Source organism: Nelumbo nucifera, chromosome 6 (genome assembly GCF_055504915.1).
Source record: "Nelumbo nucifera cultivar China Antique chromosome 6, China Antique-T2T, whole genome shotgun sequence".
NCBI classification, from domain to species: Eukaryota; Viridiplantae; Streptophyta; class Magnoliopsida; order Proteales; family Nelumbonaceae; genus Nelumbo; species Nelumbo nucifera.
The window spans coordinates 43,905,715-43,977,803 of NC_142654.1; the positions used below are offsets into that span (position 1 = coordinate 43,905,715).

At 38.9% G+C, this 72,089-nt stretch overlaps 1 protein-coding gene and 1 long non-coding RNA gene across 3 annotated transcripts; one reads left to right on the forward strand and one right to left on the reverse strand.

Annotated features, from left to right (window-relative positions):
• Window positions 1-18,044: 18,044 nt before the first annotated feature.
• Window positions 18,045-19,945, reverse strand: LOC104611505 (uncharacterized). The gene is made up of 3 exons (XR_737674.2): window positions 19,333-19,945; window positions 19,185-19,228; window positions 18,045-18,409 (listed from the first exon to the last, which is right to left on the reverse strand). It is a non-coding gene; the product is annotated as an uncharacterized LOC104611505 (long non-coding RNA).
• Window positions 19,946-20,141: 196 nt separating this feature from the next.
• Window positions 20,142-58,782, forward strand: LOC104611504 (coatomer subunit zeta-1-like). Of its 2 annotated transcripts, XM_010278581.3 has the most exons (7): window positions 20,142-20,280; window positions 20,410-20,467; window positions 40,583-40,742; window positions 42,018-42,165; window positions 42,269-42,346; window positions 58,174-58,258; window positions 58,396-58,782. In XM_010278581.3, the coding sequence occupies exons 2-7, from the start codon at window positions 20,465-20,467 to the stop codon at window positions 58,453-58,455; spliced, it is 534 nt and encodes a 177-aa protein (XP_010276883.1). In that variant the 5' UTR covers window positions 20,142-20,280; window positions 20,410-20,464; the 3' UTR covers window positions 58,456-58,782. The 2 variants fall into 2 exon arrangements, with proteins under 2 accessions (XP_010276883.1, XP_088746054.1); XM_088889928.1 differs by lacking the exon at window positions 42,269-42,346.
• The last annotated feature ends 13,307 nt before the right edge of the window (window positions 58,783-72,089 follow it).

Here is a 72,089-nt window from a genome sequence, read left to right on the forward strand (position 1 = left end):
ATAATTTTGGTTCATTAGTGGGCTGATTATGTGTTAACCTAATTGGATATGGGTTTTACAAGTTTTGAACTGATTTGGATCAATTTGTGTGTATGCTTGTGATGTGTTGAATGAATGTGATTCATTCATGGGCCATAAGTGCTTGGCCCATGTTTAAACTTATGTAGCTCTCTGTGAACATCATGGCTGAAAGCACATCGTTGCCATGATGCCCATAGATCATTGCATGATCTCCCTTTTCAATGGGCCCCTGATCAATTTCCCTCCCAAGAGAAACCTCACGGGAACCCTAGCCCATTATGGACCCATTCAAATATGACTTTATGAAAGTCAGTGGAAGCCACTATGGTATCACCTAAACCAGACCTTGGGACTATTTTTCACATTCCCTCCAGATTAATATAAGTGCAACGATATAGGGATTATCATAGGATGAATTCTCTAAAGGCCTTCCGTCATTAGCATGAAAATTGGCCTATTTGTAAGCTACCCTAAGGGCTCTCTGTAGGGTATCTTTTCTATGACCCAAGAGAACAAAAGTTGTTTGTTAGTCAAAATGCTTAGTTTTTGGAAGAAGCTACATCCTGAACAACCATCATCAGGAAATTGTTCTTGATGTAAGGGCTCAGGAGTAGTTGGAGATAACCCACAGGTTCCGGATAACACCCAACTTAGAACATCTACCCGAGGGTCTAGACCTCCAGTTCGTTACGACTATAATCAAGAAAGTTACTTGATGGAAGCTACGAACAATGAGGACGATCCCATAACTTATATAGAAGTTATGTTGGACATAGACTCCTTGAAGTGGGTAGATGCCATGAAAGTTGAGATGAACTCAATGAAACCAACAGAGTCTGGACTCCCATAGACCTGCCCCCTAAGCTGAAAGCAATTGTCTTATAGCTATATACCAAGTTTCAAATTCGATGGTTGTGTGCATGCATTCATTTTCTTTGTTTTAATCATGTAAACCACTTTAGAATTTTAACACATCAATCCTTAGCATTGGCATTCGGCATCAGCATCACTTTCACTTTCTTTTCTTTTACACTTAGCATTGAACATGTTTTAACGGAAATCTCATCTCCCCTTTTCTGTTTTAAATTTTAGAGTGAAGGTCCAAGTTTATTTAATTATTTAGTTATTTATCTTGTTTCATTGGACTTCCAATCCCACCCTTCCAATCTGTCCGTTCTTTTTCTAATTCTTTTTATTTTTAGTTTCTTTTTCTTTTTTCTTTTTTCTTTCTTCCTTTGTCCTCTTAGTTCAACTAGCATTGCGGTTATTCCTTTTATTTTTTCAAAACTCATTGCATAGTTGCCCCTATCAACGTTTACGTTTTCAGCATGTAATTGGTTTGATGTGAGTGGACTCCAAATCCTCGTCTAGGCTTTTACTTAAACGCCTAATCCATTGCTCGTGTACTTTCTCCTCCCTTAGTCCATTGTACTAGTTGGTTCAGTCCTTTCACCTTCACATTATCACATTATCTAGGGTCTTGAGTAGTTATTATTTAACCCCTCATGCCAATAAACATCGCAGCTAGTATGTGTTTTAGTAGTTTAAGTTGTAGATTTCTTCATTCACCATGCATAAACATTTGATTAGGTAGGAACTCCTAGTATCGGTCAAAATCATTTAGCTTTTTCATGGTTTAATTCTCCATTGGTTTTCCAGTTAGCAATCCATTTAGCATATAAGTATCCCCCCCCAAGTGTTTATTGTTGCTTTTTCTAGTCTTGCATTCTAGAGTACATTTGCATTGTTTGCCACTACATTTCATTAATTTCTATTTTCTCACTTCCTTGTAGTCATAGCTAACATACTTTAATCATTAAATCAGTTTCCCTTCTCTTGATTTTTTTAGTAATTTATGCTCCCTGGTGCTTTTTCTTGTTTACGTTTTCTTAGTTCCAATGTGTGTTTTCTTTCAATTGCCCAAGATTATAAAATTTTCCTTCGAACATTGGTGAACTAGAAGCCGGTTCAACCGGGCGTGTGTGGGGTGCCTAACACCTTCCCGCACCGTACCTTGGTCCCCGAACCATAAGAATCTCATCCCCATTGAGCAACGAGTCACCAAGAAAACAAAATGTTTTTCTTGAAAAAAAAAGTTGGGTTTTCCTAAATTCCCAATTCCAAAAATTTAGGTGGAAACTCCAAAATCCATACCCAATCCGTCCCTTCCTTCAGGTCAGGAAGCCACACAGGTACAACATGAAGAACTCCAAGAAGGGATTTGTTCCTTTTACGCACGGAATCACTCTCTCCAAGGGTATGTCACCTAAGACCCCTGAGGAGATCGAGGGCATGAGAGAAGTTCCCTATGCCTCAGTTGTAGGGAGCAACATGTATTCCATGTTGTGCACTCGGCTAGACATTGCTCAGGCAATGAATGTGGTAAGTAGATACCAATCAAACCTAAGACAGGAGCATTGGACTGCTGTGAAAAACATACTAAAATATCAACGGAGGACTAAAAACTATTGTCTTGTATTCGATGGTAGTTCACTACAGATGGTTGGGTATACTGATGCCGACTTCTAGTCTGACCTAGATGATTGAAAACCTACATCTGATTACATCTTCACAATGGGGTCCTGTGCAGTTAGCCGGAAAAGTAGCAAACAATGATCCACAACAGATTCCACGACCGAAACTGAATACATTGCCGCAAATGAAGCTGCAAAGGAAGTAGTGTGGATGAAGAAATTCATCAACGAAATTATTGCAACCAAAACCCACACATCCCACTGTTGTGAGACAACACTAGAACCATTGCTCAGGCTAAGGTGCCAAAAGTCCAATCGAAGTCCAAGCACATCGAGAGAAACTATCACATACTTCGAAAGATTGTTGGTAAAGGGGACATCCAGATTCAGAAAGTAGCATCAGTAAAAAATGTAGTAGATCCATTGACTAAGCCACTGATAGAGAAAGTGTTTGAGAAACACATATATAGTATGGGACTGAGGCTTGTACCCGGTTGAACCTAAATGCAAGTGGGAGTCATTAAACAGTGTATGCCCTTATCTCCAATCAAATTGATGTACAGAGACATTTATTGTGAATGAATAAAAGTACATTATTGTTTCATGTCGTTATTGGTATGTTTTTGTGAAATTTCACTTTAAACTGGACACTTATGAGACTCGTGTAAGTTTAGAATGTTCTCAGCCATTGGATAGACTTAGGGAGTTTATCTTGCCAAGGCTGACACTGATGTGGCCAAAGAAGTTGGGGCAGCTTGTCTCAACTACTTAGGTTAAACACAAAGCACATGTACTGTATGTTTGGTTGAAGCACTAAACCCGGACCATTTTCCAGTTATGCCTTGGACCTTGGAGACTGATGGGCAAAAGTAGAAAGTTACACATAACCCCTAGATTTGATTATGTTACTCCATTGGGTGTCGGATTGGGTTGTATTTGATATGCCAATCAGTGAGATCCTTTGTGGGTCAAAACTTGGGTATGCTGGGGCAATCTGAGAATTCACTTAAGTGGGTGATCATAGAGATAGGATCAGCCCCTTTGTCGGACAAAGTGAATGATCGGGACTGCACTCTCTCTTATGGAAACCTAAACTGCTGGCAGTGGATTTCAACTATGTTTGAGATTTGGTTTTGCAAAATATATTTATATGATATGATATGATATATATATAGATATATTATGTTTGAAGAAAAATGTTTTCAAAAGGTTTTAAATCTCAGGATCCATCCGAGTAAAGAGTGTGAGACTACACCTTGCAGTCAAGGGAGAGGTCCTTCCCGTCAGGCACTGTTTCATCATTGAAAGCTGAGAGGTTAAGTATAAAAGACCATTAAGAGCTGATTACCTGATGGATGCCTATAGGTTGAGTTAGTACGAGATGAAGCTTGCTATGTTTTTTATTATTTACTATTATTTTTAAATTTGTTATTTGTTGGATGCCTATAGGTTGAGTTTGTACGGGTTTTACCTTTTTTTGTTGCGGCATTTGAATTTGTGATTTAATGAAAACCTATAAATTTTTTTTCGGATTGAATTTGCTATTTGATTCAAATGTTTGATGGAATCGTACTAAGTTAATTTTGATTTGATTTTTTTACAGGTCTTGATTTTGATTTAAACATTTGATGGATTTTGAATTTTGGTACATGTTTTGATTTTTGGAATTAGTTATTTGTTTGAATTTTTGTGGGTTTTAGTTATTTGATTTAAATGTACTTTGGATTTTGATTTAAATTTTATGTGTTTGATTTCCAAAAGTGGTTATATGATTTGTATATCTGATGGATTTTGACCTTTGGTTTGGATTTTTATGGGTTTTGGTTTTTGAAATTTATTTGATTTGAATATTTGATGGATTTTGACTCTTGATTTAAATTTTTATGGGTTTTGATTAGTTGTTTGATTTATGGATTTTGATTTTTCATCTGAGTTTGTGAAGTTATTTAAAATATTTGATGGAAGTTTACTAATTTTCATTTTTTTATTTGAGTTTCTATAGGTAAAATATTTGATGGATTTTGACTCCAGATATAGAGGATAATTCCTCTTCTAGTGCTCAGCTTGTTTATAGAAGTGATTCATTTGATGACTTATCTCTATTCTGCTTTTTCAATTTGCCTCCCTTTCTTTGAGGCTTCTTCTTACCCTTCTTTTTATTCTTGCCAAATTTGCCACCTTCAATAAGTATAGTTACCAGCTTATCCTTCTTGATCAATTCTTCAATTCTTTGCAACATATTGCTGAGCTCTTACGAGCTAACTTTTAGGTTATTCATGTTGTAGTTCATGACAAACTGATTGAAGGATGAGGGTAGAGAGTTCAGGATGTCATCAATCTTAGTGTCATCGTCAAGTTGGGAGCTAGGAGCCTCCAATTCATTTATGTAACTTATCATCCGCATGACATGGTTATGAACTAGTGTTTAGATTATCTAGGATATCTTTGCAGATATCAATTTTGTCAAATGGTCTCTAGATAGAATTGTCCAAAGAGGCTATGACATAACACCGGGCAAGAGAAATTTTCTCTTTCCATTCCTGATATTCCCTCTTCATGCTTCAGAAACCCTATGACCCGGATGTTCTGGTGTTGGGTTTTTGGCAACCTTGTTCAATTTCTTGGACGTGAGCACTAGATTTAGGTTACGATACCAGCCTGCATAATCGTGTCCTTTTAGTTTGTTGTCGTTTAACAATTTAGCGAACTATCCGTGTGTCATTTCTGATAAAAGGCAAGATTAATTAGTCCACAACCTTAATATTGTTTCATGTTATCTTCCATACAATGGATTTTTATCTATGTTTCATCTCTATTTGTTCATCTCTGAGATTTTCCTCCTATCTTAGTGACGAGAATACAGTTCATGTCTTTGGAAATGTGGGAAATCACATAGGTGCATGGTGCCAACTATTTCAGCTACATAACCCCACCACTTTTTGTGAAGGATCTCATATCCAGCCATCCAATGAGCTTTCCCTTTAGCCTCCATCAGACAAGATTCATTGTCATTTTAAGTTAAACCTTTCTGTCTAGGTGCATGGTGCCAACTATTTCAGCTACATAACCCCACCACTTTTTATGAAGGGTCTCATATCCACCCATCCAATGAGTTTTCCCTTTAGCCTCCACCAGACAAGGTTCATTGTCATTTTAGGTTAAACCTTTTTGTCTAGTAAGTGCAGACCCGTCATATCATGAGCCCCAAGGTATCGTGGAAAAGTCTTCCATTTTAGGATAAGCCCCTCCCACTAGTCTACGACGCCCCTATCATCTCATGAAGCAATTCCACCGACTGTATTAGTGAACTGGATAGACTAATTTTATGGTGCATCTTCACCCACCAATTCAACCCGTTTTCATGCTAATGACGGAAGGCCTTTAGAGAAATCATCATATAATATTTCTCTATCTCATTGCGCTTAGAGAAATCATACCATAGTGGCTCCCATTGACTTTCATAAAGTCAAATTCAAATGAACCCTTAATGGGCTAGGGTTCCCGCAAGGTTCCTTTTGAGGAGGAATCTATTTAGGGGGCCCATTAAAAAAGGAGATCATGCAATGATCTATGGGCATCATGGCAATGATGTGCATTCCGCCATTATGTTCACAGAGAGCCACATAAGTCAATACATGGGCCAAGCACTTATGGCCCAAGAATAAATGACATCCATTCAACACATCACATACACATACACAATTGTTCCAAATCAATTTAAAACTTCTAAAATCCATATTCATTTAGATTAATACATGATCAGCCCACCAATTAACTAAATTGTCTAATAATTTTATCTTAGTATATGGGCTAAATTGCAAAAAATAATTCGGCCAATATAGCAGTCCATGTTGAAATGGGCTAGTCTTGCTTTAATCTAACATAAAAGGGCTTTTCAAGTATGGGTCGAATTGGTCCATGCAATGGGCCATCAAACCCCTAGCCTAAAACCAATTTTGGGTCACTTAAACCGTGGCTCAAGGGGTTGCGATCATACCCCAAAGGACCATAGGTTTGACCTAACAAAATTGGACCAAAACTAGGTCAAATCGGCCTACGGTTTGGTTCCAAATCATGCATCAATTCACATAGGTAATGACATGAAATTCTTAGTTATGATTCACAATCAAAACAACAAATAAGTAGCAAATAAATAAAAACAAATAGCTAGGGCTGATAGTGTGATGGTTCGAATCCAATATGGACAAAAATTGTAACCCTACGAAAACTACAATCTGAGATCGATCTCCATTTGCAAGCTCTGTCTTCTCCGCATGCTTCAGCGGTTTCTCCGACATAAAAAAATAGAAAAACCCTAATTTATATTGTTTACATCAGAAAAACCTAATACATTCTTTATAGAAAAGAAAATTAATTAATTACAAGCACACAATTAAATCAATAAATTCGGTGTGCACAAACCTTGCTGCCAATAAGATTTCGATCTCCATCACACTTTCAACTCAAGATTTCAACAATCCATAATAGAACAATTTTAAAATATATCAGAATATATTCACCAAAGTGAAAACTCCGAAACCCGCATCTATGAGGCACAAAAGGCATGAATAGCCTACTAGCACCACCTTCAACCCACTAAGGCATACTAGCGATGTGCATAGTCAAACAGACCCACCAATACTTCTATATTGTTCAAATTATAAAGCAACGTAATCAACAAAAATCTGAGATAGGCTACATAAAAGCAAGATAAAAAATAGTCTTCCATTACAAAATTTGAGTGATTTACAAGGAATTAACACCATATATGTTTTACACTACATACCACTCTTTCCTCATATTTGCTATCTCTGCCAAACTCTACTTTCGCTCTTTAAAATCTAGTAGTTCCTTCTGCTTTGCTTTGTATTGCGATAATATCTTTCACTGACAACCGCATTCGTCAAGAAGGGCATTTAACTTCTCAGCCGCCTTCGAAAGATTTGCTTCAACCACCTTGAGGTGCAAGCGTATGTCTTTTAGAGATTAAGCAGAAAGAGACTGTGACCCCTTAAGACCAGCCTTCCAAAACACATGGGCCAACAGAGTAACCTGCTTCTCAATCCAGTCCATTTTAAAACCGAGAGCAAAAAAGGACTCGTAAGTCCTCAACTATTGGGCAAACCTAGATCACGAAAGCTCATCAGATTGGTCCATATTCATCATCACCACGATTGTGTTTAGAGACGTCCCTATAACCATCGAAGGAATGTCAGCAGACGACAACCAGCCCTTCTGAATAATGACTATAGTGGCCTTCACTGTGGAACTTTATACGAAGTACTTGTCAGTTTTGTGAGGACCTTGGATAGAGATCGGGTCCACGACGGTGTAGCCTAGAGGAGCGATATCATTCTTCTCACAATACTCCTTAAGTTCTTGTCGCACTAATGCAAGTTCCTCATCATTTGACATAGCCTCGAACGGTGATGCCATCTTAGAACCCACCGGTTCACTTTTGGGCTAGGACTCCAAGTCCACAACTATTACACCTCCAATATAATTAGACTCAATGAGACTAGTAGGCGTAGCCTCTTCTTCATGATGCATGTCTGCTGTCGTTGTCTTGCGCGCTGGCTCAAACAACACTTCAACTGCAACTTGTCCTTGTCCTTCCTCGGTAGGCTGCCCTGACCCAGAGACCGGCTCTTCAGGAGTTTCAATGGCTGGCAAATCCTTTTGGGTAACCTCAGTTTGACCCACTAGCTCACTAAGGGCCTTTCTCTGCAAACCTGTGGGGGCTCCTTCTCCTCGCATGGCGGAGGCTGGTGTGATGACGTCAACAATGGCATCCACGGCTACCCTGGCATCCACAGGGTCATTGGGTGGGTCTTCAATCGTCCCTTGATCCTGAGTGGGGGGCTGCAAAGGCTGCAACTCACGCACCAATCGCCTGATAATGGGTAAGATTGGCACAGTTACGATGAGATGAACTACAAATGATTAGTACAAAGAAGTAATAATAACAAAACCAGACAACCACCCACACTGTCTATACCTTTGTACCCACAACACCTTCAGATGGGACTTGTGGGTTTTCCGCATCGGGCCAAGTGTCATCGGCCTCCACTCGCTTCAACACAAATGACTGTAAAAAGATTAGTAAAAGTCATGGTATAATAATCACAACGACAGTAAAGCAAATACATTAGAGTTACAAAATATTACCAAATCAACCTTTTTGGGATCCCTCCTACGTGGACAAGGATCCATCTTCTTCACACGCCCACCAATGACATGGACATAAACGACTTCTGTAGAAGGGACTGGCGTGGTAGACTGTGCTGATTCCGCATCAGGCGCATCTCTTACATCAGGAGTTGGGGCTGGGGGATCCTGCTTAACTCCTTCAAGAGTGGCTCGTGGTGAGCCCCTATCTTGAACCTCCCCAACCCGAGACGAGGCAATGTCTGATTCAGGATCACGCTGCACCACCGTTGGAACAACAGTGTGAGGCACCCTCACTGATCGGGCCCTCTTAGCGGCATGGGGGCAACTGCCTTCACCTCTCTCCAAAGCAGGGCACTTACCCTTTCAAACAACACCCACGAACTCTTGCTCTTTTGAAATTGGAGGACTTGGGAGAGGATTAGCGGGTTTCTACTGTTGGTCAGTTGCATGACCCACAGGGGGAGCCATAGCGTGGCAAGGACGAGGAGTTGCAGACATAAACAATTGGAGGCCCCTGAATAATGAGCACATGTACGCAAAATGGAGGGACCTGCAAGTTTGAACCCTCTTATGCCCCGCGATGGGGAACCATGAACTCCTTGGGAACACTAATCCATGCCGCATGGTCCAGAATATGTCCTCCCCCACAGAACGTAGAAATTGTGCACCCATGTCGTTGTAGCTGAATTGGTGGAGGATGCTGTCAGGGTGATAGGCCACAGTTTGTGCTTCACCAGCGTGGTATAGGTAGGTGACGACACCGGGCCATAGAATGAGATGTGCCATGCTTGCAAGAGGATGCATGGCCTCCACTGCACATTGTTGGTCACCATTTTCTAGAACGACGGCTCCAATGCAAAATGGCATGGAATGCCAAATAGCCCAGGTATAAGACCTCCACACAAAACCTTCAATGGACACTAGATTCAACTCAATCTCATTCACCCCAAACTGCTTAAGCATACTAGCACGAAGCCAGTGCTTTCCACAGCAGACCCCCAACGACTAATCTTCAGTTTGGTCTCCCTCAAAAGTTGTGATGTTCATGGGAGAGAGACGTGGGGGGTGACACTGAGGTCAAGACGCTCGCAAATATACATGAACAGAAAAGGGGCGAAGATGTAGCTTATGCGCCTTTTACAACTTGGGTCAATTACCTGATGAACTATGTCGTCCATCTACTCGAATAGGTACCCCAAAAACATTGATGCTAACGGAAGCTGGTGACCTCCGGCAGCGAGCATAGCAAGGGGGGCCAGCACTATGTGAAGGCCATAATCGGTGACCCCAGGAAAGAGGAACTGAGATGCAAGGTACATAATAAACACTGCAAGGTGGCATCGGCTATCTCCCAGGCGCACCATCACATCTCCCCTCCCGTTGGCCTCGAACCAGTAGGCCACCCATGCCTTAAGTGGCATCTTAGCAGGGGCAATTGATTGATCTATCTGGGACTTGAACTCAGCAATCTCCCCCATCAAGTCCTCATAGAGCTCCAACAAATTGGCAGGGAGAGACTCGAGAAACTGTAAATGGTGGGCAGACACTGACCCACCGACTAGTAGAGCCAATAAAGCAACTACGTCCTCTATGGTTATATCAAACTCATTGAACGCCCCCACAAACATGTGAGTATGGCAACACCAATGCTCCAAAAGGGGTTTTACATAACTTACCCTCTCTTTGCTAGGAAGATCCAAGAAATAGTCCACAAAGCGCAGGAAACTGGCATCCCATAGTAGGCAACAAAACACGCCCATATAGACACATAAACTCACTCCCATCAACGGCATCAAATCCCCTATCATTGCCCCTTGATATCGACATAGGGGGCCAGAAACCCTTACCCCCATCGACCACTCTATCTGCTTCACGCTCAGACAGCATTTCTGGTGTATCCACTACTAGAACGAACTCAACAAACGAGCACTCGAATTTATTTTGGCAAGGAGCCATGGTCAAAAGACAAGGAACAATGAAGGAAATGGACTAAGAATGGTTGCTATAGAGGTAAGGACAAAAACAAAGAGGGCAAGCTGACTGGAAACAACGGAGCAAGCAGAAAGGAACACTAACAGGAACACCACTGTTTTATAGATGGCTCGCACGTGTCCAAAATCCTAAATGGCACTAGGGAAGATGAAATGATATGATTACAACTCCCCCGTCATCTCTTAATGAAAAAGCAAACTAGATAAAATTATAATTATACCCTCAATCAGGCGGAACAAATCGGTGCATTAATTCAAAAGTGGTGCTACATTGGCAACTGCCACTTTAAATTTCACATCCACTCTCCGAACCACACGCGCAAACATAGCACATTTATGCGAAGACGACAGTTACGAAAAGCCCTAATGATGACTGCCATGTCATCGGTACATAACAGCTTTCCATCATTCCAACGGTGATCAAATGCGAAAAGCCACCCAAACAAAACACTCCTACTTCATACCATGCATTCACGAGGGCCAATACTTCACCAAAGACAGGGGCCTGAAATTTAAAACCACCACTGCATCTGTGTTTGGCAAAGCATTAAACTATCATGGAATAGGGGGCTAAAACTTCAGAGGATATAACTTCCCCTGACCAAAGGGGGGTTAGATGCCCGACCTCTGATGTCTAACACTTATCTTTTGACAATTCACTTCTTACCAATAGGTAGGGGGGCTTAAAATTTTGCAAACAACTTGAATACATAGTTGCCTACTGACAAAAAGAAAATTTTCAAAGACAGGGGGGCTGAATCATAGAATGAATGAAAGGTTAGCCCAAAATGAACACCCTGATTCCTATCCAAAGATATTACTAGGCTGAACGCAAGACTACTTATTGACTGGTCTATACTCGTCAATAAGCAGGGGGCTAATAATAGACCCAATCAAGTTTTCTCCTATACACAGAGGATCTGAACAAGACAGGAACGATCACTGGACTTAAAACACAAAGATCAATAGGCCACAATGTCTTCAATCCCTATCTACATTGCTCTATCACAAAATCTAAAAACAAATCAAAGGACAAAGATGCTTATCACTTACTGATAAGCAGGGGGGCTAATGTAGGTACATAGTTGTCGCTTAGACCACCAGAGTACAGAAGGTGTTGAATTAATACAACACGGATGCTTGTGATGAGTTCACAACTCGAACATCTGCGATGAGTTCATAATTCACTGCATGATTACGATAAACCTGTATCCAAAATGGGTTCCAATGAACTTTGGCCAGAATAAACCTACGATAAGCTTCAGACATTTGTGGGCTTGCGATGAGTTTTAGACATGCGTGATGCCGCGATGAGCTTTGTAGACATGCAAATCTGTGATGGGCTTCAAAGTTATTACAGAATCGTGACAAGCATAGGATTACCACAAACCAAGAATAAATGCTAGAAACATGTGCATCTTTAATTTACGCGCGTGACGGGACACTTTGTGGGCCTAATGAGGGCACACCAAATAAATAATGACATCATTCATGCCACATCGGTTAAAAGGGTCACGAAAGGAAGTAGTACACGCGGATTATGAGAATCCTCAGACGAAAGGAAAGTTCATCCCTAAGAACTGACAACTGACAATGAATCCAATATTCCCTTTCCTAGTGGGAATCAAATGCTTTTAGCTCCTTCTATTTGGAACCTCGGGATCCCTCCCCATAAATAGGGGTCTATCTCATAATGAAAAGATCATCTTATCTCACATTACCCTAGCCTTTAGCCTACCTCATGCATCCAATCTTCCTTTATCCTTTAAGGAGACCCTCGTACGTAGCCTCACCACCACATTTACACTCATACTGAATCATAATAGGGATCATGTCTCCATTTAACAATTTGAATGGGACTTTCTATGCTAAAGGGTCTGAAATGTCCATTAGGAATTTGATTATGGCGAATTGAGTTCACTTGTGTACTTCTTTCTACATGATCTAGTTGATTAAACCGTTCGAACCGTCACATGACCTTGCTTCCAACTTCAATTCTGTTGAAATTGCTATTTGGTCAAAAACTATTTGACCTAGGTGGTTTAACTGCTAACCCATTCAACCCTATCATGTCATAGGTTACGCATTTACTGTATGTAAACTTTCAGAAGTCATAACTTTGCATTCCAATGTATAATTGGGGTGATCTTAATTTTTTTTATTTTGGGTATTTTTTCGAGATTTATGCATCCAAAGGTGTTGTAAGGTACCTTGCTCCACTATTTTTGCAAGAAAACTCTTTTTTTGGCCTCAAATCATAATTATAGACTATCCATTGATAAAATATGTATTTTTACAAACACATAATGTATGTGTGTGTATATATTTATTTATTTATTGATAAAATACGTATTTGTTAACAAGCCAACTAGGGCTGCCAATGGTTTATGTCTTGTTCGGGACATGCTAGAATTGTCCTAAATTGATTACTAAAACCAATAGAATTATTCCAACTTCAGTTCTGTTGAAATTTCTATTTGGTCAAAAACTATTTGACCTAGGTGGTTTAACCGCTGACCCATTCGACCTTGTCGCTATGTCATAGGTTGTGCATTTAATGTGTGTAAACTTTCAAAAGTCATAACTTTGCATTCCAATGTACGATTGGGGTGATCTTTATTTTTTTTTTGATTTTGGGTAATTTTTTGAGATTTATTCATCCCAAGGTGTTGTAAGGTACTTTGCTCCACTATTTTTGCAAGAAAACTCTTTGTTTGGCCTCAAATCATAATTATAGACTATTTATTGATAAAATATGTATTTTTACAAACAATGAAGGGATGGGAGATCCATCATATGGATGGCCAAAGACTATAGGAAGGTTGGGCGAAATTTCAAAAATTTCTTTTCTCACGTCCGGGAATCGCATTCCCTAATTTAGAAAACTGCATTTTCAAGGTTTGTTCTTAAATCCAAAACCAGACCAGGTCTGAAACCAAAAGGGAGGAGAGGGATATACCTGATACGAAGTAGCAGTAACTCCCAATGAAGGTGTTCATGCCCAAGGAGAAGACCAAAATCCGCTTCTAATGAAAATGACACAGTGTGTGATGAAGCAGGATTAGCAGGATGGCTCTTCAGCAAGAACCAAAAATCTTCAGCAAGAATCGAACAAGGGCTAGTGAGCACGACTTCAGATTGTTTCTTCAACCAAGGAACAATATCAAGAACCTTTCTTGATCAACTCCACAAGAGGAGAACAAACTGGGTAGGGATGGCAAGAATAGGAGAGAATTATACAGGTTGTTGTGTGTTAAAACTGAGGAATTTGCCCCTATTTATAGTCTTCTATGGATCAGCCTCCTAATCTAATTAGGAGAGAGTTTCTTGATCCAAATTTGATATTTGGATCTGGACTCTTAAATGGATAAGACTTATCTTATCCTTTCAGCTAATCCTAATCAGATTATAAATCAGATATTGCATCCTTTTAATTAATTAATTAATTAAAAACCAGTTCGAATTGGGTTTAGGCCCATTAAGCTTATGTGCTCACTTACCCCTTATCTTGCTGCCTAGTTGGCTCTCTTTGTATGGCATGGGACCCAAACATTGATCTACACATCAGCCACATGGGTTCGCCCAGCCTTTGTTATAAGGCCTGGCCGAATTCACTTTAGGAGACAATCAACCCCCGAGTCCATCACCATGGGCTCTTAATGGGCCTAGCATTTACACTAAATGGCCCTTGGGTCCAACCACCTTATGAAAACCCAAGGATAGGCAGATGCAAGATTAGCTCATCAGGTATTACCCTCAATGGTCTTACACTTAACCTCTCAGCCCATAATGATCAAACATTGCCCGACAAGAAAGGACCTCTCCCTCGGCTGCAAGGTACAGTGTTGCACTCTCTACTCACATGGATCCCGGGAATTAAAACATTTTTGCAAACATTTTGCAAACATTTTCCATCAGAGAGAGTGCATTACCTAATCATTCACTTTGTCCGACAAAGGGGCTGATCATGTCACTATAATCACCAACTCAGATGAATTCTCGGACTGTCCCAACATACCCAAGTTTTGATCCCCTCTAAGGATCTCACTAATTGGCATATCAAAGACAGCCCAATTCGACACCTAGTGTAGTATCATAATTGAGTCTAGGGGTCAGGTGTAACATTCCAGTTTTGCCCATCTGTCTCCAAGGTCTAGGGTAATACTGAAATTTGGTCTGGTTCAGGGTTTCAAGAAAACCCACACTGCATGTACCTCATGTCTCACCTTGGTAGCTGAGACAAGCCACCCCAACCAACTTGGCAGCACATCAGTGTTAGCCTTGGTAGGATAAATCTCTCCAGATCTATCCAACGGCTGTGAAGATTCTAAACTAACACGAGTCTCATAAGCGTCCAGTTTAAGGGTATTACATAGAAATATACCACAATGACATGAATCAATGATGTACTTTATTCATTTACTATAAATGTCAAAAGATACATCAACCTGATTGGAGTTAAGGGCATAATTGTCCAACAACATATAATATACATGTGTGTATATATTTATTTATTGATTGATAAAATATGTATTTGTTAACAAGCCAACTAGGGTTGTCTAGGGTCTTGGTCTTGTTTGGGACATGCTAGAATTGATTCGAATTGATTACTAAAACCAATAGTACAAGAACCGAACCAAATACAATCGGTTCTATTATTTTAAAACTGGTACCAAACCAATGGGCAACTGGGACAATCAGGTCTAACCTGATTGGATTCGATTAAATAAAAAACCTTCTTAATACCTAAGAACTATGCTTTTTGGTAAGAAAAAATACAAGAGTTTGGAGGTGAATCTCACTGCCATTGCCACTACCACCAATGACGAAGATGAAAAAGAGAAAATAAACATAAATGGAAAAAGCCTTGTTACACTTTGAAGTCTTCGACTTTGAATGATTTGGTTTTTTCAAGTTCAAACTGGAGAAAACACATGCTTTGGCTACAATCTGCTTTGATGTTTTAGGGGTTTTTCCCATTTTGAAGTCTTCAAACAATCTTTCTTTAATATGGATTCAATGGAACAAAAATCTGAACTACACCTTTACGCTTTGGCCGTTGAGAGAGGAGGATTTCCACCTTTCAAGTTTGAGGAATGAGAACACAACTTCAAATTGGAAGTTCAAACTAGAAATTGAGCTAAGAGGTGAGAGCTTTGGCTTCCTCTTTTTTCGTTCAATTTTAGACATGGTTTCTAAAAGTGAACCGGAAACAGAACCGGGCAGGGGACTAGTTTCTAGTTAAGCGGTTCAACCGTTCGGTCGAACAGTTCAACTCGTGATGTCATAAATAAATAAAAAATAAAAAATAGCATAAAATTTAATAAAAAATAGAAAAAAGTACAGAAAATAAAACTATCTAAATAAAAAACAATACAGTACTAAATACATAGAAATTTTAAAACAGAAATATAGAAAAAAAAACAAAAAATTCAAAAAATACAGAAAAAAATAGAAAAATAAAACTATCTAAATACAAAAATAACAAAGTACATAACAAATAGAAAATACAGAAAAAAGTACAGAAAATACTGAAAAAATACAAAAAAACAGTAAAATAAAACAAAAAATTGCAAATAAATAGAGGAAAATACAGAAAAAATATAGAAAAGTGCAAATAAATACAGAAAAAACTGAAAATAAAACATAAAAGTAAAAATAAGTACAGAAAAAATAGAAAAATAAAACATAAAAGTGCAAATAAATATATAAAAAATACAGAAAAATAAAACAGAAAATTGTAAATAAATACAAAAAAATAATGAAAAAATACAAAAACAAAAAAGTCAAAAATACAGAAAAAAACAAAAAAAAAAGAAATTGCAAATAAATACAGAAAAAACCAGAAAAATAAAACAGAAAATTGGAAAACAAATATAGAGAAAACAAAAAATTGCAAATAAATATAGAAAAAACAGAAAATTGCAAAAGAAATATAGAAAAAAATAAAATAAATAAATTGGAAATAAATACAGAAAAAAACGAAAATTCCAGAAAAAAATTAATATTTTATCACTCTTTGACATCATCTGATCATCATCATCATCATTCGCATAGCAAATAAGCAAAGAATTGAAAAACTAATAAAACAAAATAATTAAGCCAATGTGAGTATGTGAATTCTGTAATTAATTAAGCAAAGAATTCAGAAAAATAATTAAGCAACATTAATTAAACAAAGAATTAAGCAAAAATATCAAAGAATCAATTAAAGTTACAAAAAAAATCAGAAAAAAATTATACCTTTAGGTCATTCACGATTTCACTACTGGTAATGGTGGTGTAAAAGTGGGCTCGCAATCGATGGGCTCGGGCTTGGTCGTAGGCAAGTTCCCGCTGCAAGTGCTGTTGCAACTTGTAGAATCGCCAATGGTGGTGTTACTGCCACTACAAACTCCCCACCCGCCACTGCAAACTCGCCGGACAACCACTACAAACTCGCCACTTGCCGTTGCAAACTCGCCTACAACAACTCTTATTGCTGGAGCCTAGAAGTGCTGCAAAATACGCTAGCCACCGTTGCAAATTTGTTGTTGTCAGTCGCCGTTGGTCTGTATGTGTCACCGTTAGACAACGGAGGTGCTGGCCACCGCAGGTGATCAGTTGGGTGTGAGGGCTGAGAGGAGGGAAGGTTAGAACAAAAATGGGGGTTCTAACCCTAAAGGGCCTAAACATTCGATTTGGGATGGGGATATTGAAGTCATTTTATTTTTTGTTTTTTATTTTATTTTATTTAAAACAGTGAAAATAAAAAGGATAACCCGCGAACCGCTGCCCGAGTTGAAGTCCGACCGCCCGGGTCAACGGTTTTCTGAAATTTTCAACGTTTTTAAGGAATTTCTGATTTCTAGTATAACCGGACCCGGGGGGGCTGACCGGTTAACGATTTTTCCGGTCCGGTTTTGAAAAACCATGATTTTAGACATACATAATACTTTTATTACATATAACATAATAAAACATGTAAAGTATAATAAATATATATAACCTGTTCAGATCTAATCTGTTAGGGATAGCCAAAACTGGTGTCAAATTGATAATAATCGGGACAGAAAAATTAAAACCAGAACTGGCTTGTTGAAATAATTCATAAAACTAGAGGTTCAAACGGTTCATGTTTGTCAGGTAGACCCGGCCCATTGACAGGCCTGAAGCCAGGTAAAACCTTAGGCCCTGTTTGGCATCAATTCTGGGATTTTCGTTCTTAGAATCCTTTCAAAGAAGAATGCATCCTCAGAATTTTCATCTAGAGAACCACCAGATGTATTTGACACAGTAATCTTATTCTTGTTTCTTACGAACAAAATCACGTTTGGCATCATCCTATTTCTTGGAATCAATTGACGTATAAGGAAAATCGTGTTAATTCTAATAAATATAAGCCCAATTGAAGTTACATTGTACTATATTGTGTGTAAATCACTATTACATTCATATAAAAAAAGAAAGAGAAGTTACATGTTCTTCTATCTCTCTACCCAAACTTGTGAAGTAAAATTTTATTCATACCTTACCAAATTCAGGAATAATAAACAAGAGACCAACGAATAAGCCTGAGCCGAGCTGTATACGGTGAAAAAAAAAGAAGGGAGCGCGATTTTGTCGTTTCCACGTACCCGTCTGATCTCTCTCTGTGCGATAGATTGGATTTAATAAGTGGTGATCCGTGTGATCGCTGCTGGTCACAACGCAACGGCATTACCCACGTTGTTTTCTTCAATGAAACTGATGGTGGAGTTCAGGAGGCTTTCCCTGAAAAAGACAGGTGACAATCTCCGTCAGACCCAAAAAATCCATTCATTTGGGCTCTCGGGGATTTCAGCTCTGCAAGTCTCTCTCTCTAAACCAAAAACAGATTAAAACTAAATAATTTAAAAAAGAAAAAGAAGAGAAAAGGGGAAGAATTGCAATTTCTTGTATGACTGAGAGGAATGGAAAACAGAGGAAAGCAAGAAGAAGAAAGGGGAAGGGGAATAAGAAAGATCGGGGGAGAGAGAGAAATGTGAAGAAATCTAAAGTAAAAGGGATTATCACCGCTGTTATTTGTGTATTGTGAGATCCGGGAAGATGAATAATGTTTTTCTTCCAATTGTCCGAATAACTATTATAAGGATAACATGGGGATTAAAAAATATTGCAATAGTGGATTTCAACGAAAGACTTTTTTGTCTCATGGTCATAGTAGAAAGGGATCTTTGTGCCCTTTATACAAAACAAAGTACAGGGGTCTTTGTCACATACCCCATAGTTAAGGGTGTCTTTATAATTTACCCTAAAAAATCTAGAATGAACCTATATAATCAGGTCTTCATGTCTTCCCAACTTCGATTAGAACATTACCCAATGTCCATTGAACACAACCACAGCATAAAAAACAAATCCAAAAGCTGCTGTCTGAAATTGCAGCTTGGGTTTACAACAGAGGAGAAAAACGTTGAAAACACGTAGAAGAACAGAGAAACAAATGGTTAAAAGAGAAATAAAAAAAAGTAAACCAGTGCGAGATAAAGAGTAGAAGTTTGTTTACCTAGATTTTATTGTGCGTTTAAGAACAATAGAGCTTGAAGAAACCTGGAAAAATTTTCAGAACGGAGGCAAAGTAGATGTCGGTTGAAAGAGAACAATATGTGAGTCTATAATAGCAAAAAAATTGAAGAAAACGATGAGATCTTTACCTGAGAGCTTGTGGGTTGCGTGTGAGAAGAAAGCATGCAGAGAGAGCCGTTGCAGCGTGGAGAAGAACACGCCAAAATGGAGAAATATAAGGCTGTTGTCTATTTTTTTACAAAATTATCCAAGTGCCGCCCATGTTCCCACGTGTAATCGTAAACGACTTTTTCTCGTTTTCGAGAATCTCAGATTTGAAGTAAAAATCCCATTCTGGATCTCCTGCCCACGAGAATTATGTTCACCTCTACCCATAAAATACTATTCCATAAATTGGGAACATTTTCTCTTATATAATACTATGCAAAAATGAAATATTCTCCATTCTGGCTATAATAAATATAGATAGAATTTGTATTGGCAGGAGATTGGACTCCATTTATCCTCGTTTGGCATTCTTACACGGAATCGTTTATGGAGATTCTAGAAAAGAAGAATCGTATTTGGTTTTGCCCAACTTCCATTTCTCATTTGAAATGGGATGAAAAAACGGAAAAGATATATTGCAATTCACTTCAAAATTCTGAATTCCACTATAGAATTACAATAATTTAAAATGTCAAATACACTCACTCTATACATCAATAATCACCCCTCAGTTAACATCAAATCCGAATTGGCATATGCCCCAATTGTACGTTGGCCTAAGAACTCTAACTCTGGGCTGAACCGTCATTCTCCCATAAACAAATCCGCCAGAAATTCTCGATTGAAGTGGAAAAATCTGGATTTAGAAAATGAAAATTCTCGATTGAAGTCATTCTCGCGTCGTCATCGTTAAAAAAACGAACACATGTGACAAGGGTCACACGTGAAGAGTGAAGACACTAACATCTTTCAAACCAAGGATTGCTTTCTTCCCCGGTTGTGAATCTCATTTCAATCGTTTCTTTCTTTGCTTTTCAGTCTCGGAGCTCATTTACAATCCTCTCCAGCGCCGTCGTCGTCACTCACAGGTATGTAACGTTTTCAAATTGATACCATTCCGCTCAAAGAGTCTCTTCTTTGAGAGCTTTTTGTCTAGATTCTTTATAGATCGATTCGATTTCTAGTAGAAAACCTAAAGGAGTATCTCGCGTTTGCAGAGTGAATTTGGATCTGCTCGTGTTTTGATCCTTCGTGCAGCATAACCCTTCGAATATGGTAGTCCGCAAGCTTCTCTTCTTTTTTTCTTTGAACCGCTTTTGCTTTTAATTTGGTTGCAGTTTTGTTCGTTTTAGTATTTCTGAATATGAAGGTTTATCGGTGTGAAGCATATTCGGAAGGTTTGATCTGAGTCTAAATCCAATAGATATAGATTTAATTTAGTATCTCTGTAGAGGGAAGTCATGAATTGGAATTGAAATCTAAAAATTTTCTTTTCAGTAGCAATTTTGGGGTTTTGTTGTATTGTTAGGGAGTATCTTTCTTTATGAGACTTGTGACGTTAAACATGTCTTCATCGGATCCGCTAAACGAAGAAGTAATTCGATGAAGAACCTAGTCTTTCTTTTTGACTCGTTCACCACCCGGGAGGGGTGGGGGATATATCGAAGAAAAAATCAGTTCAGATTCTACTAAGAATCTTTCACATCCATACACATGAACCTCAATAACCTTTTCGTTTTGGCGGATAAGCTGATCTGATGCAGAAATCAATCATTGGATCTACAGGCCCAAGTACTTATTCCGACTTCTTAGTTCTTTCTAGCTGCATTTTGGCAAAATAACCTTGGAAAAATTAGTCTCATACATAGCCCAGTAACCAGTATTACTAAGAAGTCTTGTTTCCCCAATTTTGTATGCCTTATCTTCCTTTTTTTGTCCAGTTCCTTGTTTTCCTCCTTGCCATCCAGATTCCTTAATCATTTTGCATAATTGCGTGCCATTAATTGTGCTAACATTTTAAGTTGAGAAATGAGGATCTCTTCTGACATGTTTAATAGGTGAATCTCAAGATTCTAGGACCTTAAAAATCATGGGGAACACCAATTCAGCTGAGGACAGCCAATGAGAGGATGTCTCAAATCTAGCAATTGGGAGGTCCACTGAGCTCGTCGGTTTCATCTCAACAAAGAAGAAATATTTATTATTTGATGCATAACACAGTGTTAACCACAACGCTGACCATGGAATCAACAATTTTTTTTCTTTGTTTCTTGTTTATTTATTTATTTTATTCACTGGTAACTTGGATGGTTTGTACTAGTCTACCAGACCACCTACATGAAAAACTCCCCAGAATACTTAGTTGTTTGAGGGTTTCCTGTTTTCTGTTTCATATTTAATTTGTAAACTAGATACAAAATGGATCAGATGCCCATTTCAAACAGTCCATCTGTCTTGATCAATCCTGTTTCAGAACATATTTTCTTGGATGGTGTTAAGATGATCAAATTGCTGCTAAATTCTAGGTTTTCAGGGTTGCTTAAGATAGCATAGTGGTGAATATTGCATATTACATTATTTAACTAGTGGTGAAGTCTGTTGTGAGTTCAATTGGAACATATTATTCCTCTATTTCTTTCGTGATAAATAATGAGATTAAGGTGGCGTTTGATTAATCTGAAAATTCAGATATGAAAAGTTAAAAAGATATTAAAAGTGTCTGAAATCTGAAAAGAGGCATAGATGCTTTTCTACTTTTTAGAGGATCTGAATTCATAAGTTTGTTTGTTTTGGATCAACCCTTTACCATCTGAAATTTACTGAATTTACTATTTTACCCCTAAAACATACTATTTGGAAATGTTGAGTTCAATTTGCATTATAAAAAATAATTTTCAACCACAAAATAATATTGGAACAATATAAATAAAAAATAAAAAATTAATAATTACTAATTATAAATGAAAACGATTAAAATAATAAAAATGACTATAAAAATATTAAAATAATTAATAATTTACACAAATAAAAATTAAAATAATTTTTAAAAATTAATGAAATAATTAAAAATTACTAGTTAATGAAAATAATTATTAACTAGGGGACATTTCTTCAAGAAACTGGAGGTGTGTCGGGCTATGCCTAAGTCTGTAAAGGAGCTGTTTATGAGTTGGAGATTGGAGGGTCGTAGCAAGAAAGGAAGGCTTGTTTGGAATACTATTCCGCAGGCTGTTCTTTGGTCCATTTCGATGGAAAGAAACAACAAAATTTTTTATAATCAATCAAAAAGTCCAGATGAGATTGTGCATAAAGTGGTGGGGAAGATTTGCTTCTGGGTATCGGTGAATGAGGAGTTTAAAAGTCAGAATGTTTCTCTCCTTCTTTGTACTAAATCATGGATGTTCTTGTAATCTGTTTTGGGCCCAGGAAGATCTAGTTGGCCTGAGTCTTGTTGTAATCTACTTTCTCACTGAATAAAATTACTTTACCTTTTTCCCAAAAAAAAGTAAAAATAATTATTAATTAATAAATAACACAAATAATTTAATAAAAAATAATTAATGTTTAATAAAAAATATTAAAATAATTAATAATTAATAAAAATAATTATTAATTAATAAATTACACAAGTTAGTTTAATAAAAATAATTAATGTTTAATAAAAAGTATTAACATAATTAATAAAAATAATTTATAATTAATAATTAATAAATAACACAAATAAATTTAATAAAAACTAATTAATGTTGAATAAAAAATATTAAAATAATTAATTATTAATAAAATAATTTATAATTAATAATTATTAAAAATATTATTATTATTCACCGAACCATCGTTGCTGCATGTTGTAGCGACGGTGGTGGTGGTGGGAAGACAGGGGAGGGAGAGAGAGAGAGAACCAACAGGGGGAGAGATAGACACCGCTGCAACTTGCAGCGACAGTGGCGAGAAGACAGGGTAGAGAGAGAGAAAAAATCATAAGATGATGAACACTGTGAAAGCCCTCTTAGTAGAAGCCATGTGATCCCACCGACGAAGCCCTCTCTATCCCACCGGCGAAGCCCTCTCGACTCACCAACGAAGCCATCTGTCTTCATAGAAGATAAACCGGTGCTTTGCCCAAACGGGAGAAGGGAATGGCCTAACTGAACTTCGGTGAGAAGGGGGTAGCTTGCTTCTAAGCTTCACAGAAGCCCAGATTATCTGGTGAAGTCAGTGGCGATACTACGCCGGTCCTCTACTTCACGTCGAAGGTGGGATAGGCGGTGGAAGGAGCAAGGGGTCTGGGAGGAGAAAGAAATGGAGAAAGAGGGTAGGGGAGTTTTACAGAGCGGGAAGGAGCAATCGGCAACATGCAGCGAGAGAGGGAGAGGGAGAGAGAGGGAGAGAGAGAGAGAAGACAGGGAGAGAGAGAGAGAAAGAAGATAGGGGGAGAGAGAGAGCTGGCGTTGCAACTTGCAGCGACGGTGGCGGGAATACAGGGCGAAGAGAGAGAGCGAAAGCGAGAGCGAGAGAAGACAGGGGGAGAGAGAGAGCCGCCACTGCAACTTGCAGTGGCGGTGGCAGGAAGACAGGGCGAAGAGAGAAAAGACGAGAGCGAGAGAGAAGACAAGGGAGAGAGAGAGCCACCATTGCAACTTGCAGCGGCGGTGGCAGGAAGACAGTGTGGAGAGAGAGAGATCGAGAGAGAGAGAGAGAGGGAGAGAGAGAGCTAGAGAGAAAGAGAGGTTGAGTGTTTAGGTTTTTTGGGTTTGGGGGTATCAGGGGTAACTCGGGTCATTTACAAAAAATTGTAAGGATATTTTGGACATTGGGACGGCTGTGAAACGCGCCTGAATGCGTTAAGAGCCGGCCTAAGGTCTATGATTTTCAGATATGAAAATCAGTTTCAGACCCAAGTTAAGAGGTACAACCAAACAAGGGGTGAGATCTGAAAAGTAGCATTTTCAGATTCAGACCTCTAAAAAGTGCAATCAAACGCCACCTAAGTTTAGTGTTTGAAACTTATTTTTTATGCATGTTTAAACCATCATGTTGTATTTTTAACTTTAATTATAAGATGTTGACTGTTGAGTGAGGGTCTAACATGAGAGGTCTAATGACTTGCTTCATTATAGACTTGAAACATTTCAATTGGGACATATATGGTTATTATATGATGAGGTGGTAAAATCTCAACCGCTAGCACAATGATTTAAAAGGCGCGCCTAAGGCTCGCCTAGGCACACAGGTGAGGTGCATTTTAGGGTAGGCGCCTCGCCCAACATCCCAATTGGGAGCAAGCATGTGTAGCTAGCTCTCTTATATGGTTGGCACATATATGGTTACTATATGATGAGGTCGTAAAATCTCAACCACTAGCACAATTATTTAAAAGGCTCGCCTAGGCACACAGGTGAGGCGCATTTTAGGGTAGGCGCCTCGCCCAGGTCCTAGGTGCAACACTTTCAAAAGGTGCACGTCTGGTGCGCCTAGGCATGCGCCTGATGTGCCTTGCACCTTTTGAAATTTTTACGCCTTTTTTCCTTTTTTGATCTAGCGGCTGGGCCGGGGGCAGAGCCCTCGGACCCTGACCATGCCTCTCGAGGCGAGCCCAAACAAGTCCATGTTAGGGTCCTTAATTCTTAGCTCTCATACAAAGAATAATGTTTCTATAATTTTAATTGTTTTTTAAGAAGATATTTTATTAAAATGAATGAATGAACAACATTAGCAAATGGGACCCTAACATGGACTTGTTTGGGCTTGCCTCGGGGGGTGTGGCACAAAGGCGACTTGTAGAATCAGGAATGTAATATGTTTTACATCACATTAGCTATTTGAAGTAATGCAATTGAGGAAAAAAGGAGATTGTGGGTGACTAGCACTAGGTGGAGATGTAAACCTGTATATGGGTGTGCGCAGGATATACATTTTGGTGATCCAAATGAGTGAACAGTTAAAGAATAATCACCATCAGAGGCATGCTTTCACTCATGTGCAAAGGCAATACTAGTGTTAAACCTAAGAAGTTTTTAAGACTTGAGGTTTCTTTCAATCATTTTAATATATCAATGGTTGACGTTATGTATGAACAATATTCTAATATGTTGGATCTTGGATGATTAGAAGTGATACTTGGGTTTGGGAATGTTCAATAAGGAATTGATACCCTCAAACAAGATGTGTCATGGCTGAAGAATTGTAACCGAACTAGGAATCTTGTAGAGGCTTCTTAATTAAATTAGGAGTCTTGTGTTAGCTCCTAGACAAAAGCAAAATGATTGCAGGAAGCTTTCTAGTTTAACTAGGAACCCTATGAGAGGTGTCCTAGTGTGATGGGGACTCATATAGAACATCTGAATGAGAATTTAGAAGGTTTGTTTGGAAAGAAAACCCTGGTGGAAATCATATGAAAAGAAAGCAGATGACCTGCCTTTTGCACGATCCAAAAGACTCTACCAGCTGGGCAAATTCTCCCTTATCATTTTTATTCTTTTCTACCAAGAACTTCTTCTGCAAATTTAGCTTAGCTTTCCACCCTATATCTGTAATGGCGAAGATGATCTCATCCAATAAACCTTTTAGCCTACCTGCTACCTCCTTGTTTAGAACCACCATTGCTCTTTTGTCTTCTCTGATCTTGATAGTAGGACCTTCTATTTTCCTTGAACAGAAAGTAATTCTTCTCCATGCCAGAGTCTTCTTCCACCTGTTCGATGGAAAGAACTTCTCCTCCATGTTCTTTATTTTTATGATTTTCCTATTTGTTAGGGTTCAATCAACTCGCATGTTGGTGTGACTATTTGATAGTGAGGGGGAGCTCTTGTAAGGGAAAAGAGGATTGTAAGAACTCACTTATAAGCTTCAAAATTCTATTGTAGGCCAATTTCTGAGAGGTGGACTTTGGGTGGGTTGGATTGGGAGTGTCTGGATGAGAATCAAGTTCATTCATTGGAAAGGAATTTTGAGAAAGCTGAAGTTAAAGAAGCCATATTCTCTATGGATAGATCTAAGGCTCCTAGGCTTGATAGTTTCACATTGGCTTTCTATCAAGATTGCTGGGAGATAAGAAAATTTTATTTGATGAAAGTGTTCAGGGAGTTCCATAGGAGGGGAGTAATTAGCCTTGGGATGAATTCATCATTTTTAGCTTTGATCCCAAATAAGCATGCTGCTACCCAACCAGGAGACTTTAGACATATAAGCTTAGTGACTAGTAGCTACAAGATAATTACTAAGGTGCTATCTCTAAGGCTCAAAAAGGTGATGTCTTCTATCATTTCCCTTTACCAAGGATGCTTTGAGAGTTTGGGACTGCCCCTAGGTGGAAATCCTAGATTGGTTAGCTTTTGGAACCCAGTAGTGGAAAGGTTTGAAAAAAGGTTGGCAAGTTGGAAAAGGAATTATATCTCCTTGGGAGGGAGAATAACATTGATAAAATCCACTTTGGCTAATCTTCCAGTCTATTACATGTCGGTCTTTAGGATGCCACAAATTGTGATTAAAAGAGTTGAGAAGATCATGAGGGATTTCTTGTGGGAGCCTGGGGAGGGGAAAAAAGATCATTTGGTTAGGTGGGAAAAGGTGAGACAGTTGAAAGTGAAAGGGGGTTTAGAAATAGGAAATGTGAAGATGAAAAATGTGGCTTTGTTAAATAAATGGCTTTGGAGGTTCCCTAAAGAAAATGAGAAATTATGGACTAAAGTTATTTCAAGTATCCATGGGTTGTCAAGCAATGGCTGGGATGCAGGTTGCTTGCATAGAACTACTTTGGCTGCTCCTTGGAAAGCCTTCCATGAAACACTTCCTTTGTTTCTACCCTACATCAGGTGCGATTTGGTTTCGGGTCAAAAGTTAGATTTTGGGAGGACATTTGGATTGGGGATTCCCCCTTGTTCGAGGTGTTCCCTTCTCTTTTTGCTCTCTCCAGCTTCAAAGGAAAACCCATTAGTGACTTTATTTCCTCTTCCTCACTTTCAAATCTGAATTGGAATCTGAGCTTTGTTAGAAATTTGAGAGAATCTGAATTGTCTAGTGTCTCTGCTTTAGTTAATTTGCTGAACTCTCTGGTCTTGGGGGGCAGTGGTTCAGACTCTAGAGTTTGTGCACTCAATTAGTCAGGGTCTTTCTCTTGCAAATCCTTCTTTAACTCTCTAGTTGCTTCTGATCCCTCTCCTTCTTTCCCTGTCAAGGAGATTTGGACTCGCCCCATCCATCCTGAAGTCAGTGCATTCTGTTGGGAAGTGTTACATGGTTCCATCAATACTTGTGATCTGCTTCAGAGAAAAAGACCAACTTGGTGCTTGTCCCCAAATTGGTTTACCTTATGTAAGCTGCACGGTGAGACTGCCTTTCATATTTTAATTTCCTGTCCCTTTGCTAACTTCATTTGGGAGTGGTTTTCCTCTTTGTTTGGTTGCAACTGGACTCCTACTACTAATCTGAAATCCCTCTTAAGCTCTTACTTATTCAGGTGTTCTAAAAGGAGAGGCAGAATCATGGGAAGATGCACTAGGGCAGCAATTGCTTGGACAATTTGGGAAGAAGGAAATCTGAGGATATCTGATGACAAAGAGAGGAGTAAAGAAACTGTGATTGAAGTGATCTCTTAGGGTGGTGCATTGGGTGAAAACACTAAAATTGTTGGCTGATTTTAAGATAGATGAGTTTTTCAGATCATGGGGAACAATCGCAAACACTACATCTAGAAAATCTACTGTAATTGAATCCTGGTCCCCTACGGATGCTGGGTGGGAGAAACTAAATTTTGATGGAAGATGTTTGGGAAATCTGGGGCCAGCGGGCTTTGGTGGGCTGATTAGGGATGAGAATGAAAATTTGGTTGCCATGTTCTCAGGTCCTATTCAGCATGGTGATGTGGTGACTTCTGAAATGAAGGCTGCAGTGTTTGGAGTTGAGAAAGCTAAAGAAATGGGGATTGAGAGGGAGATTGTTGAAGGGGACTCAAAAACTATGGTGAACTGGTTGAAGACAGGGGATGGAATTAATTTTATTTTTTTGATCAATAACTCTGAAAAATTTCATTAATTAAGATGCTTTAATATACAACAAGAAGTTACAAAGAAATCAGCATAGAAGCTGACCCAGGACAAAATTACAAATGTGCCCAAAACATATCTGTTCTTTGAACCCCTTGCTTTGCTAAGCTATCAGCCAAGCTGTTGGCCAATCTCCCAACCCAACCCACCTGAATAGACATATTTCTTGACATCCATTTGAACCTTAAATCATTCTTTAGCTGCTAGGTCACTCCTTCCCCTTTTTGCAACCATTTTATCACAGTTTTTGAGTCTCCCTCGATGATCAGTCTATTAATCCCCAGTTCTTTGGCCTTCTCAACCCCATATACTGCAGCTAGAAACTTTGCCCCAGCTACATCCCCCTCCTCCACAGGACCGGAGAACAAAGCAATAATGGAACCATTTTCATTTCTAATGCCCCTCCCCAATACCTAAAAGGCCTGGGTTACCCACACAACTCCCATCAAATATCAGCTTCTTTCAACCCTCTGTTGGAGGGGACCAGGTCTCACAAACCTGGCACCTCATAGTTGATGAAGTAGCAATAAATCCCCAAACCTTGAAGAAGTCTTCAACTTTAAAATCTGAAAACTGCTTTAAACTTTTTACCCAATGTGCCACCCTCAATGTTATTGTTTCCACTAAAGCCTCCTTGCATTTTTCTTTACTTTCAAATATTCTATCATTTCTTTCCTCCCAAATGGTCCAAAGTATTGCTATTCTAGTGCACCTCCAAAGAATCCTTCTCCTCCTTGTCTTACCACTACAACCGTTAGGGTTGAATAAACCTTCCAACCGGTCAGGAGAAAACCACCTGCACCCAAAAAGGGAAGTAAACCAATTCCAAATAAAACTGACAAAAGGGCATGATAAAAGAAGGTGGATAGCAGTCTCACCATTCAACTTACACAGGACACACCAGTTAAGGGACAAGCACCAATTTGGCCTTTTCCTTTGAAGTACATCAAAGGTATTAATACAACAATGAAAGACTTCCCAACAAAAAGCACTGATTTTAGGGGGAATAGGATGGCACCAAATTTCTTTGATTGGAAACTGAAGAGAGACTGTGTGGTAACCATCAAATGAAGAAAGGATTTACAAGAAAAAGGTCCATCAGAATTAGGACCCCAAATTCTAGAATCTGACCCACCTTCCCCCAAGAAAACTGAATTCAGCAATCCTAACAACTCAAAGACCGCAGGTAGTTCAGACTCTCTAAGATTCCTATTAAAACCAAGGTTCCAATTCAATCCTGGAAGGTGAGAATGATGGTTTAGGAAATCAGAAATAGGCTTACCCTTGAACCTAGACAGATCACAAAGAGAAGGATTTCTCCCCTAAAGGAGTATCCCCAATCCACAAATCCTCCCAGAATCTGATTTTACTACCAGAATACAAATCATACTTGATAAAATTAAAGAACATAGGGAGGACATTATGGATGGCCTTCTAGGGAGCAGCCAAGTTAGCCCTACGTAGACAGTCAGCATCCCATCCGTTGCACGACATGCCATGAATGCTTGCAACCACTTTGTGCCATAATTTCTCATTTTCATTTGGAAACCTCTAGAGCCATTTGTCCAACAAAGCCTGATTCTTCATTCTAACATTACCAAGGTAAGCCTAGGTATATCTTGTGCAATCATCAAGGTATAATACAAAATATCGTATCCAAGTCTAGAAATGACAGGAGATGACCAAACATCACTATGTATTACTTGAAAGTGAATAGTAACATGCTTAGAAGAAGATGGAAAAGGCAAAATATGACTTTTTCTAAGACCACAAGTTATGCAAGATTTACTAATAGAAACTAAAGTAATAGTAAGCAAACAAACGATCCAAGTTCTTAGCGCGTGTTTGGCCTAAATGTCTATGCCATAAATGCCACGCATTATTACAATAAGGAGGCAAAACATCACTAGTAGCAAAAAAGAAACAAGAAGTTGGAGATGAAGGTTTCTTCTCAAACTCAAAATTAAACAGCCTCCCAAGCCTATGCCCCTTCCCCTTCATTTCCCTAGTGTGTTGGTCTTGTATAATGCAACCATCATGAGAAAATAGAACTAGGTTACCATCAATCAACAAGTTGGCTAATAAATATGATATTGGTTGTTAACAAAGTTTTTGTGAGATGAAGGAGAGATGGCTGAGAAGTAGAAAGAAATAAATCATTGTGACCATCAATTTTTAGAGACTCTCCACTAGTAGTAACAATCTAGTCATCACAAGAGTTGGGTTTGGGAGTCTGACCAAATGAGGTGCAAGTCATATGATTTGAAGCACTCGAATCAATAATGCACATATGGCTAGGTGAAGAACTTGTGGTAGAAGACTTACCAAACAAGCTGATAGTAGATAAAGCAGAAGAAATAGCCGAAGACATAAGCTGCTGTATCTTCTCCATGGTTAAGGTGCTAGAACTAGAAGATTCCCCCTTTTGAGATGGAGTGGAGGAAAGAATATTATCAGATGACTTTGCAATTGCCTGAAGTGCCTTATGCTGGTCTTTCTTGGGGGGCCAAGTTGGGCATTCAGTAACGATATGCCCCTTTTGGAGTAGGTACAAAAATTCTTCTTCTTAAGTGAGAGGTTACAAGTCCAAACTCTTTGCATTTATAACATTGAATCTTGGAAAAGTCCTTCCCCTTAGGTTTAGTGACTAAGAACACTGTGTCTAGATTATGTTCTCTCTTGCTATCAAGAGATGACTAAGTATGCAGTCTAGTCTCCTCTCTCAGAAGTTCACCAAGTATAGTGTCTAAATCAGGCATATTTTCTCTACTGAAAATGCTAGACCTTAACATCTCATAATCCGGTCTAAGATGCATAAGAAAATGCATTGTTATCCTTTGATCAAAGTGTTTCTTCATAGTCTTCACACAATAGTCGGTAGTAATAGCCCCAAGATGAACAAGTTGATATTCTGTCTAGAGATTAACAAATCTGTATAGTATTCCTGGATCTTCCTCTTTCCCCGAGTATATGAGAATATGTTCATTTCAATTTGATATTGTTTGGACATGTTTAACTGCTGATAGACATTCCCTAGATAGTCATACATCTCCTTAGAGGTAGGAGATGTTTAACCGACAACAACTAGGGTGATCAAAACAGCCCTAATCTCTTCCACTGATCAGAGAATATTGTAAATCCTAGTAGAGGGTAGGATTACTGCATACAATAAGTGTCAAGCAATAAGGAAATCAATTAGAGAGCAACCTGTTCTGATACCATGTTAGTTCTAGGCGAGAAAGGCAGGGAACAAGAAAGACACTTGAATTGGAGGGGTGTGTCCAGTGTACCACAAGCTTAGAAAGAAAGAATATATATTGAGTGAATGGACAAGAATAAATAAAATACAGCAGAGTATAGAAGTAGTATATAAAGAGAGATAACCCCCATCTTCTCTACAAATGAAGCTGGAAGAAGCCCAGACCACTACCAACTAAGGGCCTTATTCTTTGAAAGGTAATACCCTACCCCCTTGTCTCTCCTTTGCTTCCGCCACCACCTTCCCCTACTAGTCGCTGTCAACCATCGCCATTGGAAGCCCCCTTTCTCTTTTGCCTTCGTTGATGGCACCACTTTTGTTGTTGTTGTAGATTTGGATGCATCAATTTTGTTGTGTTGCTTCAAAGCTCAGGATCCTCTTCATCATACTCTTTTGTGAAACTAGATGAAAAATAGCCAGGGAAGCATACGACATACAATACACAAACAAGGTGGGTCAAAGGGGGCTCATTGTGTTGTCCAAAGAGCAACTCCAGAATGAATACAAGTTTGGGATCAGTGACCTCCCAAATACTTGTGCTATGTGACTTGGCATGTTATGCTAGTTGATTGTCCATGAGGTTACTATCCATTGACACCAAGACAAATGTTGGTTATTTTCATGGCAAGGATTCTAGTGAGGAGCAGGAGTGGTAGTGATCCCATCTCGTTCTTCCATCTTTGAGAATGAGAGGATTGGATCAGATATTTTTTTGAAAATTTGAAGAACAAGCAAGGGTAAATCTTTTCATAAATTTCGTCTATCATTAATGGCCCGGTACTCTAACATTGGTACTATTAGTCATTTTAGCAAACAAAAGGTATGCTTTAGTATTTGTCAAATAGATGGGAGGTTTAAGTATTTAACCTTTTAAGTTTAATTAAATTTGGCAAGGCATATGAATCTTGAGAAATGACATTTATCTTCTAAAGCTAGATATAAGTGCATATTAGGAAATGGAGAGTTGCATTTCCATTTCCCATATCTATGTTCGTGTCCATATCTGTATCTAGGCATCATAACCCTCTACTTGTTTTTGTTGAAGATTTAGTCAGTTTTTGTGTTGTTTTAGGAGTAGTTGTTTTATGTTATTTGTTAGATAGGAAGTAGGGACCACAACAGTTATGTTGGGTCCATTTTTTATTATTTCTTTAAGTCTTTTATGTGTTTTTTAGTGTTTGTCGCCCTATAAGGGCATAGTAGTCATTGTACTCTTCTTCTAGTCTCCTTTTCTTTCTCAAGTTCTTCTCTTCTCTTCTCTTCTTCTTCTCTCTTTCTTCTCTCCTTCAAGAAAATACTTTTTCTTTCATAGTTTTTTAATTCAGCAGATTTCTACTTGGTATCAGAGCTTTGGCTAGGGTTCTTGGAGTTTTCTCATGCAGCCTTAGATCGGCTGACTGCATGAGGTGATAAAGGGCTGATCGATCTATTGCAAATTGCCCAGTTCTTGGATTTTTTGGTGGGATCTAGTCATCAGGAAGGTGATCTACTTTTCGGCATCAAAATTAGGAAGAATTGGAGTATGGGGAAGAGTCCTAGAAAAGCTGGACTCTTGATTTTTGGTCTGATCTTGGGCGCTCACGTATCGTTGGATTTCTCTTGTTTTTCTGTAGGGGGTAGTTAGGTTTCTGGAGTTTTCTGGGCCTCCTGGAGTGGCCGATTCACTTTTCTCTCTGGTGGGAGACAGTGGGAGGAGAGAGATTTCTCTCTAGATAGGGTTTTCTTCTTCCGGAAGGGTTTGTTTCTGTGTGTGTGAGATCGAATTGCTCTTGGAAGCTCTCCAACCTATTTTTTCTTACTGTTGAACTGTTTGAAGTAAGATGGAGAGTTGGAGTATCAAGCTGAAATCCACCGGTACCATGGGATTGGGTGTTGGAGGTAGTAGTGATATTTTTGGGTCTGGAATCATTACTATAGTGAAGTTTGGTGGTACAAATTATTTAGAATGGGCACAATCAGCCAAGATGGCTATTGGTGCCCGTGGAAAATTAGGGTACATTAGTGGAGAGGAGAAGAAACCTGATACAGATTCTTCTCGATGGGTGTAGGAGAATGTAGCCAGAGCCTATCAGTTAAGGAATCAGGTTATTAGTATAAAATAGGGAGATAAACCCCTTGCCATGTATTTTTCCATGCTGAAAACCCTTTGGCAGGAGAAAGATCACTTAGAAATTGTGGTGTGGGAAAGTGTAAATGATGCAACAACCTATTAGAAATTGGTAGAGAAAAATAGGGTTTTTGAGTTCTTGGCAAGACTAAACCCTGAATTCGACATTGCTAGGCAGCATATCCTTTCTAGCCTATGCCTTTGTTTCTATAGAGAAGAGGAGGAATGTCATGCTGAGACAGCCTGGGATTGACCAGTCTGCTATGGTTAGTACAACCAACCCTAAGCCAAATGGAGACAGTGGGAGTAGTGAGACTAGGAGGGAGGATAAGGACTTGGTGTGTGATTATTGTAAGAAGCCTAAGCATACCAGAGATACTTGCTGGAACCTCCATCCACATCTCATACCTGCTCGGATCAAGAACAAGAAGGTAAATGCAAATGTGGCCATTACAGGTGACTCTTTGGTCCCCTTTCCCAAACTGATTGGGAGTCCATTGCAGTAGCAGTAGTTGGAAAAAAATTGGAAAGGTTTGGACAGCTTATGAGTAAGAAAGATGCAACTAGTTCTAGCCCTTCAGATGGACAACAGAGTGCAGGAGCCAACTACACCACTTCTTTTGCTCGTCCAAGTAGTTCATATGCAATTGCAAATTTTGCATCCACTTTAGGTAAGGAGGGACCTCCCTAGATTATAGATTCATGAGCATCTGAGCACATGACTAATATACCTACCCTTTTCAGTTCTTATCAGTTGTGCTTTGGTAGAGACAAAGTCTCTACAGTAGATGGTTCACATATTCCCATTGCTGGGAAGGGGACAGTTAGAGTGACCAATGACATTACTTTATCTTCTGTCTTACATGTCCCTAGATTCCATACCAACCTTCTTTCTGTTAGTTCCTTAACAAAAAAATTGAATTGTTCAGTGACCTTCCTTCCTAGTAATTGCGTTTTGCAGGATCTAGAGTCAAAAAAGATGATTATGAGTGGTCATGAGGTGAATGGATTCTTCTACCTTCTGGATGGGATTCCGAGACATTAGAGCCACCATGTTAGGAGCAGCAGTAGTAGTGGATCAGAGTCAGCGAGTCAGATTATGCTCTGGCATAATCGGTTGGGTCATCTTTCTTTTAGTTCATTAAAATTCTTTATTTCCAAAGTTGTTTGAGTCTGTCCAGTTATCTATCTTAGAGTGTGAGAGTTGTCAGTTGGGAAAACATTATAGACATTCTTTTAAACCAAGTAATAAAAGAAGTGCTTTTGCTTTTGATGTCGTTCATAGTAATAAAAGAACCACTCTCTATCAGTCCTTCTAAGGCTCTAGATTCAGCAGATACAATTCCAAGTATTCCCCTTGAGCCTGAGCCTGTTATTTTTTTTGATGATAATGTTCCTGTACCTAATACTATTGTTGCAATTGATCCCATTGACCTTGATCTTCCCATTGCACTTTGAAAAGGGAAGAGAAAGTGTATAGCCCATTACATTTCATACCATCTCTCCTACAGTGCATTATCACCCTTCTACCGAGTTTTCCTTTCTTCCTTGGATTTTGTGTCTATACCCAGGAATGTTACTGGGGCTCTCTCCAAACCTGAGTAGAAAACAACCATGCAAGAAGAGATGGAAGCCTTGGTTAAAAATCAAACTTGGGAAATAGTTGATCTTCCTCCAAACAAGGAGATAGTCGGATGTAGATGGGTGCTCAATATGAAGTACAGGGCCGATGGCAGGATAAAGAGGTCTAAGGCAAGGTTGGTTGCAAAAGGGTATACTTAGACCTATGGCATTGATTATCTGGAAACCTTTGCACTGGTTGCTAAGATGAGTTCAATCCGTATCCTCTTGTCTCTAGCAGCCACCTATTCATGGCCCCTATTTCCGCTTGATGTTAAAAATGCATTCCTCAATGGTGATTTGCAGGAGGAGGTATATTTGGACCCCTTACCCCAACTGGATCTTTTTCTTGTGCTTCATTCTTTAAAGTTTTAAGCCAGTCCACTGACCCTGTTACCCCCCCCCCCCCCCTTTTTCTGGTTAAGGAGGTTTGGTGCAGACCAATTCCTCCTAGGGTTGATAGTTTTTGTTGGGAAGCCTATCTAGAAAGAATTAATACTGGTGATTTGCTCCAAAAAAAGAGACCCAATACTTGCTTGTCTCCTCATTGGTGTGTTCTCTGCAAAGCGGAGGGGGAAACTGGTTTCCACTTACTGGCATCTTGCCAATATGCAAAGTCTGTTTGGGAGTGGGCCTTTTCTCTCTTTGGGTGTAGCTGGAATCCCCCATCAAACATGTTGAGTCTATTCTCCCCTTCTTTTTTCAGGTGGGTAGTGAAAAGAGGAAAGATTATGTGGAAGGGACTGAGGGCTGCAGTTGGTTGGTCACTATGAGAAGAAAGAAACTTCAGGATCTTCTCAGAAGTCGAGAGGGGGGTTGATGAACTGAGGGCCACAATTCATATTAGGGCCGTACAATGGCTGAAATCCTTAGCTCTATTTACAGATTACATAGTGGATGATATGCTGAGGAAGTGGGGAGAAATTGCAAACTGTTTGCAGAGCAAATCAGTAATGAGTGTGCTTTGGACCCCTCCACCTGCTGGATTCTTAAAACTGAATTTTGATGGCAGTAGTAGAGGGAACCCTGGACAATCAGGGATTGGAGGTGTTTTCAGGGATGAGAATGGGGTCATTTCTACATTATACTCGGGTCCAATTGGAGTGGGGGACTCCCTTAGAACTAAGATTTATGCAGTTATGGAAGGGATACAGAAAGCTAAGGAGATGAATATCAGAAAAATCATAATTGAAGGGGATTCAGAGGTGGTAATTGAAGGGATGAGAGATCCATCGTATGGACGCCCAAAGATTGCGGAATAAGGGGGCGAATTTCAAAAATTTTTCTCTCCTTTCAACTGGGAATCGCATTCCCTATTTAGAAAATCATATTTTCAAGGATCATTCTTGAACCATAAACTGAACCAGATCTGAACCAAAAGGAGTAGGAGAGGATTATACCTGATACGGAGAAATAGTATCCCCCAACGAAGGTGTTCACGCCCAAGGAAGGATCCAAAGACTGCTCCCACTGAAGATGGCGCAGTGCAGGATGGAGCAGAATCAGCAGTGTTCTTCTCCAAGAACTCTGTCCTTCACAAGAAATAGTAGGATGGCACGTGAGCACAGCTTCCTATCAATTCTTCCACAAAGAACTGATGTCAAGATCGAATCTTGACTTCTCCCACAACTGGAGATCGAACTGGCAAACAGGGCGGCAAGAACAAGGAGGCGGCAAGAAAGAATTCTGCAGGGTTGCTTAATTCTTTCTTCTGTGTTTTTTCAGCACTAAAGAGGTTCTGGAATATCTGTGTGTAAAGGCTGCCGTCCCCTCCTTTTGTTAACCTAAAAGATCAGCTCCTAATCCAATTAGGAGCTGCTTATCCAAATCATATTTGGATCAACCCTCTCTTTAGGTGATAAGGATAAACCCTTATCTTATCTGTAGATTAGATTAGCTTTCTCCTAATCTTATTAGGAGGTTTCTAGATCTGAATCACATTCAGATTTGGACTCTCTGAGTGGATAGGGTCAAGACCCTATCCTATCTGCTAATCCATCTCAGAATTCGCCCCATAATTAACTAATTAAATAGCCCAGTTCGAAATGGGCTTTAGGCCCATTAAGCTTATGTGCTCACTTAACCTTCCTAACTGCTGCCCAGTTGGGCTTCCTTGTATGGCGTGGGACCCAAGCATTGATCTACACATCAGCCACATGGGTTCGGCCCAGCCTTTGTTACAAGGCCTGGCCGAATACACTGTTATGGACAGTGCACCCCCTGAAACCCATCAAATGGGCTCTATGGGCCCAACACTTACCCTAAGTGGTCCCTGGGCCAAGCCACCTTGTAGCACCCAGGGACTGTGGGCAGATGCAAGATTAGCCCATCAGGTATTATCCTCAATGGTCTTACACTTAACCTCTCAGTCCATAATGATCATACACTGCCGACAAGAGAAGACCTCTCCCTCGGCTGCAAGGAACAGTGTTGCACTCTTTACTTATATGGATCCCGGGAATTAAAACCTTCTTGCAAATATTTTAGAAACCATAATATATATACTTTTATATCTCATATAAAATATATTTTGCAAAACAAATCTCAGCGATTGATATCGGTTGTCGGTAGTCTTGGTTTCCATCAATGAGAGTACATCCCCGATCATTACCTTTGTCCGACAAAGGGGCTGATCTTGTCACTATGATCACCCACTCAGATGAATTCTCAGACTGTCCCAACATACCCATGTTTTGACCCCCGCTAAGGATCTCACTGATTGGTACATCAAAGACAGCCCAATCCGACACCTAGTGCAGTATCATAATCGAGTCTAGGGGTCGGGTGTAATTTTCCAGTTTTGCCCATCAATCTCCAAGGTCCAGGGCAATACTGGAAATCTGGTCCTGTTCATAGATTCAATTAATCCTACACTGTATGTGCCTAGGGTCTCACCCTGGCAGCTGAGACAGGCTACCCCAACCGACTTGGTGGCACTACAGTGTCAGCCTTATCAGGATAGGTCTCCCCAGATCGTCCCACTGGCTGTGAACATTCTAAATTAACACGAGTCTCATTAAGTGTCCGGTTTAAGGGTATTGCACAGAAACATACCAAGGGAACATGAATCAAATTTGCACTTTTGTTCATTTACAATAAACTCATAAAGTACATCATTCTGATTGAAGCTAAGGGCATACAAAACTGTCTAACATTAATAGGGTGGCTGAATAAAGATAACAGTAGCCTATGGAATTACAGTAATGAGAGGAAAAGGTTTAAGTGGCTGGTGAGGGATATGGATGTGAAGATGAGGTGGGTTCAAAGATTGGCTAATTCCTTGGCTGATGGATTAGCTAAACAAGGGGTAGAAAGGGACTCAATGTTTTGGGCCAATTTGTAAACTATTGTTTCCATTTCCTCTTCTTTTCTTAAGTTCTCTAGCTGTATGTGGAAGACAAGAGTGCTTGTCTTCTTCTTTGTAATCATCTTTATCCTTAATTAATGAAATTGCTAATGAATGCGTTATTGATAAAAAAAATCTGAAGCTAGAATCTTATACAAATGTAGATTGGGCAGGTTGTTTAGATGGCAGGAGATCTACATCAGGAGTATGTACCTTTGTAGGTGGAAACTTGATCTCATGGAAGAGTAAAAAACAAGCAGCTGTGGCTAGGCCAAGTGCAGAGGATGAATATAGATCCATGGCTCATGGTGTCTCAGAACTACTTTGGGTTAGATCCCAATTGAGCGAGATTGGGGTAAAAGTAGAGGAACCTATGATGTTACACTGTGACAATCAAACTGCAATCAATATTGCCCACAATCCAATTCAGCATGACAGGACAAAACACATTGAAGTTGATAGGCATTTCATAAGAGAAAGGGTAACAACTGGAGAAGTTTGCTTGCCTTATGTCTCTTCAGAGTTGCAGTTGGATGATGTCCTCACTAAAGGGGTTGCAAAGAACAAGCTTGAACATGATTTACGCAAGTTGGGAATGTGTGACATTTACTCCCAACTTGAGGGGGAGTGTTGAAGATTTAGTCAGTTTTTGTGTTGTTTTAGGATTAGTTGTTTTATGTTAATTGTTAAATAGGAAGTGGGGACCACAACAGTTGTGTTGGGTCCATTATTTATTAATTCTTTAAGCCATTTATGTGTTTTCTAGTGTTTGCCGCCCTATAAGGGCATAGTAGTCATTGTATTATATTTCTAATATAAATATTAAGTGAAGGGGGCAGCAAGATTATGCTCTCTTTTTCTTTCTCAAGTTCTTCTCATCTCTTCTTCTTCTCTCCTTCAAGAAAATACTTTTCTTTCATAGTTTTTTAATTCAGTAGATTTCTACTTGTTCCAATCATGTTACTCTTATAGATGATACCATTGCTCCTATGGGACCATCTTCTGATACTCCTACGCTAGCCTCCATCACTGTACAAGGAAGGAGATTATGTCCATCACCCATGAAAAGTGAACAACTTTGACAGTTTGTTCCTTCCTCAAGTAACACGACTACTCTTGCTCAAACAGGTATTGCATGCCTCGCCTCACAAAAGCCTCAGACATACACTTGGGTAGTTAATTTTGGGGCTCCAGATCATATGACTGAATTTCTAGGATGGTTCTCTATCTCATTCATCTACTTCCTAGTTTGTTACCCTTGTTTATAGTAAGCACTACATCATAAATTTCTGGTATTGGTAATGTGACCCTTGGCTCACCCTTATTTTATTTTAAACATTCCCAAATTTCCATTAAATTTGTTGTCCTTAGTAAATTAACCAAGTCTTTTCATTGCTTAATATCTCCTAGGTGAAATTCATGCAAGAACATCACCCGTCAAAATGCTTGTTTTCTCACTCTCAAATTCAACTCTTATATTACGATCATGATAGGAAGTCCAGGAGCACTATGTTTCCTCGTTTTGAGTGATTAAAAATCAATACCAGGGTACAAAGAACCATCTGATACCTCAAAGTGGCATGAACAAATCTTAAGTGGATGTTAAAAAAATAAAGGCAAGTCTCTGAAAGGGGCAGGCTCATGTTAGGTCTTGTTAAGTATCACATATATTTTTTGTATATTTTATCAACTTTCCTTTTGATTGTTATGCCCAATGAGATTGTTCAGATGTTTTGGTTTACAGGTATAAAAATTTGAAACCGGACTCAATATTCATGTTCTGGAGTTTGGTATCCACTTGTACCCAGTGTTGGTAAACAAGAAAAAAAAATGATTTAACCTATAAAATAAGGTGGCAAGCCTACAATGGCTAAGCTATAATATGAAAGAATACATCTTAAATAATAAAACAATAGTGTCTTGTTTATAATGCCATATATTATTCCAGGTGCTTTTTTTTTTTAATGTTTTGTTTTGTTTCTAATCATAACTCCTGTATTCTTCTTTTCCACAGGAAACTTGCCCTCTGGTAAAGAATATACTACTTCTGGATTCTGAAGGGAAACGTGTAGCTGTCAAGTACTATTCAAATGACTGGCCAACAAACAATGCCAAGTTGGCCTTTGAGAAATCTGTCTTTACTAAAATTCAAAAGACAAATGCCCGTACAGAAGGTGACTTATTTCTCCATTAGCTTGTTTGTCGTCGGTCAAAAATCAGATGTGTCAACAGTGTTTTCAGTTTACCTGACTTTCTCAGCAATTAAATCAGTCAACTGAGATAATTTTTTATTTTTTGAAAGAAGATAATGGAATTTCATTATGATAGAAACTGGTACATGAGAAGATGTACAACAGCATCAAGGCTCGCACAAGGGAACACGAGAATTACATGGATAGAACTGTCACTATACAGAGACTCCCTAAGAATACCAGGTTTAGCTAGAGCATCTGCCCATGAATTTAACTCTCTCAGGATCCAAGTAAGATAAACTGTCATTGTAGCCAAGTTATCTCTTGCCCTGGCCAAGTAGTGAGTCAACCTCCAGGGAGCCCCCTCCGTTTCACCTAACCAAGTGATTATGTTTTCTGAGTCACCTTCAATGGGTAAAGTGGAAATGCCCAAACCTCTTGCTATCTGTAATCCAGTTAAGGCTGATAAAACTTCAGCATCAGCTTTAGATGAATCAGCTATCTTAATCAGACCACTGAAAGCCTAACAAATGGTGTCATTCCTCCTCCAATATCAGCTGCACCTGGGTATCCTAGAGCATTTCCATCAAAATTTAGTCTTATCACTCTTCCAGTCTAGAGATAGGGCCCCTAGAAGGAAGCAAAGTCATTGAAGAAGAGTGTAAAATTCTCCTAGTTCCCACAAAGAATTTCAAAAAACTGGTCAGAAGTACATGGCCCTCGTACTCGGCACATAATTTGTACAAAAATTAACATCTGTGTGCTTAAATTGATGGAGCAGGACAGTCCATCAGAGCCCTGTGAAATGTTCTTGTACATTGTTGAGCTGTACTGCTTATCCCTTGAGATCCTATCCCTGATCTAACAGAAAAGCCAAATATGCCTTTTTCTTATGCTTTGGCTCATCTCCTGTTGGTTGTGTTGCAATGATGCTTTATGACTAATTATTTATTCCACCTCAGGATGGCATCAATCTTAGCTCTTTGTCAAATGGTCTCTCATCTTCTGAAACTGTTTCAAAAGTCTTGCATTTTTAACAATATTTCAATATTGATAGTAGCACACAAGTTCCCATAGAATAGTAAGAATTTCAACAGTAACAAATACTTCTTCCAAGTTCTTAGAATTATATGGTAGAGTTTTGGCATCTAGTCTATTATGTTTAGTTGGCTTGCAAAGAGCTAATATATTCTGATCCATAGTTCAAGTTTTTGTTTCTTCTTAACTAATGAATATGCTTCTATTTCACCATCACAGCTGAGATTGCAATGATTGATAGCTACATTGTTGTCTACAAATCTACTCAAGATCTATACTTTTGTGTAACTGGTGGTGATGATGAGAGCGAGATCATTTTAGCAACAGTTCTTGATGGGTTCTTTGATGCAGTCACTATTCTCCTCAGGTCCTGGTTGTCATAGTTGTGCACTTTTGTGTTTTCTTCTTTGCCTTTGGTTTGTTACCATCTCTAATTTGGTTTCTTACCATGCATATTCTTGATCTACCAGAGAAAATGTCAATAAGATTGCAGCACTTGAAAACTTGGATCTCATCTTCTGTTGCCTTGATGAGATGGTTGATGGAGGGTATGGACAAATGTGCCTCTCACATAATTAATGCGTAGTTAACCCTTCACTGATATTTGTGTTGTGATTTATCTTGCATTATTATTTAGATATGTTATTGTTCTTTTTCTTATTTCACATAGGCCGGTTTTCTTTTCCAAAAACAAATGTTATATTCCCCAAAAGAGGTATACACTATACAGTACCAACCCTTGAAGAGGTGATGCATGGGAGATTAAAAAGAATCTTCAATTTTTGTGGATCATTACCTCTAATTAGTACAAACATAAGAAAAGGTTCCTCAAGGCATTGTAGAATCAAGAGCATCTGCCTGTAGGCTTTAGTGGGTAGTATCTTCACAATCCCCATAAAGGCCTTTGTTTGACTTTCTGAAAGGCCTGAAATCAAAACCATGTGTCCTTGGTGCAAAGTATTGGCTCCAATCCACCAAATGAGTGAAACGACACTTGTTTTTTCTTTATCAGTTCTATTGTACAAGACATTCCTTTTAGCCCATAGGAAGCAGGGAAGAACAAAAGAAATTATTCTGGAATATACAAAACGATACCTCAAGTGAAGTCCCTGCTTATGGTATGGAACATTTCCCTTATGTATGGCTGATCTTCCAGCCTGCAGGTCATGTTGAAGGGTTCAAATTAGGCACCTTTCCAGGCATCACCTTAACAACTAGATTCAACAAGAAGAGCTTTGTCTGCTTAGTGTAGTTAGCAATCATCGATGGCATGTCAATGGAGAAGTGAGTGGACGATTGAGAAGAAGAGCTTCATCTTAGAAGAAGGTAATAGTCGAAATCAATTGATTTTAAAGCTCAGGAAGAAGGGAGAGCCACTATCTTTTTATTAGGAGAAGCAGTTCAGTGGCTGAAAGGCTTCACTGGTGGAGCTCTACTTGCTATTAAGATGGATGGGTGGAAAAGCTATTTGAATCTGCCAAATAGAAAGTATCAAGTGACCCGAAGATACAACCGAAAAGGGTGCTTTCTGGAGATTATGGGATTCTTTGGAAGAAATAGACAACAACGCATTTGTATCCCAGAAGGAAAAAGAGGCTGGGGTGGGAGATTGGTGTCTCAGAAGCTTCAAAATTTTTTGGTTCTCAAGGCAGATGATTTGGCCATCTATAGATTGCTGGCCTTCAATGGAGGAGAACCTTCTGAGCTCTTTTCCGAGAGTCCTTGGTGTGAAGGAGATCCTGAGTGCAATGACCTCGAGTAAGTCCGTCAACACTTCTCGATGGCTAATAAGTGAGAGGAAGTACAGAAACAAATATTGGTTGTTAGTCTAGGAAAGCTTAACGATGGTAGAGGTTCGGAAAGAGGACAGATTTTAAAGGCTGAGAAAATGGTTCCTGATTGGCAGCTGATTGTGGAGGCTATTATGAAGAAGCTACTTGTACCCTCTTGAGTTTATCCTTTTGATGACAAAGATCTATTCTGGATACAGGGTTGATAATGGTTAATTTCAGGTCTGCAGAGACTGATTTAGGGGTGGTGGAATTAGAAAATTGGACATTCTCATAAGGTGGAGGTTGTGGCTAGAGCTTTTGAGATAATTATTTTCGGATTACCTTTCACATTATGGAAGAAAAATTCCTTTCAAAGAATCTCTCAAGCTCTTGGGGGTTCTCTTCTAGAGGTCGACACAACCATTTTGTGAGCAGTGAGGATGAAGATCATTGGAATTACATCGGTGGACGTTCCTCGTAGTCGTATGATTGACATTCTTGCCAATGGTCTTGGCACCAAAGTTTGGTTGGTGACAGAATATGAGTCGCCGTTATGGAGGAATGGGATGGAGATTGAAGACAATGATGACCTGGCATTTATGAGCACACATGGCGATAGAGGTAAGAAAGGGGATAAAGATCTGTATGGCATGCTTTTGGAAGGAGAAAAGTTGAATTTGGGGCCCAACACGAGGTAGGCCTAAAAAATGAATGTGATACTAATTTTTCTAGTGGTAAATTTAATTCCATGAGTTAGATTTCCAACGCCAAAGTTACCAGGGATGGGGCTCGGTTAGGGGTGGCAACGAGCTGAGCTTTTCACGAGCTGCTCGAGCTCGGCTCAACTTGAGCCCAATTCATTGGCTCGATTATAAAACGAGCTGAGCTCGAGCATACTAGAGCTTCGCTCATGAGGCTCGCAAGCTGGCTCGAATATATATATATATATATATATAATAAAATTATAGAAAATAATATATATAATAAAAATATTATAATTATTAATTATTATAATTCTTAATTTTTTAAATATCAAATAAAAAATATTTTTATTATATAATTTTTTATTTTTATAAAATATTTTTTCTCAAAATTGAGCTCGAGCTTATGAATTTTTGACTCGAGCCAAGCTCGAGCTCAAGGTTCTGGCTCGAACCGAGCTCGAGCTCGAGCTCGAGCCTTGTAGAACAATCTCGAGCTGAGCTCGAGCCTGGTACTATTCGGCTCGGCTCGAATCCACCCCTAGGCCCGAATATGCCGATCTGAGCCGGATGGGGGACTACCCCAATCAAATCTTATGCTTGGGAATATTGGAGAAATATTTAATATGGCTCCACTGGATACTGTGCCAATCCAGATGTGCATGCGGGCCCCAGATAATGGGTGTGAGAAAATTGGTCCAAGTGAGTCATTACAAAGGCATCTGGCTAAGTTTATAGATAGTAGTTCTTGTCTATCATCGTCTAATGTTACCTAGTTGGTTCGATCAAGGTCTTACTGTCCTAAAAGACTTTTAAGAAGAGGTTAGGTATTTAAGTACTAATCGTAGTGGCAGAAGGGAGATTTGTAGGTTTGGAAGAGGTAAAGCGGACAAAAGATTGAATTTAGGCCCCAATAGAGCAATTTTTAAAAGAGATAGGACGTTTGGAGGGTGTAGGTGCCATAGACTCCATGTTCAGCATGGCTTGGTCAAACCTCTGAAGGTCTAAAGAGAACGATAGGGAAGAGAGGAGAGGAGGAAGAAAGAGAGATCTTCTGAGAAACCATAGGGTTGGGGTTATATGGTTGCCCCCGTGGGGAAGAGTTGTTCCCTTTTTTATAGGGAGGACAACAAGGCTGTAAGGAGAACGATTTAAAAGGAGACCTTTCTTATTAGGAAAGGGGATCTTTATCTTTATGTTGACTATTAAGGGAGCACCATTGGGATTTCACCACGTGTCCAGCAAGATCCTTCAAAGACAAAGTTTCCTTTCTCTTGAAGATTCTCATGTGGCACGTGTAGGGTATCTTATGGGTTTCCTTATAACCACGCGTTAAGGACAAGATCTGAATCTGACTGGTGTGCTTGGGTGTTTGCTCAATCAACTTCGAGATGCCTCATCATAGCTCGTTGTGACCAGAAGGAATGTCAATCTTCCGTAGGCGGGTGTTGTCGGCCTTAGGGGTGTCAATGGACCGGTTTTGGGTTGGACCCGTCCAAATCAAAATCCATTTGGATGGATTGGATGGACCAATAAGACATATTGAATTTGGACAGACTGGATGGACCAATATGACATTGGATTGAACCTGGTCCGTCCATAATGAATTTATATTAGATTGAACCAATATCCAGTCCATTGATAGAAGATAAGAACATAAGTGTCAATGGTCTAGGTTTGAGTTGAAATCAATCTAAGTTAACAAGAATTAGAACAGATTGGACAACATCTGGATCAGTCCAAAATGGTCCAAAATGTTCATTGGACTGGATTGGACCAGGTCCATTTGTAATGGACTCTCATTGGACTGGACCGGATTGGACCAAATCCAGTCCAATTGACACCCCTAGTCGGCCTCGGGGTTTACCATTCATTATAGCATGGGCTGTCGTTTCGTGTCCATCGCAAGGTGCTAGTAGTGTATAGGGTTTATCTTAGACTGGCGATGCCATTTTATGTCCATCGCAAATCTCAGGCAACATTTATTGTTCATCATAGGTTCCAAGAGGTGTTTTATGCTCATCGCAGGTCTTGGATGGCTCTGTGTGCTCATCGCAAGTGTATGAGCTTTCCATTGCTTTGATAGAGTGTTTTTGTACCATTATAGGGGTATCTGGGCCGGGATTCCTCCATAAGGTTTTTCCTTTGACGTCCTCATCGTAATCCCAGTGATGGTAAAATACATGTAAACATGTACTTACAATTGCCCCCCCCCCCCTACTTATTGACAAGTGTATTCTTACCAATAAGCATCCTTCATAGTTTTGTCTTCTATTTGATCTTACAAGCATGATAGGTAAGGCAATGTCTGGCAATTTGCATCTTGTAATTTGCGTCCTGTTGGGGGTGACGAAATTATTCAGTGTTTATTCATCGAAATTAGGTGTCACTTGGCTGGCGGCAAAAATTGAAACAAATCTTTGTTCATTTCATTATTTGCTATGAGAGTGTAACCATTTTGTTGTGTTGTGTCCTTAGGCTTCTAGGTTGGCTTTGTTGCATGTCATAAAATGCGGAACATGAAGATTTGTACATGGTGGTTCTGAAGGGAGGGAATGTTGTCATTAGTGCCTTTGTTCGATGGTGGTTATGATTTGATGTGTCTTCTCTCATATTAGCCCCTCCGTTTCTTGATAGAAGTCATTGTATCAAGAAACACTTAAAGTAAATAGCCAGTTATTTTAATGTTTAGCCCCCCTGTATCTTGATAGAATGTCTTCTATCGAGAAACACCTAAATGCGGTTTGTTGGGTGTGGTATCTTTGCTGTCCCCTTATGTTAGTGGGAGGGAGTTGAGTCACCATGTGTGCTTAGCGGGCAGCCCCCCTACATTTTGATAGAAGGCATTATATCAAGAAACAAGTAGTAGAGCATCTAGGCAATGGTTTAAATTTTCAATTCTCTATGGCTAGATGGAAAGAATTCTGTCAAGAAGTATGTCAAATTGAATTCATAGCCCCCCTTTTTTCTTGACAGAAGGCATTCTGCCCAAAAAAAAAAAAAACATTCGAGAGAGAGATGGTCGAGTCCATTTTGGAGCCCCCACATTTAAATTCTTCTAGGGTTGGGCTGATCATGTTTTGTTGAGAGGTATATATAGAATCTCAAGCACATGGATACATGCCAAAAGTTGTTGGAACACCCAAATGCTTGCACAGCGTTGTCAATAAGTATATGTTATGAGATTTGATGTGGTTGATGTGCCCTGGCAACCCTAGCATATTCATAATCTTGGTGTGAGATGGGCTACTATTGAGTTCTTCTGCAACTGTTTCGATTATAGTAAGCTTTGCGGTCTACTATATTTGTGTCTGTTTGCGATATAGACAAAGATAAAGTAAATTACTAGTGCTTGGGATTGGTTACCTAGAGTTTCATAAGCAATGTGCAATGCCTGGGGTTGTTAGGGCTTTGTGAGGCACTCACTTGGGGTTGCTAGGGCTCTTTGAAATATTCACCTGGGGCTGCCAGGGATCTTGTAAGGTTCAAAGTATCGATACGATATGAGTTTCGGCGGTATCGTATCGACACTTAGAAATGGTCGAAACTCTATGTTTTTTTAGTTTTTTTTTTCAAAGTATGGTTTTTTGGAAAGATTATAACCTGTTTTTTATTATTAAAAAAATTGGGGGTCTGAAATACCTAGAAGCAGGCGTTTCAGACCGTATCGTTTTCAAAAGATACGATCGGGCGTATCGTATCGATACTTTGAACCATGCTTGTAACTTATTCGGTTGGGGTTGTCAAGTTTCGTGATATGAGCACTTGGGGTTGCCAGGGTTTTGAACGTGAGCGCCTAGGATTGCCAGGGCCTCCAGGGGTTGCTAGGGACTTGTGATTGAGCACTTGGGGTTGCCGAGGGATTGTGATGAGCTCTTGGGGTTGCCAAGGAACTACGATGTGCACCTGGGGTTGCCAAGGAATTGAGATGTGTGCCTGGGGTTGCTAGGACCTTCCTAGGGTTTCCAAGGAATTGAGGTGTGCGCTTGGGGTTGCCAGGCCATTCCTAGGGCTATCAGGGAATTATTATGCACGCCTGGGGTTGCCAGGGCCTTCTTGGGCTCTCTAGGGAAACTGTGATGTGCACCTAGGGTTGCCAGGGAATTATGATCAGAAAGAGCAAAAAAAAGCACAAAAGAAATGGTCTTCCACGGAGGGGCCACTTGATGTGCGTTTGGGTTTGCCAGGGCCTTCTTGGGGTTGCCAGGGTCTTCCTAGGGATGCTAGGGAACAAAGATGTGCGCCTGGGGTTGCTAGGGAATTATGATGTGTGCTTGTAGGTGCCATAGACTTCATGTTCAGCATGGCTTGGTCAAGCTTCCGGAGGTTCAAAGAGAACGATAGGGAAGAAGGAGAGATCTTTTGAGAAACCCTCGGGTTAGGGCTATATGGTTGTCCTCGTGGGGAAGAGTTGTTCCCCTTTTTATTGGGAGGACCCCAAGGCTGTAAGGAGAATGATTTAAAAAGGAGAACTTTCTTATTAGGAAAGGGTATCTTTATCTTTATGTCGTTTATTAAGGGAGCACCATTGGGATTTCGTCACGCGTCCAGCGAGATCCTTTAAAGACAAAGTTTCCTTTCTCATAAGGATTTTTGCATGGCACGTGTAGGCTACGTCCCCTTATGGGTTTCCTTGTAACCATGCGTTAAGGACAAGATCTGAGTTTGACTGGTGTGCTCAGGTGTTTGCTCGGTCGCCTTCGAGATGCCTCATCATAGCTCGTTGTGACCAGAAGGAATGGCGATCTCCTGTAGGCGGGTATCACTGGCCTTAGGGTCTACCATTCGTTATAGCATGGGTTGTCATTTCGTGTCCATCGCAAGGTGCTAGTAGTGTATTGGGTTTGTCTTAGACTAACGATGTCACTTTATGTCCATCGCAAGTCTCAGGCAACGCTCATTGTTCATCACAGGTTCCAAGAGGTGTTTTATGTTCATCGCAGGGCTTGGATGGCTCTGTGTGCTCATCATCGCAAGTGTATGATCTTTCCATTGTTTCGATAGTGTTTTTGTACCATTACAGGGGTATTCGGGCCCGGATTCCTCCATAAGGTTTTTCCTTTGACGTCCTCATCGTAATCCCAGTGATGGTAAACTCCATGTACTTACAAAGGGTGTGCATCTTTGGAGTCTAAAAAGAGAATGGGGAAGAGGTGGGTTTGGGTGATCGCCAAATATGATAAAAGTGGGAAGAAGAGGTTGGTTAGAGGAATAGGTGATTTTCTTGCTGATGAATAGGCTTTTGTGGTGGAGAGCGAACTTGGGAGGTGCTTACTTGCTAGCAAAAGTTCTACGGAGGGTTGCACTATGTATGAACCTGGGGCTGTAGAGGTGGATCCTCATGAATTAAAATTCGATTCAGCAATTACAGCTGCGTCAAGCCTTGAGGGGGACACTCCTAAGGGGTCTCAGGGGTTGGAGGAAGGAAAAAAGAAAGATGGGAGCAATCAATCTATCTTTTTTTTTTTTTTTTTTTTTTTTTGATAAATAACATCAATTTCATTAAAATAATGAATAGATATAAGAAGATCCCCTTAGAGGCGCGAGGATCAGCCTCTCCAAACAACAAATACGCAAACTACAACAGAGAAAACATGAATGTTGAAATTAAAACAATAGTTACAATTGTGCCCAGAACAATGTTTCCCTATTTATCCCTTGTTTTGCCAAGACATCAGCAAAAGCATTAGCTGATCTCCCAACCCATTGTATTGTTATAGACATATTTCTTGTCAGCCATTTGGATTTCTTTAACTCATTTTTGTAGCCCCAAGTGACATCCTCCGGGTTATTTAACCAGTCCACCATTGTCTTAGAGTCTCCTTCAATTAGAAACTGCTCCATGCCCACTTCTTTTGCAAGAAGTATTCCTTGTATTGCAGCTAACAGTTCTGCCCGGATAGAGTTCCCAACTCCTAAAGGGTCAGAGTAGATTAAGACAACCTCTCCAGCCTCGTTCCTTAGTACACCTCCCATCCCAGAGGGACCCAGGTTACCCTGGCTACTCCCATCAAAATTCAGCTTCAAAGAACCAAGAGGAGGGGGGACCCAGCTAGTCACTGCCCTTCCCGATGATCTTTGACGATAATCCCAAAAAGGAAAACACGTCTGGAGAAGAGGGGATTTTGGTTGCTGGCGATGGTGGGGGTAATAAGAGTAGAAATCACTGTTTGGAAATCTAGATGAATTCCTTTTGAAGAGAAAGAAGAAGAAGATGAAGAGTTTCAGTAGTAGAGAAGAAAAGAGAAGAAAGAAAGAGCAGGATGTCAACCAGAATTGAAAATTAGTTTTGGCCGCCAACCCCTCATTATATTTTATACTTAACTTAAAAGAATAAGAGATTACAAGAATGCCCTTAGTAGGGCGGCTACTAAAGTAGTTGAACAGTCACAACTTAAAAACATAAGCTAATGGGCCTAAAGCCCAACAACTTCCTAACTTAACTTAAAAATATAAGAGCTAAATAACTTGGCCCAATAACTAGAATTCGGCCCAACTCAACACTCCCCCTCAAGTTGGGAGTAAATGTCACACATTCCCAACTTGCATAGATCATGCTCCAACTTGTTCCTTGCAACACCTTTTGTGAGAACATCAGCAAGCTGCAGATCAGAAGCAATATATGGGAGACAAACTTCCCCAACTTTCTCAGATGAAATGTCTATCCACTTCAATGTGTTTTGTCCGGTCATGATGAACTGGGTTATGGGCAATGTTGATTGCTGCCTGGTTATCACAATACAACATCATAGGTTTTTCTGCTTGTATACCAATCTCTCCTAACAGGGAACGGATCCAGAGAAGTTCTGAAACTCCATGTGCCATGGCCCTATATTCAGTTTTAGCACTTGATCTTGCCACCACTGTCTGTTTCTTACTCTTCCACGTGACAAGGTTACCACCAACACGGGTACATACTCCTGAAGTAGATCTCTTGTCATCAAGGCTTCCTACCCAATCTGCATCTGTATAAGCCTCAATTGTCCATGATCAGCAATCAATATGCCTCTGCGCGGGTGTCCCTTCAAATAAGCAAGAATCCTGTCAACAACTTCCCAATGCTGGACTCGTGGAGCATGCATATATCGACTTACCACACTTATTGCATAGGAAATGTCTGGTCTTGTCATACACAAGTATAGCCTTGTTTTCAACTCCGTTACCCTCTATACTTCTCAAAAAGGGGATAGAATACTATAATATGCAAGAATATCAAATAAATCACTTTTGGTACCAACGATACCCTTCTACTGCCCTAGATGGTCCTTCCACAAAAGATTCCTTTTCTGCGAGATGGGAGAAGAGAGAGAAGAGGCAGCCGCTCTCTCCAGAAACCTCCAAATCAGGCAGGACTTGAACCACCCCCTACAAAAAAACTCCAAGGAACCCTAAAAAATAAGGGTGCCACTTCCTAGGTCAAAACTGAAGAGTCCAACAAAAACAGGACTCTCCCCCTTTCTTTAGTTTTCCCTGATTTTGATGGAAAACCCTAGACCAGCTACATGGCAAAACAAATCCACCAAAAAATCCAAAAACTGGGCTTACTTGAGATCTTTAATCAGCCTCTTAAATCATCATGTAGTCGGCCGATCTAGGGTTACATGAGAAAACAGCTCAAGGAACCTTCGGCCTGCTCTGATACCAAGTAGAAATCACTGTTTGGAAATCTAGATGAATTCCTTGTGAAGAGAAAGAAGAAGATGAATAGTTTCAGCAGTAGAGAAGACAAGAGAAGAAAGAAAGAGTAGGATGTCAACCAGAATTGAAAATTAGTTTTGGCCGCCAACCCCTCATTATATTTTATACTTAACTTAAAAGAATAAGAGATTACAAGAATGCCCTTAGTAGGGCGGCACTAAAGTAGCTGAACAGTCACAACTTAAAATCATAAGCTAATGGGCCTAAAGCCCAACAACTTCCTAACTTAACAACTTAAAAATATAAGAGCTAAATAACTGGGCCTAATAAGTAGAAATCGGCCCAACTCAACAATAAGGATCAAAGTAATATTGATGACCACTTATGTTTTGTGGTGCTGGTTGGAAAGTTGGGTATAGACTTCGGTCAGAGGAATAAGTTTGAGAAGAAAGAGAAGCAGGCGTTTAATGAGGTGAATACTAGAAAAAATCGCATCTCAAGAAATCATAATGTTGTGCACGTAACAAAATTTTTTTCTAGGCTAAAGCTCGGATTGATCGGGAAAGGTCCTATAAAGTACTACAAATGGGTTTATAGGAGAATGGGTGCAAAAGGCAATGTGATAACTGGAAGTGATCAAAGGGGGATGTTGAAGGTGGAGGTACATAGTGGTCGCTAAGACCATTAAAGTACAAAAGGTGTCAAACCAACACTACATGGACGCCTGCGATGAATCGATAACTCATTGCACGTTTGCGATGAGTTCATACATCGCAAATATGCGATGAACTCATACCTGTGACAGGTCGCGATGAACTTCGGCTAGCACGAATATACAATAAGGCTTAGACATGCGCGAACCTACGATGATCTATAAGACGTGTGCGGATTTGCGATGAACCCCAAACACGTACGGATTTGCGATGAACCCCGAGCACGCGCGAAGTTGTGATGAACCCGAGATTGTTACGGAACCGTGGAATCACAGAAGATCAGGAATAAACGCCGGTTACACGTGTGCCTTTAAATTACGCATGTAAGTTTTATGAAAGTACGCCCGCCAAACTATGATGTCACCCGCGCCACGTCAGTTTGATAGGGTCGCATACAGAGAGAACCCGGAAGGGATATGATCCTCTAATAATGATAGTCAAACAAAAGGAAATATCTCTTTTCCTAACAGAAAAGATTCTATTTCCTAACAGGAAAGAACTTCCTGGATAACCTTAACTTTCTCTCTATAAAAGGGGGAGAGCAATTCTTCCCCAGGGGGTAGACCTGTTCATGGGCCGGGTAGCCTGATGGCCCGACCCGCACCCTGGTCGGGCTTGGTCATGTAATTAGGCCCGTGGGCCTGACCTCAGGTCTAACACAGTAAGCCCGACTGTGTTTCGGGCCGGGCTCGGGATTTGTCAAAAAAGCCCGGCCTGAGCCCGACCCGGCCTGATTCAGCATTATATATTTTCTAAAATACATGTGTATTTTATATATTATATAAAATATATAAATACTATAATATTTATTGAAATATATATATTTATAATTTAATATATACATTTTTTATTCTTTTCTTTATAATTTCTCTCTCTCTATTCAGTCGCTTCAGCATTAGTAACATCATGGGCTAAATTTCGGGCTCGGGCCCAAGTTGTAGGCCCGATGGTTGGGCTGGGCTTGGGCTCGGGCCTTAGAAAAATCTGTTAGTACAGAGTGAAAGCCCGGCCCGACCCATGAACAGGTCTACCAGGGGGACAAGAGAACAATAACTTTGGACCTAGGGTTTTCTCACAAGGGGACTTTCCCTTCTCTCCACTCCCCTACTCTCTTCCCTATCGTCTTCTCTGGACTTAGAGGGACTAGACCGTTCCCAAGTTGCCTGACCACCCCAACCTATAGAAGGTGCTGACTCTGGTGAGAACTTGTTGATACAAAAAGCAATAGAAAGGATGATTCAGGTGGCGTGCCTATCTAGAAATTAGTGGAAAAAAGCTTGGGATTATATTTTTGGGGTGGCAAGGAATTTGCTAAAAGGGTCTTTTGATTGGAATGAAGCAAGGTTTGGGATGGGGACAATTCAGGGCAAGAAGATGCTCTAGTGGATGAAGATTGAGGTTGTGAGTTGAGGCTTTGTCAGTTGAGTTGTTTGTTTGGTAGTGGTCTTAGTTCTAGGGGATTTCTTTTCTTGTTTGGGGTGTTTAGTTGTTCTCTGGTAAAGATTGGTTTTTGTTTGTTTGTGTGCTTTGGGTTGGATTTGGGATGGCTGTTGTCTCTGAAAGGGTCTTTTGATGTGCCTCTTTCTCGGGTGATACCTTATCACCTTTGCTTTGTATTCTTTATATTTTTAATAAATTCTTTTTTTTTCTTATTCTTAAAAGAACAAAAAAGATAAAAGGAGGCTTTCTTGTTTTGTACTGTCATACCTGCCAACTCTGATAGGTTCATTATATGGTGTGCCACAAGAACATCATTTTTTTGTTAAGATGAGCAAGTACTTGGCATACGGAATTGCTTCTCATGTCCAACAGTTAAAGCAATTTTATTGGGAGGCTGCATTACAGATGATCAACATAGGAGAGATCCTTCAAAGGAGACTGGAATTTGGTCTATCTCCACATGTGTGTTTTCTTTGCCTAAGTAGTAGGGACTGGGGAGAGTATTAGGCACTTTCTCTCATCCTGTTAGTGTGCTTCTCAGGTACAGAACCATTCTTTATCTTTTCAGAGTCTTTTGGGCGCTTCCATCAAATATCCTTAGCCTGTTTTCTGATCAGTAATTTGCTATTAGTTGTTAGTAGTTAGTATAAAAATCAATAAGACTATGTTACATAGTCAATTTCATGGAGCTTATGGGAAGAGGAATACAAAACTTTTGAAAACAAGGAACAAAGTGTCCAGAGGCCGATAGAACTTACCATTGGTAACAATCTCTCTTTAGCTGCTGAGCAGTTAGGAATTCAAAAGAATCTCTATGGATGTAACTACAAAGGGGCTGGAAGATAGTGGTTGGGTATTCATTAAGAAGATAAGTGATTGTTGAATGGAAGGCACCTGAGAATGGAAGAGAAACTAAATTGTAGGTGCAGTGGTAAGGTGATGGAGTTTGGTCAAGTCTTTGAAGGTCTGGAGAGGACGGCAGGGAAGAGAGAATATGAGGCCAGATATTGGTTGTAGTGGACAGTGGGAGAAGAGTGTAGGAGTGAGAGAGAGAGAGAGAGAGAGAGAGAGAGAGAGAGAGGGAGGGAGACCTCTGAGATGCCCTAGGTCAGGGTTACATTGGTATTATCTGACGTGGGGGAGAGTTATTCCCCTTTTTATAGAGAGGACCCCAAGGCTAAGGAGAAGGATCTAAAAGGAGACCTTTCCTATTAGGAAAGGGGATCTTTATGTAATCTATTAAGGGGACACCATTGGGATTTCGCCACGTGTCTAGTGAGATCCTTCAAAGACAAAGTTTCATTTCTCTCAAGGATTCTCACATGGCACGTGTAGGCTACGTCCCCTTATGGGTTTCCCAATGGTCACGTGTTAAAGGACTATATCTGACTGGCAATGTTATCGCAAGTCTCAGGCTACGTTCATTGTTCATCGTGGGTCCCAAGAGATGTTTTATGCTCATCGCAAGTCTTGGATGGCCTTTCGTGTTTAATGCAGATCCCCAATAGCTTTTAAGCTCATTGCAATTTCTGCGATGGATATTAAGCTCATCGCAAGTTTGCGATGGTTGTTAAGCTCAGGCGACGCCCATTGTTCTCCGTGGGTCCCAAGAGATGTTTTATGCTCATCGCAAGTCTTGGATGGCCTTTCATGTTTATTGCAGATCCCGGGTAGCTTTTAAGCTCATCGCAATTTCTGCTATGGATATTAAGCTCATCACAAGTTTGTGATGGTTGTTAATCTCATTTCGGGTATAGGTGGAACAGTCAGAGATGACAATGGACACATTGTTTGAAGTTTCTTGGGACCAGCTTGATTTGGAAACTCCTTGAAGTCATGAGCAGTGACTGCAGTTCAAGGGCTAAATTTTTCTATAGGAATACAAATTGAGGGAGATTGCCAAGTTGTAATAAATTGGCTAAAATCAGGGGAAGTATCTTGGTTTTACCTTTTTTGGTTAGAAATTTAAGTGAAGCCAAATTGATAAAAAAAAAAAATTTAAGTGACGCCAAGAATTTCTTGAATTGCTCATTCAGATTGACCAGAGAAGCAAACAGTTTGGCAGATGCTCTAGTTAGGGCAGGGGTTTAATGAACAGTTGTGTTGAGGTGAACAGAGCCAGGCAAATCCATGTAACAGAAAACAGTAGTTAACATGTGTGTGTGTGTGTGTGTATTTGCTAGGTAATGCTTCAATTTATTCATTTGTGTAAAATATATACAAAGGGGTTGTGCCAAGCACTGCAAATTGTACCAGTATCTTACCCTTTCACATTACATTTATAAGTGTGACAACCCCGTAATGATCATCATCATCCAAGCCTAATCCCAACTATATGGGCTTGCTTCCTTGGAATCTTTTTTGCCAATCTGTTCTGTTTAATGTCATATTATTGTCACTTAAATCCTTTCTCACCACTTCTATCCATGTCCTTTTTGGTCTACCCCTTATGGGTGCTGTTAATGGTCTTCTATGCACGTGAGCAAACCATCTTAGTCTACTTTCTTTCATTTTATCATCCATTGGAGCTACTCCTAGGTTACTTCGAATGACTTCATTTCTGATCCTATCCTTTCTAGTTTTTCCACCTGAAAAGATAGGATCAGAAATGAAGTGTGGCAACCCCATCCCTTGATTTATGTTTCCCCAAAAAAAGCTGTTTCTTTTCACTCCTTGTCTGGCCATTTGCATTTGCCACATTGTTTGATGATCTCTTCACCCTCTCAGCTGATGCCCTTAACTCCTTTCATTCACTCTGCTCAATCCCTTCAAAGTCTCTAAGGATTAGAGCTCATGAGACGATCATTCCCTGATTGGAATTGGAACCAATCATGGACTGCTCTTCACATCTCTTCCTTTTAAAAATTCTATTACATCTTTCTTTCCATTGACAGCAACAAATTGCAAAAGGAGTTCAACTCTATAAGATTCACCCTCTGCTACTAAAAGATCTCGCTGGCCATAAGTCCACTGAACCCACAAGGTCACCAGGGATGACCCAATTACAGTAGAACAGTTTCACAAAGTGCTACCACACCCTGGTAGAAAATCTAGATTGAACAAGTTGATGCTGCACCATCTCCAGAGACTAATCGCATAACACATTCATCTGTCATAACTTTTTCCCTTTCAAACAGCAAATCTATGAGTTCTGTGTTATTTTAAAGAAATACCTGCATCATTGTGGGATTAATGAATCTAGTCATACATGGTTCATGGTCATGTCAGTACTCATGTGACTAAACCAATATTTTCTAGCTGCTTATTGTGGAATATATTATAATCTAATAGTATGGCAACAGCCTGCATTTTGATGTTGCTAGTGAAAGACACTGCTTTAATGATGCCTACCAGATTTCCGTGCTAAACAAAGTGAAACCTTCCTCATTGCTCACCAGTAGCCCTCAACTTCTTCTTGGTTTAAGGATTTTGACAAGTTGGGCTCTGCTCAACCTCCCTTTTGCACTCTGTTATCTTTTTCTGCATCTCCTTAGCTTCCACAAAGAGAATTTACCATCAAAGCAGGCGCTAACATTTGTATGGGGTAAGGCTAATAGGATATGGAGAAGGGAAATAAAAACTTCACCCAGACACCCATTCTACCAGAAGCTAGATCCACCTAAGCCAGACTGCAAATTGAAACTTGGATGACCTAGGTCTTCAAGATGAAGCCTTGCCTATTCCTGATATTCTTCTATTACTTTAAGATACTTTTCCACAATCTTGAACAGGATTTAAAGTCCTTTTAAATTTATATCTAGAGGGGAGATAAAAGTCCAAGGAGCCATTTGATTATGGATGAAGTGACTGAACTGAATGACTTGTTACTTTGTCCTTTTAAGGTATAGAAGTCATAATGGAATATTATTATTTATGGTACAGGAATCATCAAAACATGCCATTCAGCAATTAATTTCTTTCTTGGGGCCTATCCATTTGCCTTTTCTCGGTCTTGCAAACATGGCTGAATTGGTTGGATTGAATTGCCTATCCATTTGCCTTTTCTCGGTCTTGCAAACAAATCAAGTATAAACGTTTAGTGAATAAATGTCCACGGTTCCAAACACATACTACAAGTAGTTGATTTGGAGTGATGGTTGTGTTCTTGCAGGATCATTCTTGAAACCGAAGGAAGTACAATTGCAAGCAAAGTTTCATCCAATGGTCTGGAATCTGCAACATCATTATCTGAACAGGTAAAGCAATTCTTTTTAACCAATGAATGGAGAATAGAAAAGATAAAAACTACAATAAACAGAATAAAAGATCAAAAGATTCTCCCATCTTTCCTGAATCTCCTTCAAATTCTCTAACCAACTTTTTTTTCTCGCAGACAATAACCCAAGCACTAGCTACTGCACGGGAACATTTAACAAGATCCCTTCTTGGATGATGGCACATAAGCAGAGAAAGTTTCATCATTTCCTTTTCTTCATTCTTGGTGGGACGGAGGTGGTGATAGAGTAATACTTTTCCAAGTGGCCTTTTCCCTCTCTTTTACCTTTTCTTTGGTAGAAAATCAGCCAGACTTGTGGGCTGAACCTGAGACCTTTCAAACGAGTTGGCGAATTTTTTTTTTCTTAATGGCGCTTCTGTTCCTGTATGAATGTTTACAGTCAAAATTTTTGATTACATTTTACAGTCAACCAACAAACCATGAATTGTTTTTTTTTAGTGGTAGAAACAAACCATGAGTTGTTTTTTTAGTGGTAAAAACAAACCATGAGTGATGAGTGATGACTGATGAATTCAAGTGGCGCTATACTAGGCCGTGACGTGGAGTATTGTATTATAATAATAATAATAATAATAATAATAATAATAATAATAATAATAACAATAACAATAACAATATTATTATTATTTATTAAACATTATTTTTTTATATTTTATTAATTATTAATATTTAATAATTATTTTTTATTAAGCATGACTAATTATTATTTATTTTTATGAAATAATAAATTTTAATTATTTCATTAATTTTTAAAATTTATTTTATTTTTATACGTGTAAGTTATTAATAGTTAATTATTTTAATATTTTTGTAGTTAATATTTATTTTTCTAATTTTAATCGTTTCATTTATTAATTAGTAATTATTATTAATTTACTATTTTTTTGTATTTTTTCAATGTTATTTTGAGGTTGAAAATGATTTTTTATGAAATAATGCAAATTGAACTCAACATTTACAAATAATATGGGTAAAATAGTAAAATCAATAATTTCAGATGGTAAAGGGTTGATCTAACACAAACAAACTTATGAATTCAGAGCCTCTAAAAAGTAGAAAAGCATTTATGCCTCTTTTCAGATTTCAAACACTTAATATCTTTTTAACTTTTCATATCTGAATTTCAGATTTATCAAACGTCACCTTAATCAAAATCCAATTTGAAAATAAAAAACCAGACCAATCGTTGTCTATTATAATGCGATCTGATTCGACTCCTTGTGCAAGACATGACTTTAATTAGGGACGGTAATTTTTCCAGTAGGGATCTTTCTCTTCTCTGCCCCAAATTGGGTGGATTTTCTTTGATTTCAAACAAGGATGGACAATTATTTTTGCTCCGAATTAGGGACAGAGGAGATAGACTTTGCATATAATTCTTTCATTCCAATGATAAATTATTAAAATACTAGTAATGAAGCACATGGGTTGCATGTGAGAAAATTTTCTTCATATTAATTACTTCAATTTTATAAATATCATAATTAAGATAGAAATTGAAAATTAACAAAAGTAATAATATGATTAAAAATAAACTTAAATGCTTTTAGCGAATAACATTTATTATTATTAAATTTTGTATTGCATCTTTATCATAAATAAAAACAATTTTTATTTTAATAGTTATAATATGATGAATATAAAACATTAGAAATGTTCTCAAATGTTTTTGACAATTCTGTACATTTTTTTTTGTGTTCTATCTTTTTTTTAAATATTTATTATTCAATTATAACATGGGTTTCTTTGAAAAGTTGGATCATTGACCCACCATCTAGATAAGAAAATAGTTTTGCTTTTGGATTAGTTTTAAATTAGGGAAAATTATAGTCGGAATCGACTATACATTTAAAATTAGGCTACAAGTTGGTCTATAAACCAACAAAACTCTAATAACTAGCTCTACATTTCAATTTATAAAAACCCTCGCCATGTCATCATAGGCTTATGTTATTGTTGCCAACATGGGACTCTTAATCCATGTTAGACACAACAAAAAGCTTATCCCTCACACTCTCTCACTCTCACAGTCATCTTCTGCTCAACGACTATGCAATTTGAAAATAAATAAAAATGATTTTTGGTTTCTGTATTTACGTTCTTTATATCAATTTCTCTCATTGTCTCTCTCTCTACCTATGTTCTCCCTCAATCTCTCTCATTCTCATTCTCCGTCGATCTCTCCTCCCTTAATTTCTATCGCTCTCCCTCAGTTTCTCTCTTGCTCCCTTTTTCGTTTTTCTTTATTTTACACACTTATATGGTATTAATCAAGTCGTATAAAAGAACATGAAACCAACTTGGTATGGTTAAAAAATCATTACACAAATTTGATAAAAATTCATAAGAAACTCTTGGCTATGAAATTTACACTAATTGGAGAAGGATAGATATTGGCAGAGGAGTTTTGACCAAGAGGGAGAGTGAGGGAGAAGAATGAGAGAGATTGAGAGAGAACGATAGAGAGAGAAAGAGAGAGAGGTTTTGATTTGGCTACATACCGAAGCCGAGAGAGTTTGAGAGATAGAGGGAGCGGCGGGAGACTGAGAGGTGATTGTGAGAGTGAGAGAAGGGAGGGAGATCGAGAGATAGAGGTAGTGGGAGAGAAACTAAAAACCTAATTTCGGTATAGGCTTTTTGTTGTGTCCAACATGGACTAAGAGTCTCATGTTTGCAACATCCATATATAAGCCTCCGATGACATGGCATGGGCTTTTATAATTTGTAATGTATAATTGATTATAAGAGTTTTGTTGGTTTTTGGACCAACTTGCAACCTAATTTTAAATGTACAACCGACTTTGACTATAATTTTTTCCTTTAAATTATATATTTCATTTACATTATATAAAATATTTTTTACGTATCACACTTAATTTTTGTTTGTATATGGTATTATTTGACTCAAACCACTAACCCACCATCTAAAAAGAAATAGTTTGATTTCCAAGTTGACACTAAATTTTGTATTAAATTTATATAATTTTTTAAATGATTTCTTATGTATTAAACTTCTTTTTGTTCAATATAATGAATGCATAATATTAGAGATGTACCTGATATTTTATTTTTTATTAATATATAACATTAGATATGCGCCCAAAATTTTCTCTCTCTCTCTCTGTCTCTCTCTTTTTGTGATACTTTGTATTTTCTATTTTTAAAAATTTTATTATTTGACTATGACATCATTTCATTTCTAGGTAGATTTTAAATTTGGCATTCCATTTTCATCATTAATAAAAATACTTCTTACATTTCATAGTTATTTATTTTAAATTTTTATTATTTAATTATGGCATTATTTACTAATCCATTTAACCCCAAATGGTTGAATTGCTTGGCCACCACCGAGAGGGAAGAAAATGGTTTTGTTTTCAAATTAATTTTCAAAATATTTACTTTTATACTATTAAAATTAATATTATGGATTTAGTTACAAGATTTTAATGATGAGAAAAATATATCTCAAATATAGGATTTAATGAGAGAGAATAGGAAAAAATTTTAATTCCAATTGGTTTTAAATTTTACATTCAATTCCATCATTAATAAAAACACTTCTTATTTATCATACTTATTATTGTTTAATATGTATGTTAAAAATGTTTTCAATTTTTTTAATTTCTATTTTTTCATATCTATTTTTTTTTTCCATTTTATTATTTAAATGTGGCAACATGGATTGACCCATGTGACACAAAATGATTTAATTTCTTACTACCACCTAGATGAAGACACTAATTTTGTTAGGCATATTTTAAAATTATAAGCTTTTATGTTATTTGAATTATTAATTTATTAAGTATAGATTTAATTAATAGAACTTAATGATGAGAATAAACAAAATGACTTAAAATTTATTAAGTATGGATTCAATGAATATGAGTGCAAGTTAATAACTTAAATGTTGGGTTTAATGAGAGAGAATTGAAAGCATTGAATATCTTAAAATTACCTCTTTTCAACTCATTTAACATCAAGAACCAATTACCCTATTTGCCCTCATTTTTTGTCAATAAATTTAAATATAAAGGGGTAAATTTTGTCCTTAAAAAATTCCAAAAATATTATTGAGTTCATTCGTACTTTTTAAAGTAGTATATGATGTGTGGAGTCGCCAACTAATTTTTTTTTGGAAATGGGAATTTAAGAAAACCCAGGGTTTTTACAAGAAAAACATTTTGTTTTCTTGGTGACTCGTAACCCAATGGAGATGAGACTCTTAGGGTTCGGGGACCAAGGTGCGGTGTGGGAAGGTGTTAGGCAGCCCACACATGCCCAATTAAACTGGCCTTTACTTTGCCAATATTCCAAGGAAAATTTTATAAGTTTTGGGCATTAAAAAAAAAAGGAAAATTTCTTTCGAGCAATAATTCAACTTAACAAACATAACACAAGTAAGAGAAAAAAAAAAATCTGATCTAACACGAGAGAGATTTATTCATAACAAATAAGTAAAGAAACTATGTGAAAGTAGTCAAGAATTCAAGAATCAAGTACTTGCAAAAAGAAAATTCACAATGGAAATACATTATTGGTTAGAAAACTGGATAACTAGCAAACTAGAAGCACAATGATTATGCGAAATCTCTAAATGCAACCTTGAGAATGTTGACTGTAAAATCCTAAGCAATTTTACTAAGGAGATTTCTTAATTTGTATGCTGAGATAAAAAAAAAATGAGGGCCGAATTGATTATCTAGGATATGTACTAAGCAAATCATCTAATCTAGAAACCTAGATGTGCATTAAAAAAGACAACACTATCGGTTAAACTTATGAGTAATTGGGAGGGTGCAAGCAAATCAATTAACCACACTATCTTGTATTCTTGTACATGCTGACGTCAAGATGGCACCAAAAACATACTAATGATAATATCACTCACTCTAGGGGTTAAAGCAAGGAAATGAAAGTCTAACGGTGGGCTTAATAATCTATTGATGAAACCAAACAACACTGATTAAAAAAATGACTCGCTGATATCTAATTAAACAAATTAATAACTATCAAAGAAATCTGAGTGGCACTAATCAAATTTCTTGTACTAACCAAACTAGTGAATGAGACGATGCAGAAAATTAGACAGAATTGTAACGACTATTTATTGAAAACAACGAGAGAGAATCTAGCAATGTAAAGTTTGTTTTCGGTTGGCTGGAAAGCCAACCCTACTTGACTACTTAACAAGAAAAGGAAAAATAAAAGCAGATCCTACCTAACTACTGAAAAAAAAAAAACTGATCCTAACTAGCTTCTAAACGTTAACAGAAAAGAGAAAGAAAAAAAAAAAAAAAAAAACTAAGTGGAATCGGCAAGTATACTGGTGCATTCCCATCACCGTCTTTGGAGTATGGTGATCTAAACTTCTATCATCAAACGTCCACCATGCAGCTAATGCCTTGGAGTCTCCCCTCATGCCTTTTGCTCAATTGATTACTAGTCTAGGGGAGTCTAGGGAGAGGTATGCTTGAATGTACCCCAATGGTAAGAACACCTCTAGAAATTAGATAAAGCTATAGAACTATAAGATCTTCATGCTCCAAACGGATTGAAAAAACATGGATGATTTTCTAACTGTAGAAGATCTTCCGACTTATGAACCTTGCCTTCAGGGTAAGATGACGAAACGGTCATTTAACGGTAAGCCTAAAAAATGTACAGGCACGTTTGACCTTATACATACTGATATATTTGGTCCCACGAGTGTTAGGACTCATAACCAACATGTCTATTTTATTACATTCACTGATGATTATTCTTGGTATGGTTACGTATAGCTAATGAGACACAAGTCTGAATCATTTGAAAAGTTCAAAGAGTTCAGACAAGAGGTCGAGAAACAGTTAGGGAGAAAAATTAAGACCCTTTGATCGGATCGAGGTGGCGAGTATCTCTCTGACGAATTCAATGACTACTTGAAGGTCAACGGGATAGTATCACAGTTAGCTCCTCCTGCTACACCACAGCTAAACGGTGTTTCAGAGATGAGGAATAGTACCTTATTAGATATGGTCTGGTCACTTCTCGTACACTCAGAGTTGCCTACATCCTTTTGGGGTTTCGCATTAGAGACTGCGATATACGTGCTGAACCGGGTTTCAACCAAATCAGTTCTGAAGACTCCCTACGAGCTTTGGACCGGAAAGAAACCAAGTGTGAGACACTTGAAGATTTGGGGATGTCTGGCACATGTTGAAAGAACGAGTGTGGACAAATTGGAATCCAAGACCAGTCGTTGCCTATTCGTAGGCTACCCCAAGGGCTTTGTGGGTTACCTATTCTATGACCCAGGAGAACAAAATGTGTTCTTAGAGGATGATTACATCCTGAACAATTATCGTCAGGAAGTTGTTCTTGATGAGGAAAGCTCAGCATCAGTGGGAGGTGTCCCACAAGTTCTAGGTAATGACCAACCTAGAAGATCTACCCCGGTTTCCAGGCCTCCAGTTCGTCTCGACTATGACCAGGATAGTTACCTGGTGGAAGCTACGACCAATGAGGAGGATCCCATGACTTATACGGAAGCTATGTTGGACATAGATTCCCTGAAGTGGGTAGATGCCATGAGAACTGAGATGGACTCAATGGAGAACAATGGAGTCCGGATTCTAGTAGATCCGCCCCCTAGGGTAAAAGCAATTGGTTGCAAATGGATCTATAAAAGGAAGAAGGGCCCCGATGGTAAGGTTGAGACCTACAAGGCTCGTCTAGTGGCAAAAGGGTATACTCAGAAAAAGGGCATCGATTATGAGGAAACCTTTTCGCCGGTGGCCATGCTTAAATCCATTAGGATCCTACTAGCTGTAGCAGCATACCATGACTACGAAATTTGGCAAATGGATGTAAAAACTGCATTCCTGAATGGAGATCTTACCGAAGATATCTATATGCAGCAACCGCAAGGTTTCATAGCTGTAGGTCAGGAACACGTGGTATGTAAATTGAATATATCCATATATGGACTTAAGCAAGCTTCTAGGAGTTAGAACATCTGGTTTGACTCTACTGTCAAAAAGTTTGACTTTGAGCAGAATTCGGATGAGCCCTGTGTTTATAGGAAATCCAGTGGTGATAAGATTATGTTTTCTGGTTCTGTATGTAGACGACATTCTACTCGTTGGGAAATAATGTAGGAATGTTGACTACGGTGAAAGTGTGGCTTTCACAACAATTCTCAATGAAAGATCTTGGAGAAGCCTCCTATATACTGGGTTTTTAACTCTATAGAGATAGATTGAAGAGGATAATAGGATTATCCCAATTTGCTTAAATTGACAAGATAGTCAAAAGATACAACATGAAGAACTCCAAGAAAAGAAATGTTCCTTTCAGGCATGGAGTCACTCTCACCAAGGGCATGTCTCCCAAGACTCTCGAGGAAATTGAGGAAATGAAGGATGTTCCCTATGCCTCAGTTGTAGAGAGCATCATGTATGCCATGCTGTGCACTCGTCCTAACATTGCTTAAGCAGTGAGTGTGGTAAGCAGATTCTAGGCCAACTCAGGGCAAGAGCATTGGATTGCTGTGAAAAACATACACAAATACCTTCAAAGGACAAAAGAGTTTTGTTTGGTATTCAATGAGAGCTCACTACAGATCCAGGGGTATACTGATGCCGATTTCCAGTCAGATCCAAATGATAGAAAGTCTACATCTGGGTATGTTTTCACGATGGCATCGTGTGCAGTTTGCTGAAAAGCAACAAACAGGGGTCCACGGCGGATTCCACAACTGAAGCCGAATACATTGCAGTAAGTGAGGCTGCCTTATGAGTGAAGGTGTTCATTTTGGAATTTGGAATTCAGCACATCACCCATTCCACTGTTGTGTGACAACACTCGATCTACGGGAGATTGATGTTAAAAGATAGCTTTAGCGGAAAATGTGGCAGACCCATTGACTAAGCCACTGACACAGAAAGTGTTTGAGAAACACGGGGAAAGTTTGGGACTCCGACTTATACCAGATTGGACCTAAGTGCAAGTGGGAGCAGCTAGACAGTGTATGCCCTTAGCTCCAATCAGAATGATGTACATTATGACATTTAATGTAAATGATTAAAGTACATATTTGATTCATGTTATTATGGTGTGTTTCTGTGTAATTCTTAAAAGGGGTCAAAACCTGGGTATGTTGGCACAGTCTGAGAATTCATCTGAGTGTGTGATCATAATGACAGAATCAGTCCCTTTGTCGGACAAAGTGAATGATTGGGGATGCATTCTCTTTGATGGAAACCAAAACTGCCGGCAGTTGATTTCAATTGTTGAGAGTGCAACACTGTTCCTTGCAACCGAGGGAAAGGTCATCTCTTGTCGGGCAGTGTTTGATCATTATGGGCTGAGAGGTTAAGTGTAAGACCATTGAGGGTAATACTTGATGGGCTAATCTTGCATCTGCCCACAGTCCTTGGGTTTTCATAAGGTGGCTTGACCCAAGGACCACTTAATGTAAGTGTTGGGCCCATTAAGAGCCCATGGTGATGGGCTCAGGGGTTCACTGTTTCCTACAGTGAATTCGGCTAGGCCTTGTAACATAGGCTGGGCTGAACCCATGTGGCTGATGTGTAGATCAATGTTTGAGTCCCACACCATACAAAGATACCCAACTGGGCAGCAGTTTGGGGGCTGAATGAGCACATGGACTTATTGAGCCTAAAGCCCAAACCGAACTGGTTTAATTTGATTAATTAAAGAGGGGCGGTTCTGGGATTTAGATCAGCAGATAGGATAGGGAGTTATCCCTATCCACTCAGAGAATCTAGATCCATATAAAGATTTGGATTAGGAAACTCCTAATAAGATTAGGAGGGTTGATATCTGCACATAAGATAAGGGTCTATCCTTATATCTTAAAGAGACTCCAGATCCAAATGAGATTTGGATTAGGAAACTCCTAATAGGATTAGGAGGAGCTCTCTTTAAGGCTATAAATAGAGGAGGAGGGCGAACCCCAATTCACCCAAGTTGATTACAGAAACAAGAGAGAAGACAGCCACAGTAAGACTGACGCCATCTTCTGCTCTTCCCTCCTTCTATTGCTGCCGCCATTGCCAGTTCGTTCTCCCCCAGTAGGAGTGATCAAAAAGTGTTCTTGATATCAGTTTTTGGTGAAAAACTGATCTGAAGTCGTGCTCACTTGCCCTCCATCAGATTCTTGGTGAAGAATTAGGTTCTTGTTGAAGGACCACCCTGCTGATTCTGCTCCACCCCACACTGTGTCATTTTCAGTGGGAGTAGTCTTTGGAGATCTCCTTGTGCGTGAACACATTCATTGGGAGTTATTACTACTTTGTATCAGGTATATCCCCTTCCTACATTTTGGTTTCAGATCTGATCTGGTTTAGGGTTGAAGATTGATCATTGAAAATGCAGTTTTCTAAAACAGGGAATTTGATTCCCATGTGGGAGAGAGAAATTTTTGAAAATTCGCCTTACCTAACCTGTAGGGTTCGACTATCCATATGATGGATCTTTCATCCCTTCAACACGTTTTTAACTTATATGAACCCAACATATCCAGATAAGCTAAAGCTACAACCTTGGAATTATAAGTGCCAAAACATAAACAATTGGAACAAATCCAAAAAAACTCACTACACTTCTAAAATCCAAAAAAAGTAGTTTTTGTTTTTCAAAGAGTTAATTATTCTTGGCACCTTTAATTATTTAATTAGAAGAGTCTTCCAAAACCCTAAGGGATAACACATTATTAGTTTTGAATATTATAATCCATTATGACTCTCTACCTCTTAAAAAAATCCTTACAATAGAATCCATTACAGCAGAGTGCTAACCAAACACAGCATGGCCAACCCAAATTCGAACCAACAAAACACTGCAAAGTCGGCCGAATCAGTCTTTCAGTAACGGATATAACAGAAGCGTAGGAAGCAGTAATCCACTTTTTTTAACAAAATCCAATCAAATCTACCGAGACATTGCCAGAGCGAAGCCATCAAAGTAAAGCGTAGCTGAAATCAATCCAAGACTGTCCAAACCGACCTAAACTAAAGCTAAATGAAATTCAATAAAATCGAAACAATATGCAGACAATTTTAGATAACTCACTTTCAAACCAACCTATCCTAATACAAATGAATCCAACACGACATAAATAAAACCATTTGGTAGAGATCGAATATAGCTAAGGTCGACTAAGCCCATTTTTAAAATAACGGGAAATTAAGTCTTGCCAAACCGAGGTAGAACCAAATACACATTATCCAATACTAAGCAAGCCCATGGCCAACCAACCAACCATCAATCAAATCTATTCCCACTTACAAAACCTATGAGAACAATAAAATACCCTTACTAACTGAAATGAACCCAGCATGCCCAAATAAGCTAGGAAAAGAACTCAATTCCTTGAAAAAATATGACTAGGCCGACGCAAAGGAAAATAAAATGAATAAACCTAGATCAACCCAAACTATCCTGTCTAGAAAGTCTAAAATAATTCGAAGAATAAACATGAAATAATTAATTTATCCTATAAGAATAGAGATTTTTACAACTCTAATCTCATTAATCTAACTTAAACAAACCCACATCACTTATACCGCTGACTGGAAAATCTCATTATTCTAAGTAAAACAAACCTGACATATTTAGAGAGCTAGGGAAATCAACGTCCATCAAAAAGTTAAACCTGACATGCTCAAATCAAAACAAAGATAATGAACGTGGATCAATGCAAACAAACCCGTTTAAAGAACGAGAAAAAAACAAGACGTGAAAACTTGACATAATCACATCAACCAACAAGAGAACCAATTGTATTAAAACCCTAAAGTCGCTGTTTTAACTTAGATGAACCCAACACATCTATGGAAGTTAAATCTACTCACTGGGAATTATAAGTGCCAAAACAGAACCTATAGGAACAGATTGAAGGTACTCTCATTAGATCGAATAGACGGCTTTGTGCCAAACAAACTGGCTAGACTTCTAAAAACCAAAAAAGTAGTTTTCGTTTTTCGATGCATTTATTATTCTTATCATTTAAAACTACTCAGTCAGAAGAGTCTTCAAAAACCCTAAGGGATAATACGTTATTGGTTTTGAAAATTATAAACCATTATGACTCTCAACTTCTTAAAAAATTTCTCACAATAGAATCCGTTACAACAGAGCACAAACCAAACCCAGCATGGCCAACCCAAGTTCGAACCAACACAACCATGCAAGGTTGTCCAAATCTGTCATTCAGTATCCAATTTAACAGAAGCGTAGGAAGAAGTAATCCACTTTATTTAAAAAAATCCAACCAAATCTATCAAGACATTGACAGAAGGAAGCCATTAAATCACAACGTAGCTGAAATCAATCCAAACAATCCAAGACTGTCCAAACCGACCTGTCCTAAAGCTAAATTAAAGTCAATAAAACGGGAACAAGATGCAGACAATTTTAGATAACTCACATTCAAACGAGCCTATCTTAATAGAAATGAATCAAACTCAACATAGATAAAACCATTTGGTAGACATTGAATATAGCTAAGGTAAATCAAGTCCATTTTTAAAATCCCGGGAAATTGAGTCTTGCCAACACTAGGTAGAACAAATTACACATTAGCCAATACTAACCAAGCCCTGGCCAAGCAACCAACCATCCATTATGACTCTCTACCTCTTAAAAAAATCCTCACAATAGAATCCATTACACCAAAGCACAAACCAAACACAACATAGCCAACCCAAATTCAAACCAACAAAAACTTGCAAGGTTGGCCGAATCAGTCTTTCAATAACCGATATAACAGAAGCGTAGGAAGCAGTAATTCACTTTTTTTAACAAAATCCAAGACTATCCAAAGCAAAACGTAGCTGGAATCAATCCAATCAATCCAAGACTATCCAAACCAACCTAAACTAAAGCTAAATAAAATTCAACAAAATCGAAACAAGATGTAGACAATTTTAGGTAACTCACTTTCAAACAAACCTATCCTAATACAAATGAATCCAAATCGACATAAATAAAACCATTTGGTAGACATCAAATATAGCTAAGGTTGATTAAGCCCAATTTTAAAACAACGGGAAATTGAGTCTTGCCAAACCGAGGTAGAACCAACTTCACACTATGCATAACTAACCAAGCCCTGACCAACCAACCAACCATCAATCAAATCTATTCCCACTTACAAAACCTATGAGAACAATAAACTGCCTTTACCAATTGAAACGAAACCAGCATGGCCAAATAAGCTACGAAATCAACTCAACTCCTTTAAAAAATATAACCAGACTGACGCAAAGGAAAATAAACCAATAAACCAAGATCAACCCAAACTATTCCGACGCAAAGAAAAATAAACCAATAAATCAAGATCAACCCAAACTATTCCGTTTAGAAAATATAAAATAATTCGAATAAAAAACATGAAATAATTAATTTAACCTATAAGAATAGAGATTTTTAAAACTCTAATCTCATTAATATAACTTAAACAAACCCACATAACTTATACCACTGACTGGATAATATCATTATTCTAAGTTAAACAAACCTGACATATTTAGAAAACTAGAGAAATCAACTAAAGTCCATCAAAAAGTTAAACCTGACCTGCTCAAATCAGAACAAAGGCAATAAACATGGATCAATCCAAACAAACCCGTTTAAAGAATGAGAAAAAAACACGACGTGAAGACTTGACATAATCACATCTACCAACAAGTGAACCAAGCGTATTAAAACCCTAAAGTCACTGTTTTAACTTAGATGAACCCAACACATTTAGAGAGTTAAATCTACCCACTAGGAAATATAAGTGCCAAAACAGAACCTATAGGAACAGATTCAAGGTACTCTCCATAGGTCGAGTAGACGTCTTTGTGCCAAACAAACTGGCTAGACTTTTAAAAACCAGAAAAAAAAATTCATTTTTCGAAGCATTTATTATTCTTATCACTTACAACTACTCAGTCAGAAAAGTCTTCAAAATCCCTAAGGGATAATACGTTATTGGTTTTGAAAATTATAAACCATTGACTCTCAACTTCTTAAAAATATTTTCACAACAGAATCCGTTACAACGGAGCACAAACCAAACCCAGCATGACCAACCCAAATTCGAACCAACAAAACCATGCAAGGTTGTCCGAATCTGTCATTTAGTAACCAATATATCAGAAGCCTACTAAAAATTAATCCTCTTTATTTAACAAAATTCAACCAAATCTAGCAAGACATTGACAGAAGGAAGCCATCAAATTAAAGCGTAGATGAAATCAATCCAAACAATCCATGACTATCCAAACCGACCTGACCTAAAGCTAAATTAAAGTCAACAAAACCGGAACCAGATGCAGACAATTTTAGATAACTCACATTCAAACGAAATTATATTGAAAGAAAAGAATCAAACTCAACATAGATAAAACCATTTGGTAGACATTGAATATAGCTCAGGTAAATCAAGCCCGTTGGGACGCGAGCTGATCTTAGGCGCGAGCTCAAGATGTACAACAGTAGCAAGGACGGGGCCCCCCCCCCGCGCGCTATTTATATCCACAGCAGCCGGAAAGCGACGGCCCAGATCGAAGCCAATCCAACGGCCCACAGCCGCGCTAAACCGCACGTCTTCCGAGACCAATCAGCGCCCGTCTTTCCGAAATTGACGGAGCGTCGCGCACGTCTTGTCAGAGGATAGGTGTCGGCACGCGTCTTCCCGAAACTGACAAGGTGTCGGCGCACGTCTCCTCGCAATAAAAGCGTCCGCAGCGCAACTCCCGAACAATTGCCGTCACGACTCCCAAACGCGCGCCCTT

Bases quoted from the DNA above. Each gene is read 5' to 3' on its own strand.
- LOC104611504 (XM_010278581.3), top strand. The intron at 42,166-42,268 runs GTCCTGGTTGTC...TTGATCTACCAG, and splicing joins GCAGTCACTATTCTCCTCAG to AGAAAATGTCAATAAGATTG. The intron at 58,259-58,395 runs GTAAAGCAATTC...TTTTTCTCGCAG, and splicing joins CAACATCATTATCTGAACAG to ACAATAACCCAAGCACTAGC.